Source organism: Sprattus sprattus (genome assembly GCF_963457725.1).
Source record: "Sprattus sprattus genome assembly, chromosome: 2".
NCBI lineage: Eukaryota > Metazoa > Chordata > Actinopteri > Clupeiformes > Clupeidae > Sprattus > Sprattus sprattus.
Genome location: NC_137921.1, coordinates 64,084,087 through 64,156,175, shown reverse-complemented (window position 1 = coordinate 64,156,175; position 72,089 = coordinate 64,084,087). Strand labels below are relative to the sequence as shown.

At 41.3% G+C, this 72,089-nt stretch overlaps 4 protein-coding genes across 5 annotated transcripts; 2 read left to right on the top strand and 2 right to left on the bottom strand.

The window, feature by feature from the left end:
* Positions 1 to 910: 910 nt before the first annotated feature.
* Positions 911 to 3,710, bottom strand: pax1b (paired box 1b; the record flags this gene model as incomplete). The annotated part of the gene is made up of 5 exons (XM_080860596.1): positions 3,666 to 3,710; positions 2,625 to 3,248; positions 1,780 to 1,913; positions 1,306 to 1,504; positions 911 to 1,005 (listed from the first exon to the last, which is right to left on the bottom strand). Exons 1-5 carry the CDS (start codon positions 3,667 to 3,669, stop codon positions 911 to 913), a joined length of 1,056 nt encoding a protein of 351 aa, XP_080716722.1. The 5' UTR covers positions 3,670 to 3,710.
* Positions 3,711 to 13,033: 9,323 nt separating this feature from the next.
* Positions 13,034 to 14,128, top strand: nkx2.2b (NK2 homeobox 2b; the record flags this gene model as incomplete). Its single annotated transcript, XM_080833286.1, has 2 exons — positions 13,034 to 13,277; positions 13,581 to 14,128. The coding sequence occupies 2 exons, from the start codon at positions 13,034 to 13,036 to the stop codon at positions 14,126 to 14,128; spliced, it is 792 nt and encodes a 263-aa protein (XP_080689412.1).
* A 19,508-nt stretch (positions 14,129 to 33,636) lies between these two features.
* nkx2.4b (NK2 homeobox 4b) lies at positions 33,637 to 34,902 on the top strand (the record flags this gene model as incomplete). Its single annotated transcript, XM_080860656.1, has 2 exons — positions 33,637 to 34,006; positions 34,235 to 34,902. 2 exons carry the CDS (start codon positions 33,637 to 33,639, stop codon positions 34,900 to 34,902), a joined length of 1,038 nt encoding a protein of 345 aa, XP_080716782.1.
* A 713-nt stretch (positions 34,903 to 35,615) lies between these two features.
* xrn2 (5'-3' exoribonuclease 2) lies at positions 35,616 to 66,640 on the bottom strand. 2 transcript variants are annotated; one of them, XM_080832686.1, is made up of 31 exons: positions 66,450 to 66,640; positions 65,185 to 65,312; positions 64,987 to 65,098; positions 64,782 to 64,893; positions 64,021 to 64,079; positions 63,833 to 63,922; positions 63,149 to 63,221; positions 62,990 to 63,040; positions 62,174 to 62,331; positions 61,992 to 62,066; positions 61,734 to 61,867; positions 61,558 to 61,615; positions 61,292 to 61,399; positions 61,036 to 61,080; positions 60,774 to 60,920; positions 60,552 to 60,596; positions 55,516 to 55,604; positions 51,802 to 51,937; positions 49,883 to 49,990; positions 49,702 to 49,791; positions 49,221 to 49,293; positions 47,824 to 47,907; positions 46,879 to 46,976; positions 46,502 to 46,581; positions 46,297 to 46,353; positions 46,081 to 46,149; positions 44,894 to 45,022; positions 44,180 to 44,340; positions 39,512 to 39,572; positions 37,311 to 37,497; positions 35,616 to 36,772 (listed from the first exon to the last, which is right to left on the bottom strand). In XM_080832686.1, exons 1-31 carry the CDS (start codon positions 66,522 to 66,524, stop codon positions 36,710 to 36,712), a joined length of 2,955 nt encoding a protein of 984 aa, XP_080688812.1. In that variant the 5' UTR covers positions 66,525 to 66,640; the 3' UTR covers positions 35,616 to 36,709. The 2 variants fall into 2 exon arrangements, with proteins under 2 accessions (XP_080688812.1, XP_080688813.1); XM_080832687.1 differs by lacking the exon at positions 60,552 to 60,596.
* Between the last annotated feature and the right edge of the window lie 5,449 nt (positions 66,641 to 72,089).

Sequence of the window (72,089 nt, the reverse complement as noted above, 5' to 3'; positions counted from 1 at the left end):
GGCAGCTTGCAAAATATAATACAATCGAAAATATGACAAATGTGGTCAAAGGGGTTAAAATGCACAGGATGAATGAACGAAAGGTCAGTAATTTTAGCTTACTGGTACTATGAGATAGCATCACAAGAGGCGCCGTTCAGTGCACGGCGTCATTAACTCCAGTTAGCAGAAAGAAGATAAGGGATATGGTGAGAGGAAAGCCGAAATAATGTATTTTAATAAAGGCTTTTGGCCTACATGAATTCTCATTGCATTCCATCTTTGTAAAAGGCAGCCTACTTTTGTGTAATGTAAAATCAGCAATGAAGTATCACATTTGGTTAGTAAACACTTATGAAGAGTAGAACATTTAAAAAAAAAACTTTGTAGAGAAAATGCCATATTAAATACTGATTGGAGAGATTCCCTTTCTTTTTACATGCCTTTATTAAGCATATTTACAAAGGAATTTATTTAGAAAATATATATAATAAACCTTTCAAAAATAGTTAACATTTACATACATGCTCAGGTACAATACATTCTGGCTCCTCGGCTTGAAAACATTTTGTTTTGCTTTAATGCATGCATGCTCAGGAGCAAATAAGGTAACATTTTCCATCGACCCTCTATGACCATTCATTTCTATACGTGCCACAAACATTTGTATTGTGCCACCATGTGTATTTCTTTTGGGCAAGTCTTAAGTTGGGCGAGTCAAAAGACAAAGACCCCTGCAAATATTGCAGAAATTAAATCAAGGCATTCCATCTTGCAGTCCCATCTTTCGAAACAGTTTGAGGGGGAGATTGTTTAGAAAGCCAAACAAGACTAACTGGCTTATTACAACCCCTTAACTTACTGGAAGTCATGAAAGTGCATGTCCAAAATCGTGTTTTCCCTTCTCCTTGGTAGCAAGTATGTGCTGCAGTTAGGAGCCTGAGGTAGTGAGCGCGAGTCCGTGAACGCTACTCAGCGTCTCGTGATGGTGCTTGCTCAGGGGACTCGGAGGTTTTCTGTCTCCAGCTGAAAACAAACATGGGAGGTGTTTATGCAGCAAATAGGTCGTAACTCTCCCCTTCAAATATCATCACCTGAAATATCGCGCCAATTAAACTAAATAAAGGTCACCTAGTATGTCTGGATGTTATGTGGACTTCCATTTGACAAATTGATATTTATCTGTACCATAAAATACAGATGTGGCAAGTAAGTCCTATGTAAATATTTTTTGAAAGTCCCCATTTGGCATTGCTGAATAAAGAAGTCAAATTCTGCAGGCCCAATCGATCAAACCGGATGTGCCGTGCTGAATAATTAGTTTACCTTCTCGTGACGAGTGCTTGAATGCCATAGGTGAGTGCAGGCTTGGCGCATGCATGGATGCGGGGTTGTTTGGATGAGACAGCGCAGCTCCTTGGGACTGCCACGGGTGTCCAGTCACATAATTACCACCATATACCCCGTATTGGTTGGCTGGAGAGTAGGCACAAGCTTGAACATAACTGGATAGGCTAGACGAGGACTGACAGACAGGAATAAAACATTTGCCAGTTAGTGTACATCCATAATAAGCCGATTTGCACTTTTGTGTATTTTAATTAAAATAACTCATTCTACTTCCTCTAATTGATAATCAAGCTTAAACTAATAATTCAGTAACTCAACAATCAACAAATACTGTAACGGTCGATTTACCTATTCAAACCAATCACAGCCCTTTCTCACGGCAAACATTCAATTATTATGCAACATCTATTTGACTTACGAGATGTGTAAAGAGCACAACTAGCTTGTTACCTGCGGGTATTTCATGTCTGCCTCTATGGGAGACTTTTCAATGCCATTGATGGCGTGTGCAGATGGAAATGTGGCCCTGTTCATGCTAGTCCAGTCCTCTAACTTCGGCTGGTAACCCTCAGCTCCAGAAATAGCTATTTACAAAATGTCAACCAAAGAACAAAGAGAAAATATAATTTCAATAAAACTAGTCAAGTGAATAACTATAAATAACTATGTGGGGAATATGGGGAATTAATGGAATTAATTACAAAAATGATATTATAAAAAGTGTGTGTTGGCTAGAAAGAAAGTTCGACCAAGCATAGCCTATTGTGAAGAAGGATCTTGCGCTTAAAGGCGTTTAAGGCAAATATGTTTAAATAAATGCCATGTAAAGTTATATGTATAGGAGATACATATTATTTGCTTAAAAAATAATTTTCTAAAAACAAGAATTACCTAGTGGCATTCCAGAAATCAGATATGCCAGTAGGCCTCAAAAGGCCTTGAACGGGTTATTGGGAAATTGTGCTATGTAGGCCTATCTATTAACCAAAAGTAAAAGGCAAATAAAGAACGTTAACAAAATAAATGAAGACTACAAAATAAATATGTACACTGTATTTAACCAATACAGTGTACATGCTACATAGTAGACAACACGTGTAATATAATTCATTTATTTTCATCCTCTTTTCAAACTATTATTCTGACTGTTGAAAAGGGGAGAAGTGCAATCACTCAATATAAAACATTATAATTGGCATAGGCCAACATATTTCTCAAACAAATTTTGTAGGCGTCATTTTAGACAGAAACTGAATAGAAAACAGAATAGATTGTAAAAAAGATTGAACACAAACCTGACGGATCCATGAAGGCCCGGATGCCTAAAAAATTGCTAACAGTGTGCATCGACGACCAGGCCCGTGATAGGCTGACATGCCCTGCTCCCACTGGCACTCCAGGTGCGTTCCCCAGCTTGTTCCCGGTAGGCGACATAGTATTGGGATATGAGTAGGGGTACATATGATTGTACGGTATCTGTGGAGGTTGTGGCTTACTGGTTTCATACTGATTCGGTTGAGACATATTTCCAATCTTGTTCCTAAGAATTCGGCTAATGGAGCTAACTGACGGAACGTTGTATTTGTCGCAAACTCCATCTGCAAGAAGTCTGTCACGGATTTCCCAAGCAAATATTCCAGGATCCGATATCTTGTATTCCCTAATGCTTTTTACGACATTGGGTGTTGTTACCCGGGGTTTACTTCCTCCAATAGCACCTGGTAAAATCGAACCAGTTTCGTTGTACCTCGCCAAGATCTTGCTCACACAACCATGCGAGACGCGCAGTTGTCGACTGATATCACATGGTCTTATTCCGAGTTGGGCCAACTCTACGATTCTTGCTCGGATAGCGTTGGGAAGAGGTCGGCCATTAACGAATACACCCCCCAACTGGTTGACTTCTCCGTATGTTTGATCTGTAAAAGAGTAGATACGTATATCAAACCACAGCACACAATTTAGAGTTACAAAAACAATTAACTAACGCTGTGGGCTACCATACTCTCATAATGTCTGGACATCCCCCCCCCCCCCCCAGCTCCACTTCTTTTTAACACTCTACCAAATGCTGGTTATTGCAGAATGTTAGAAGACGTTCAATATTACATTTACAAAAGCCATGGAGCAATTCTGCCTTACACTCACTGTATAGTACATAGAAGTAATGCAATATTGTAAGTCGCAGGCTGTGGTTATTAAACAAGCATTTCCAGCCAAAGGAATGACGCTATGCACAAATATGTTTTGCTTGTGAAAATTAAATTCGAGCGTTGTTCTGCTTATAAAATCCAACTGAATATGATCAGATGGAATTAATCATGTTAAAAACGTACCCATTTGCGCATGCTCTCCTTGATACGCGTTTTACAGGTAATTTCCAGTTGCAAAAAAGCGCTGGTTCTTGCGTCTGAACATCGGGACAGGGCTTGCTCGAGTGTCCCAGTCTGTAGTGCTCTCCCCTTTCCCTTTAAAACGAGCTGACAATCAGTGATTTAAGGTAAGCGATCCCCGTGATCTTTGCCCCAGAAGAGGAAGAGTGTCCATCTCAGAGGCTGAAGTGTGCTCAGATTGATTTGACGCCTTCTTCACGTCCGTCTCTCCAGTTACATTTTTGTTCTTCGATTTCATTGGTCCTCGCCAGCATCCACGCAATAATTTCCTGTATATGGCTGCTCCCCTTTGACAAGCACCATTCCGTTAAGAGGAAGTTTGCTTTATATCAATCAATATAAATATGTACAGCGTTGACAAATCACACGATTTACGCCTTTTACCTTGATCACAAGTTAAGCCTATAGCCTAGTCCAGAAAGAGGTTTCCGGTTTTTTTTTTTGGTGATGACTGAATGAAAATGAAAATGCACTGAAGTCAACCAACCATGGACCAAACGACCTGAAAATAAGGGCTAAGAAGTAATTGAGTCTTGAACTACAAAAGGCTTTAGCTACAAAACATAATGTATAAAACAAAATAGCACTGAATTAAAGATATCGCATATTTTGCATATGTCAAGATGAGAAAAGATAACTCACTTTCAACAGTTCAGCTAAACAATCCCATGGACTGTTTCATAATTTCCTTCTATTTGAGTATTCTTAATCTTTCACAGGGGACATAGCCTACTTATTTATTTAAACTTGTGTCATGGCTTTTTGAGAGTAAAATACATTGCAGGCCTCTTTGGGTATCTGAAAAATGAGAATGCCAGTATTTCTTTGCAATGGAATTGTAGTTCCACCTTCCAGTGGAGTCTAGAAACGCAAAGACATCACAGGTGACAGCTATAGCCCGGACATTTCTTCAAGTAAACCTATTGCCGAATATTTTTGTATCCCAGTTGATGGAACGGTGGTGTCAAATGGAAGATGGAAGAATCACATTCGCACGGTGGTAACCTATTGCTAACACGCTATGCCCGGTTCTGAGTGCAGGTATTGATGCCGAATAGCCAGGTTTTAATTCCAATGTATTTAAATAGCATTACAAACATGGACTTCTCAGGCTTTTAAGAAAGGTATTTTTAAACTGGAAATACATATAGGCTAAGTTACGTTTCCTACAACTTGCATTAGGCTACTCGTGGGGTAAAGACGTATCCAGAATGATTTGCATCTTGGTCAAGTGCATGCATTAGACTGTTAGGTGAAATTAAAGTGAGCATATAATTACAGATGACATTTTCAAAAGCTGTATACCCAGATACAAGCGTTAGGTCGCTTTTCTTTTTTTTTTTTGGCCAACGTCATAAACTGAGAGAAGCAACTTGTTTCTCACATTTTTCTGACGAGGATCCACCTTATTTTAAGAGGTTTTAACTTGTTTTGAAAAGTAATATTTTGTCCATACAAGTCACCAACAAAGATGCATGAAGAACAACATTTCAGGAGCCTATAGGCTAAAACATGCATGTGCCAAATCTACCAACAACTAGACTTCGGTAGGCTATAAATGCGATTATGTTAAACACAATTTGAGTACAGCGTTGCCTTATAGCATTTCAATGGCACCCGAAATTATACCATTGTTTTGTTTTGTTCTGTTGTAAGGGGATAACTGCGTGTTGCGACAGATATCTTACATGTACAACCCCCATCGCCTTTGAACCGTCAGAGTTGGACTTGTTGCTGGTTGTATACCAAGCAGCAACTGACACGGGAACGAATCCAACCCTGGTGTGGAACGGACCTATGATTTGGGTTGCTAATCGAAATAGACCTGGAATGACCTCAAGGTAATGAGCTATTGTAGGCGATAATGGTCATGCCTATTATAAACAAAAAACCTTCAATGCTCGGGTAAATCTGTTAACAATATTGACGAGGTTAAGCGTCCCAATAATTTAGTTGAGCCTTCGTGTATTGTACATGACCAAGTCTGTGTACCACGGCTGCGATGTCCGAGGCTGCTGTTCATGTCACACTTCACATGAGAAATATTTTTGGGGGTAAATAAAACATTTTAGATAATAGGCCTAAACTTGAAATAGATGCTAGTTGCATACACATTCACTCTTAATCGCACTCCACGAACACGAATTTCTGGCTTTCAACGTCACCGAGGGAGCCTACTTTTGATTCATGCCTTAGAAGAAGAAAAGAAACTCGAGCATTCATTTAATAATGGCTTGTGTGCTTCGGGAATGTGTAATAATTTCCCTTTGAATGCATAGCTTTAAATTAAAAGGACTGTTAACTCTTTTTAATTGGGCTTTCATTAACACCTTGCAAAGAGAATTAGCTCTACCTGTTCCATGGTTCATTGCTCTTACGGTGTTCACTAACAAAGTTTTGTTTCTCGTTGCAGGGCGCAATGGAAAAATAATGAAATAGTCTACTCTAGAACCATAAGGCGACTAATTTACTTTAATAATGCCTGGTGCGCTTGCAGCTGTCACGTATGGCTGGGATATTACTCGTGAAGGGAGATCCCTAACTTTAAACTATTTTTGAATTTACATTCCGTATTGGATGTGTTTACGTCATGTGCATAACTATGCAATTGGCCATGGTTTTACAAGAGCACCAAGCGATCACTAATTTAGGCGTGCAGGGGGAGGTTTTTTTTTTTTTTTTGCGAGCTGAGGTGGGTAGGTGGGGAAGTTAGGGGAAAATAAACTTCGGATTCTTGACAAAGGCTATGTTTCCTGGTGAGACAATCAATCTGAATGCCAGAGGGTTGCTTTAACACCCAAGGCCTTACCAAGTAGCAAAACATCACTCCATTTGCAACAGGCCTTAGCAGATGCCAAATGTCCAGAATAGGTAGAAACAACATGCTATTGCTACAGCCTACGTCTATTTAAAACTGATGGTATTGCCTCTGATTTTGAGGTTCTGGCTGATTAGAAGAGGAAACAAATACAGTTGTGGTGTACTATGTCAAAACCCATGTCAATCTACATTTTTGTTGTTGTCTTACACCCTCTTCCAAAAGTGACAAAGCTCCGATCAGGACTCACGGTGACGCCTCATACTGTCTGGACAGAATATTAACATTCATTAAAAGAGGGTAAATTCATGAAATTCATATACAACCTCAGATTCAGGCATTCAGAGCCGTGGCAACCAGCTATTGGCCAGTGGGAGGCTGCAAAGCAGAGCCTTTTCTCAAAACCCTCAGGGTTCTTATAAATGTGGTCTATGACTATGGATTTAGTTGATTCAGACCATCTGTTTCTGTTCTGTTCCATACATCTTTTAATGTCGCCACTAATAGTTTGATGAGGCATCTCAAACAGCACTGGTGCAGGATCCAGCTCAATCATGATAATAAAGCTGGAAGCAAACTCTTTTTTTATAGATATTATTTATGCCCCATTCTATAATTACATATTTCAGATTTGGATGTTTCCTCGGTTTTGTGATGTACAGATGCTGTAAATAGCAAAAGGCCCTTATGTGAGCCCTTTGTTAGAATGTTTATGTGTTGGATTTCTGTGTCTTATGACATTAACTGACTGTCAAAGCACAGCTGCCATATGAACATGATGCACAGTGAAGAACAGCTATATGCTGTGGTTTGAAAACGGGACGAGTTGAAAGTGACCAAACGTTGCCATAAGCTTCAGCATGACCCAGGACTGGCATATTGCTTAGTGCAGTGACCCATTAAGGAGCCCTGATGTGTCAGCAGAAAGACAGCTAGTGGGAACACAGAGAGCATAAAATGTGCTCCAGATAAGGGACACATTCTGGACAGTCCTTGGGTTCACTATTACTGAGCAACAGTCCTGGACTCTGAGAACAGCGCTCATTGCACAACACAGAAATGTGTGTTTTTATGAGCAAAATTTGTAATGCAAAACCTCAATGGCAATTTGTGGAGTAGCTTACAATATCTGGGAAAACTGACAATCCACATCTCTTTTTTTCTTCTTTCTTTCTCTTTTCTACTGCTTCATTTCTCTGATCGAGTCCATAGTACTTCTGCTTAAAGAGAACCAGTTATGGAAGACGCTATTGCTTCAAAACAGATAAATCAGAATCAGATTTTATTGGCCAAGTAAGTTTGAACAAACAAGGAATTTGACCTGGTGAACTGACTCTCAATTGTGCTTACACATAATATACATTACAATGCAATACAAAAACAAACACAACACAATACAATACAAAAACCAACAGTGCAATGGTCTATGAAAGTTTGAGAAAGTATATACAGGAGCTGGGAATGTACAAGAAGTGCAGGGATACAAAAATATGCTTCATGGATAAATATATATGTTACTATGAGTTGTTCAATAGTGAGACGGCAAGGGGGAAGAAACTGTTTTTGTGTCTGGAGGTTTTTGTGAACAGAGACTAGGTTAAACTAGGTTATACTAGGGCATAATAAAAGATACTGCATTTGAGAAACATTTACTGACTTCACAAGTTCACTTGCAGTTGGTTCCGCACCGCACTGCGGAGATTGCCATGTGAATAGCCTGCTGTGTGCTTTCACAAGGCAGGTATGTCCTCTTTTCACACATTGCCCAATCACCAGTACCTTGTGGTCCTTTAATTGACATTTGATTGATATGAAACAGAACCCCTGTGTTTACAACTTAGATAGGATTTCCTATTCCAGTAAAAATGGAGAAGATTAAACCACAGTCCTATTAGAACAATTAAAAAGCTTTATTACTTCTTATTTCTGGGAATAATTATTAAAGCATAATTAATGGTGTATGTGGTAAGTAATTGAGAGAAATGGCCTTAAGTCTCTATCCATAGCAAGGGCCACTTAAAAGACTATAAGGTGAATATTTGAGTGTTAACAGTGTATAATTGCGTCTTACCCTCATTTTACTGCACCTTATCCATAAACACAGGGGATTCAAAATCAGTTAAAACCATATGAGTGTAAGTACTGTCTGGAAATGCATATTAGTTACTTGGCCCAAATAAAACACTGACAATATCGGCTCCAACTGTGTTTTTACTGAATAGGCCTACTGTTCATTGACATGCACATTGATATTCATGGGTTCAAATGAAAGGTAGGCTATTAATGAACGTCATAAACTGTAGCATTTAGAATAGAAGACAGATTAGACAGTACATTTAAAATATTTGAAGACATTACATGGTGCCTAACTATACTGAAAATAATTCATATTAAGCAAATGTTTTCAAATAAAGGTCTATCAACAAATATGAATGGGTGCTTTATATTTATATGTGTTGTTTGAAATAAAGAATCCAATAAAACTGAAATGTGTCCTCACTCAAATACAGTACAATCCTTATGCAATGGCACCCTCCTCTGGCCGATACGAATTCGAATAATTTTCAGTTTAGGCTGCTCCCGAGGCTTTTAAAGTTGTCATTAACAAAACAAAAAAGCAATCAGGCTTGAACAACGTCTCTTATAAATCTTTATGAAAAATTGATTGTTTCATTTTTAGACTTTCACTTCAAAAACAAATAGGCTACCACTATCCATGCAGATACTTGCCATTGTCATTTGTCACCATTGTAATTTAATCATTAAATTATTAAATAATGAATCAGCATTATCATGCCATCACAATGTAACCTGTATATGTATGGGTCCTTAATTTGGTTCACAAATGTCTTTTGTTGATACAACTGAGGCCAACCCTTAATGCATCTTAAAAACGAAAATGCTTAATGACAAATGAAAAACTTCATGCGACCTTAAACTGTTATGGTTTATTTGTAAAGCAAAGTATAAAATCCCCCCCAAAAATGTAAAGTTATAAATTAGTAAAAGTGTGTAGTGAAGTGCTTTGCTGTGAAGTAGGTGTGAACGCATAGTTTAGAAGGTCGTGCCATGGTGAACCAGACGATGGCGCTCTACCCTAACATAACTGCTGCTTGACAGAACAGAGAGGGGCTGGTGTCACTGGTCCAAACTGCACACTGTGTCAGAATTTGAACAGGAGGCCTTGGTCATCTTCAAATAGAACCCCTTCAATTTGTTTTATTAATTTGAAAAGGGAACCAGGAATTTCCGAGGGGTTGACTACCAAATAATTAAATTAAGGAGAATATTAAAAGCAAGTTGCGAAAATGTTTGGGTCGCATATCTTGCATTTTTGGGATGTTGTGTGGTTTCGGGTAAATTAAAGGCACCCAGTGCAAGATTAGGGCATCAAAATGGAAATATTCTGGATAAGACAATCTTTATGATATTGACATTTACTTCACCATATTAGCACATTTGCATCATTATTTGATACTTTAGGCGTTAAAAAGAGCGCTAAAACTAGCAGCAAGAGCGTAGCCCTTTAAGCAGGATTCCAGTCAATGGAAAAATTGCCTCTCCCCACTGGCGATTGTTGTTTACGATTTTCTATCAGTTCTCACCACACAACGACGTCTCATCTTTGCTCCTTGAATGTCGATATGTAATGGTATGGAGTTATTGAAACTTAGGCTACTACGTGTAAAAAAGACTAGAAATTGAATGATTATTTTTCGAGTCTCAAGCCTATAAAGTTGCACTGGGTGCCTTTAAGATGAATATACATTGGCTACACTGTACGAAGAGTCTGTAATTGTAAGGGCTATGGGTGTGGTAAACATTAGGCCTGGATCATTTGATTATAGTGTTTAAACATAGTATATTTTATGTCTTTAGTTTTCCTGGCTATATCTGCTCAACCCCTATAACTAGTTCCGCCTACAATGTAGGCCTATATCCTCTTGACGAATAAGAGTAATGGGAATGATTTGGTAAGACGCAGTCTTTCACAAGAATGGTAGGCTAAACATGACGTGTTGAATCATCTCCGTTCAGTAACAAAGCAGAAAGAACCTTGACACTGACTTCTGATGTTGACCTATCTGGAAGCCACGTTTTCGCCTGAACTGACAGTGTAAAGTATGATCAAAAAAGTTAAATTGATGACATTTTCCACGAATGCTTACTTCTGATGTCTACAAGAACATGTTCAGTTCTCATTTGAGTCAGCAGAGTTCGCCAAAGCATTGCAATTCACATTAGCAGCAACTGAGAAGCATCTCGAGACCAGTCTGCCAGCGCTTCTTTATACTAAGTAGTACTAAGTGTCTACTACAAGTATTTGCAAAGCAGATTATTATTATGTTTAACTGTCACTCACATGGCCCATTTATGGACTGGGATGCGACAGGAAAACAGGTGGGGATCGGGTTTTCCGAAGAACTGGACTCGGGTGAGGAAGGCATACTGAATTCTAGAGATTTTTTCAAATAGGTCTCTATAACCAACTGTAAAATGTCTTGTCACGTGTTGGTAGGCCATTTATTATTATTTGATCAGAAGAGGGATTATAAAAAACCGTAGTTATTTTGGGTTTGACTACATAGCCTCAAGCTACGCATTCCAACATACATCTCAATTGGGTGTTATCAAGGTATGAAGAAAGTGGCATACCTACTTCATTTGAGAATCTTTAAAATATACTCTTCCTCATTTCAGAATGAAACGGAGAAATAGGCGTGTGTTGTGTTTGTCACTCTCAAGCATACACACACAGGCACAGAGAGAGAGAGTGAGAGAGAGGAGGGGAAAGAGGAGGGGGAATCTCAAATGAATGAAGAGATAGCCGATTGAAAGCAGTTGAATACCATGACAACTCGGAACAACCTCAGATTTATTCCAATCAGTTAGGGTGCATTGTGAGGGGGCGTCAATCATCTATTATGTCGTCCCCGAAATAAATGCAAAACCTGATCCTGCACAAAAACTTTCAACAGGAGCCGGACATTTGTCTACACTCCTGCCTTTGTTCGCAGCTTAGCAATCGGTTTGTATTTGTGTTTGCTCGGTTCGACCACCCAAGATGCAAAGAAGGCTGGGTGAAAACGGGCTGCATTGTCACCCACGTCACATAGGCCTATAGCATAAGCGCAGATAGGAAAGAGAAGTAAGAAAAGCTCCAAAAGGAAACGACTGCAGACATCTCTCTCCCTCTCTGTCTCTCTCTCTCTCTCTCTGTATGTGTGCAAAATACAGAAGCGAGAGCGAGAGATGAAGAGACACAGACAATGCGCGTAATAATTTGATTTTAGATGACAGAATGTATGTGTCACCTTGAGTGTTGAGGCGACGGGTTTTAAACAAGTAAAGTGCCCAAGGTGTCCAAGGTCTCATTTATCACAACCTTCAATTTACCATCAATAAATATCTGTCATACATTATTAATTATGTATGTTTTTGAGCACTTTGGCCCCAGTTATGAACTAAATGTTATCGCAGTAATACATAATACAAATAGGTTACATCAAGAGAAGTTTACTTGATAGAATAAGGCCTAACAATGTCTGTCTATTTAAAAATGCGGGCTACTGGCTGTATTGGCATTTTTTTCAGTATCGAAGTCTTGGTAGCATGGTTCATTTATAGGGACCAGTTACGTGTAGAGACTCTTGAAATTACCTTTATATCATCACTGAGGACCGACTTGTTTTTAATTGCTATGATAACAGCACAGAAAGAGAGAAAGGGCTGAAGGATTTAAGTGGCAAGACACGTATTGTTCCTGTTCTCAAACAAGAGTCGATGGCGAGCTGTTTATACTCCTTGACTTAAGCCTGAATCAAAATATTGACCCAAAACGGTTTCATGAATTGGCCACTTGTCACATTAAACAACTGAATATTAATATGGCCAACCCATTAACTGCGTCTTTAGCGTCAATGAAAACATTTTCTCAGCAAAAAAACACATCAATTTAAAACTACGGGCTTTTTCGTATTGAATGAGCACTTAAATGGGATGATGGAATCATTTCCCGCCATCTTTGCAATTAAATGTCACGTAATACCCTCTCGTCGCATTTTTGATGCATCAATGATGCAGGCTCAAAAACCCCCAATTTCACATCCATAAACAGTCTTCATCCACTTGACTCTAAAGATCCGCCCACACGCGGACGCACGTTTTGTTGTGTTTGGTGATGCTTTGCCCAGTACTGTTGACATCGACCTTATATGGACCAATCGGTCTAGGACTGGCTGGTCTCACCCAAAGCAGTCATGATAGCAGTGCATCCATGAGTTGCATCTTCATCAACTGCACTGGTGTTCACGCTGGTCCTGCTCGACGCATCTATACTATCAGGGCTACGCTTCTCTACCGTGCAGTCATAGACTGCGTCTCGGAATTTGACAAGATAGGAAACTCGTTCGGTCCTCTATGAATTCCTGTGGTGATTTATTTAGATTCAGTGTCTCAAAAAGCTTATTTTTGACCTCATATTAGGAAAAAAATGTCATTGCGCAACACAAAGACGGGATTCTCCGTGAAGGACCTCCTGGACCTTCCCGACACGAATGATGAAGGATCTGGGGCTGAGGAGACTGATGAGGACACTGCAGAGGACACTACTGAGGCTAATGTGCGAAGTCCCTCCGGCAGTGGCCGACAGTTATCTCTCAGCACCTTGTGCATGACTAGTGGAAGTCAGTGCACAAGATGGCTTACGTCTGGAAATGCTTCAGTTCACTACACACGTGAGTAGATTTTTTTGTCAGTTATTGAGCAGTGATTTTTATTTTAAGTTGTTAAATTTACACTGTGCACAATGATAAAATGCACAACAATGAACGGAAAGAATTAATTTGAGTCATTTTAAACTATTTACAAACTTAGTTAAGTTGCAAAATAGCCTGTTATAAGTCATCAGACTTGAATGTTTCATATTTTCTTAAATAAAAAATGCTCTTAAGGGGCAAAATTAAACTATTGTTAAGAATGGCAAAGAAAAGTGCACGTCATAATGTGGTTGCATTAACGGAAACATCTTCTCTCACCAGTGGATACCCTAGAAGACACACAGCAGGATTTAAAATCTCCAGAGCTGTCTACGGATGAGTCGCAAGATAATGATAAAGAGTCCTCTGGAGACAACAGCGATGCGGGCAAGAGGAGGAAGCGAAGGGTTCTGTTCTCCAAAGCGCAAACGTATGAACTTGAGCGGCGCTTCAGGCAGCAGCGGTACCTCTCAGCGCCAGAGAGGGAACACCTCGCCAACTTACTGCGCCTTACCCCAACCCAGGTCAAAATCTGGTTCCAGAATCATCGCTATAAAATGAAGAGGGCGCGGACCGAGAAGGGATTGGACATGGGCCACCTAACCTCTCCACGGAGAGTGGCCATTCCTGTTTTGGTTCGAGATGGGAAGCCGTGCCATGCGCTCAAACACCAGGAACTTGCCACGTCTCTGCAGGCCGGAATATCATTCTCTGCCTTCAGTGGTCAGCCTATTCGTCAAATGCACGTCAGTAGTCACCTCAGCCCGGAGGCCATTTCACAACTTTCCACGGTTCACCACCTGGCACAGATGCAGCGCTGGTCTTGGTGAGGCACTATGATGGTCAATCTTAAATTAAACCAGAAATGGAGAGATTTGCAAAAAGCAAATATGTTCTGGCCAGACAACGACTAGCCAATATGCATCTACAGTAGCCTATTCGTCCCTGTAAAAAGACTGTGCTTCTTTACTTGTGGTCGTTGCCATTGCTGTTTTGGATGTAGATTATTTTGTCACATGAATGTAGACAAAAGTGAAATTTGTGTTGTTTGTAATGTATATTGATCTTAAATATTTATTACCAAAATAAAACTCCAGTGATTGTATTTACATTGTTCTTTTTGTTTATTTTATTTATAACACTGAGCCTATCCAGGAATGCTTGTAGGCTAATAGCCTCTAACGGAAATGTCTAGGTCAATCCTGCTTACTTAAATGTATTGCAATTTTCAAATTAATTCTTATTGGGTCATACATGAGTTTAGAATCAAATTGTTAGCTATCCTATGTTTGATCTTTAATTGCCGTCTGGTCAGGCTCCGTTGTTGCCTATTCCAACTATTGTATTTTCCTCTGGGTTTTAAAATGTGCAAATTAACGAAGTAATCTCTCTCAAAATAAGAATTCACAGTACATACGCCTTGGAGCTGCTGAGTTGACATTAATAAGCAAAACAAAAATGCGGACAGGCTTCATTATGATCCCTTTGTTTGCGATCAATCGGTCAACTCGTAAAACAAAATTATTATCTAAAGTCTAACAGATTAGAAATTATTGTTATTTTGAGAAAACTCAACTGGGCAGCAACATAGGCCATTGGCCTATTCGGTATTACTGTTTTAGAGTAAATATTTCAGTCCTTATACCCACGGCTGCGTTTAATAGCCCACTTTATGAAAAGCATTTCATCATTGTAACTATCATCTTTTTTTAATGCCCCTTAACCTTTTTGCCACAACACACATAAAATATGTAACACCGTGGTGAGAATTAACAAGTGTTAAAAAAAAAATAAGACAATTAGATAGCCTTCCCTTCAATTAAAACTTTTCTTGTTAACTTAACATTCAACATATAACCCACTCCACTATGAAAGCTGTTTTTTTTTTTTTAAAGATATTGCCAAAAGTTCAATACACTTTATGTCTTAAAGTGTTTACTCAGGCCAATACGAATAGGCTAATATATTTTTTGAGTAGGTCCCGGTGAAAAGCTTCCCACGTTTCAAACTAATTTGGTCTAGAGGAAATGCGAGATGGAGCAAGTTTGTCGCCATTGCAAACCAACACGTCCTTGTCCCTTTCTGGTTCAGATGTCCTGGTGAGACACAATACATTCTTAGGACTGAGAAGTAGCCTATATCCTCGTGTTTGCTTCGACTGTCTTGCATCAATGTGTCGTTGTACTCAGTGGCCCACTGCTGTCCTATCTGTAGAGGCTGGGTGGGTCCCCACATAAAAACATAACTGTGTTACGCCGTCAAATACAACTCTGTTTCCCTTAATGCCAAGACAATCAATTCCTTTCACGGGCCTCGGGGCAACGTAGTCTACCCATGACAATAGTTTTGATCACATATATCTTACTCTGAACTCGGAGTTTTACCCTTAACTAAATGTTGCAGAGGAAAGCCTAGACCACTCTGTAATAAGTCAATTCGAACTGCACTCATAACTGTCACTCTGCCTGTTTTCAACATGTCGCTATTCAGCAAATCACCACGTGGTGGTAGTATAAGTCAACAATATTTTCTTCAACATTATTTACAAGGGAAAACGTTGTTCTTTCCCATAGCCGTCCTTTTTCCGTTTGCCATAGCCGTTTTTTTTCTTCTACCGTTTGGGTGGTTTGGTTTAAAACGTTTTTATCATATTCATAGGCGACGCAGTTTGGGTGAGATCTTGTCAAGGCTCTTTAGGCTATAACTTTATCTTAGCTCGTGTTTTGGCGACAATAAGAAGATAATAAACCTATTGAATTTGATAACTAATTTTAAAGTCTACGCAATAGGTCAGTTTATTATACCTCGAAGGACAACTCAGCGATGAAAACATTGTTTAGCCATTCAGTTTTAAGTCGGCTGTTATGAAACACAGCAGGTATACTCCAAAGGTCACATAACATGACATACATTAAATATATAATGGCTCATTCTCCCCTTGGGTCGACCACAGATGCTGTGGAATTTTTTAACAAAAACATATAGATTGATAAGTGTTACTTCTTTCCACCAATACCTCATAGAATTTAGTGGCCTTAAGCCATATTTCTAAGAGCAAGGTTACGGAGAAAAAGAAGGCTAAAGCAAACCAATCTAACAGAGGTCATCTACTCCAGGGGGAGAGAGAGAGAGAGAAAAAGAGCAGACGAGTGCATAAAACATGGCAAGGTTGATTCTGAAGTATGTATAAGTGGTAGGATTGAGAAAGACTGTTTACTAAGAACTCCTGTCTCTGGTTTAAGAGAAGAGCGATAGTCGTGCCAGTGCTGGTTATATTAAAGTGATGTCTCACAAGTGATGTATGGTAAGGAGGATATGGATCTGGGTATCATGTTATTTAATGGATATTCTATGGATCTGGGTATAATGTAATATAATGGATATTCTATGGATCTGGGTATAATGTAATATAATGGGGGCAGGTGCAGCCTGAGAGGGAAACAGTCGTGAGCCAACATTAGGCCAGGTCTAATAGAAGTGACTTTAATTAGACCTTTTTCTTAGTTGAAATACATAATTGAGTCTTTAAAGATGCATTCTAGAAGTATTAAAATATTGTAAGTTTACAACTATGGACAGAAAGGCAAATAACTGGGACACTTTGACATACACAAAAATTGTATTGAAGATTACTCATTTATCCAGATTGGTGATAAATAGTATGAACTTTAAGATGATATGGATTATGTTAATAGTACGGATACATTGTTGTTTTTACAACATTGATAATCATCAGTCCAAATGACCAGCAGTTTTTCAAATCATGTCCAATATCTATGGTCCCTTTCCAGTTCTGCCGCTGTAGTCTCTGCACCCGATCTACTTGTAGAAACCCTCTGCCCACACAAATCCATACCCACATACTGCCATACACTCATTGTAGCCTACCCCATACTCTGTGCTAGCATTTTCCTGCAATGTATTTAATTGCCACCATCAACATGTTTTTTCTATTCCTACTCTATCATACTTGTAACAGTAACCCTATGAGCACACTGTATACCCACTTAGCTGTTTTGTATGTATCATGTATATACGATGATGTTTGTATTTATTATGTACATCTATTATGTTACTATATTATTATTATGTACACCTGTATTCTGTGTACATTTACCCTGTGTATGCTGTGTACATTTACCACTACTGTGTACCCCCCCCCCCCCCCCCCCCTCATCTCTAAGGGGCCAACCTCAAGCAGATGGGTCCTCCCTTATGTGTCGCGGTTCTGCTTTAGGTTTCTTCCTGGCCCTAGTTTCCCGAACGCTAAAAAGGACTTGAAATCGGTCGTAAGAGGGATCCCTGCAGAGCGGTTTCCCGACGCCGCACTTACGGCTATGATGAGTCTACGATGTCGCCAAAATCCACGTAGGCCGTTAAGATACGTCGTTATCGGTAAACGAGGCCCTGATTAACAGGGATTTTTTCTTGCCCCTGTCACCATTGTGCTTGCACTAAAGGGGGTTCAGGCACTGGGCTCTGTAAAGCGCCTTGAAACATTTGTATTGTTTTGGTGCTACATAAATAGAATTGAATTGAATTAAAGATAGAACATATTCAGACACAGATGAGAACCTAAACAAGAATAATCAGTTTGTGTCATTTATTCTTTTCTTAATGACCAAATACCATTTTTAAAAGCTAAACTGCATACATCTCTCCCAGTGAGGCCTGGTTCTATCAGCTGAGCATCATACACAAACAGTACTTTACACCTGATGTCAATGAGTGGATTTTACATGACCCCACAGATGCTTCAGTCGGAGGCGACACTCACGAGGGGAACAACATTTTATCAGCAGTTCATGAAATTGAATGTGTGGCCTTGAATTGCTAAACACCTTGTTGTACCACAGGAGTAGAGGTGCAGCCGTACCCAGAGCTGAGTGTGACCCTGGTTGGGGGGGTGGGGGTAAACCATGTTTTTCTTTCTGTGACATTTCAAAAACATGACCATTTTCTCATGATCTCACTGCATTTGCTCGTGTCAATAGAGTCAATACACCACAAATATATGTCCTTACTTCTATTTAATAGCCTACAATCTGTTGATTTTGAACTAAAGTGCGCACACTGTTCAGTAGAAGCAGTCACGTTTATTTTTTTCTTTTTAATCTCTCTGTTGTCAGACAGACAAGCATGGCATTTCCACATGGGTACAGCTTGATTGGGAGTGTTTGGAACAGCTCTGACACAAATGATATGTTTAGTCTTCTGTCTAGTTCAGTTAGTCTTGGTGTATCAGAATCGTAAGTAGCACTGACTGGATCGACTCACAGTGACAACTCACTTTGTGCTATATCATGTTTCAGAGTAAGCAAAGCCATCGGCAACCACATCAATGACCTAAGCATAACCCTTCAGATTAAGATTTCTAGATGATAGTTTCCAGTACTGAACAAAGGAGGTGTAGTGTGGCAATACTGGTTTTGAAAACATCCACAGAATACAAGTGAATGGAGCGCTGATACTGAGGGCATATGCTGGGAACAATCCATGATCACGGACAACAATGATGGCGAATAAAGCGAACACAATTAGAGAAGTTATTATTGCCATTTTACCTTCTATTTAGCAACATATAAGAAATACAAGAACAAAAGCTCACTTTTATTAAAGAGTTAAGGTTGAAAATTCTGTCTCCCTTATGTCACCTCCATGGACCACAATGTTTTTTAAAATGTATTTAAAAATGTATAATCATCACCACTAGGGGCAGAAATGGCTGAAGCATTAGACTAGGGCCGAGCTGAGGATGCCATGGCTTGTTTTGTTGATGCATTACCACTTAGTTCCCTATTTTGCATATACATACTTTCCTGTTCTTAAAATAGACACACATGATGATAATAATAATAATAATAATAATAATAATAATAATAATAATAATAATAATAATAATAATAATAATAAAATAAGACAGTTTATTTAAATGTTCCTTTCATGACACCCAAGGCTTCGCATATAGGCCTACAGCAAACTATAAAAAGTAATGTAAAAATAATAATAGCGGAAAAATAAGGCAAACAAACAAATACATTAATAAAGGGTGCAAAATGAGCGTAATGAAGACACAGAGGGTGCTGGACTATAAACAATGAGGACGGTTTGTAGGAGGGTGAGAGTCAAGAATGACGACAAAAGTCAGTGGCGTATGCTACTTATGCTGAGCCCTAGTGCAAAATATTACATGTATAAATACAGATTATTGAATACTAGAAGTTATTAAGTGTTAAATGTTGTGACCCAGTTGCTGTGCCTGTGGAATCCTCTTCCATAGCATTGGGGCACATTTGTCTGCGATGGGGCCCCTCATTGCTGTTGGCCCCTCGTTGCTCTGGGCCGCTGTGCAACTGCACTAGCTGCAATGCCTATCGTAACGCTCTTCACGGAAGTCCTTGCTGAACGACGGTGGTAAGCTGGAGCGTTGGCTGAAATACCGACCCACTCACGACTGTGTCTCAAAACCATAGTAGCTGCATCAAACCACCATAGCTCCAACAACGTTGTTAATGAGGTAGACTAATGCAAAATATACCGGGTAAAGATGATTCCTAAGCATTTTACTAGAGCAGCTGATGGAGCGGCCTCATACTTAATAATAGTTGAGAATCAAGACCTAACTCATTATGAGTGAAAGAAGAGTTTTATTTTGTGTCCCAATATTTGATGAACTACAGCCTGTCAGGACCCATCAGCTACCTGCACACACGCAGTGACTCGATGGTTAGAAGATGCATTTCTCGAAAGCTTCGTTGTCACCGTGGTTCAACGGTTCACTCAAGATGAATGAATAATAATGTAAAATTGTATGATATGTGAAATTCTCTGTCAGTGGGTGTTCAGGTAGGTAGAAAGAGGGACCATCGTGTCGAACTGACGCAATTAAAACTTAAAGTAACACAATATGCAACAATTACAATTCAGGATTATGGTAAGGATACGCAGTTTTACCTTTAAAAAAGTGCGTATTTGGGGCGCTACAATGACTTTTAATATGGAGAATCACCTCCGTGCCATTGCCATACCAGGGTCCATAGGCATATAACTTCGTTCTATAGTTCTGCCTGTGGCAGCCCGACTTGTTTACTGTCTGCCGAACTAGTAAGTAGCTTATTTGCCGTCTTGCTTTGTCTTGTGTTGCACTTGCTTGATGTTTGACTGTATTAGGACAGTCGTTGAGTAGCCTAACTAGTTTGTCATAATGTCAAAGTCAGCACATTTCAAGAGATTTCGTTAGCGAATAGCTATTGATCCGTTGTGCTGCTTTAAACAACCGCAAATATCCAGGAACGAAGCTTCTAACGTTTTCCAGAAATCGTTCCAACCACCCAACTTTGCAACCATGTTTGTGATTGATCGCTGGAATCCTTACAAGAAACACCTAATCGCAACAATGGTTGTAACGACCAAAAGTGTGATTTGGTTAGAGAACAACGCTGCCTCATGGGAAAATGAGAGCAGCAATGTTATTGGGCCTAATTCTCAAAACATTTACTGAAGTTTCATCTGAATGACATCATGATGCCTCATATAATCATGACTATAATGTGAAACGTAATAATTGTTAATTAAACAAATATTCTCGTATTTATTATTATTATAATAATTTTAATTCGAGGATGTCTGTAGAGTTGATATGAACGCAATCAATAACGATTCCTCACAAATTCAGCCCTTAACACTTCTAACACAGAGCGGCCAAGTGGGGCATCTTGTGTTTTTTTGAGGAATCGCATTTGAGAAAAGTCTGGCTGATTTACGACTATTTCGCGTTCTGGAAGTCTTATGAAGTTCAGAACAAATCCCAGATGAGAAAACTTTCATGAATGCCGAATGTTATACTAAATCCACCGGAAGTGGAGTTCAGAAGAAATTCCTTCTTAAATTCTTCCTAACTGTGTTCGAGAATGAGGCCCATTGTTTGTACCCATAGATATGAATATATGTCTATGGTTTGTACCTGCCCAAAGTTGGTAGGAATGACAGGAATAACTGACTGTCATCCAGAACCTGGATGCATAGACCTTGTTTAAAATTAGGGGGGTATCTAGTTACATGTAACTGAGTTACGTAATTAAAATGGCAAAATAAATTGAATTGTAATCCGTTACAGATATTGAGAAAAAATTGTGTAGTTCAATTACAGTTATAAAAAAGAATGTGGTGATTACAAAGCGGTTACATCCAAATAGATTTTCTTTTTCTGACTGACTAAAAAAATGAGTATATATACAGTGTATGTGAATGCATATGTGACATCCCGCCTTGACTATTGTAATTCCATCTTGTCTGGAATCCCAAATAAGATACTCCACCGGCTCCAACCTATCCAGAATTCTGCAGCAAGGATTGTAACACGCTCTAAATCCATCCGCCATGTCACACCATTGCTTATGCAACTGCACTGGCTTCCAGTAGCCTACCGAATTAACTTTAAAGTCCTGCTCCTGGCATACAAGTCCCTACACAACAGTACCCCCACCTACCTCTCTGACCTCCTGGAAACATACACTCCTGCCCGCTCACTGAGATCCTCCTCAGCAGGCCTACTGCATGTCCCTAAGGCGAACCTCAGCACCCTGGGAGAGAGGGCTTTTAGCTACATCGCCCCAAGTTGTGGAATTCACTGCCAGACTACATCAGACACTGTGACTCAATTACTGACTTTAAAAGCAGACTTAAAACTAATTTCTTCAAAATAGCTTATGGGCTGACTGACTGACTTTTCTTATTTTTATTTATATATTTATTTCTATGAGATGATTGTAATTCTAACAACCTGTTTGTGAAGTGACCTTGGTTGTAATGAAAGGCGCTTTAAATAAAATGTATTATTATTATTACCTCGCTTTAGGTAATAAAGCAGCGCTCTGACTTACTCCATTCAAGTTGGAAAGGCGTTCCATGGAATGAGAAAAAAACACATGGGTTTATGTAATATACTAATGACGTTATTTAAGTTTCAGAAAAGTTGAGTATCTGATAAACAACAAAGGAATAACTCCCATAAGGGATATATTCAGTCACATGGAGAAGTGTAAAGATGAACAAATATATGATCAAAAAAGTTACAGCTTTCTGTTTTCGCTGAGCTCGAAAGCACTCAGAATGAGTCAGAATGGCCTTGTTTCCTATTGATTTAACTCTTCTGCTTGATCTCATCTTACAGTGATCCGTGTTCCTTCGAGGACTCTTCAGGTGAGGCCACGGGCTGGGAGAACTCCACGCTCCTCTACACTGCTTACCTCAGCATGTTACGCAGAGAGAGGGCCATGCTGATCTCCGGACTGGAAACTTCCGTCGAACAACACACAGAGATGTGGACACAGGGGGTTGGAGAGTCCTGATGAAAGGTCTTCTGTGCTTTTCCTCAGACAGGTCGTGGAGAACAGAACCCTTACAAAGTCTCAAATATGTATGCGCTCCTGCCATATCAAAGCTTTCGACCATTTCTTGCCAAAAATTATAGTCAATAACGGTTTCAGTAGACGGAGAGATTTAGATGTTTAATTTGTTTTAGCTGTTGAGGCTTTTTCTCCAAAATGATTCCTTTATTTGAAATGTTATGTTACAATGTTTTATTCTCAAAAATAAATGATCTGTGTTGTTTCAAAAATGTTGAGAGATGTGTACAGCAAAACCTTCATTTGTTGTCATTTGAGTGAAAAAAAAGCCTTTCCACTGAACACACCATGGCACTGTAAAGAAAGAATATTCTGAGATAATCAGAAACATAAATGAGAAATAAAACATCCTGCCCAACAACATGGCATGTACAACACATCATTTCTAAAGTAAGTCATCAGTTCTTCTGTAGTAGTTATTTTGAACAGAACTATTTGATTTACAGTGTGCCATGCAGACATAATATCTTGTTTTACCTATTTCAATGTGGTTGAAATGATAAAAAGTTAAATAACATTTTAGAATCAACAATGGCAATAGAGTAATCAAATGACATGTCTTGTTGAAACATCTCATACTATCTGTGACAAAATAATATTGACTCTGAAATGCATTTAAAAACAGCCACCTAACCTAAGACTAACATACAAATTGCTGATGCCTGTCATATATTCTGAGAATTCCAGATAGAAACTGAATTTTGTCAAAGATACTAATTAAATAAGCATACTAAGCAATCTCTGACATACACCTGGAGCAGAAATCAGCAGAATGAATCCAAACACATGGGTGTTACCGTCCCCCTTTAGTTAAAAATACGCCATATTACTTCTGTCACTCTCTCTCTCCTCTTCGATCTCTTTATTCTATAAAAGGCAGGAAGTTAATAATTCCCATCCCCTTCCTGCGATACAAATATAGTGCCAGTAGAGACAGCTGACTCCCCGTGAATCTCTCCCTATGTTCCACTCGGTGTAAATGGTCACTCATCCTCTCGCCTTGCACCCCACAAACGTGGGCTTTTCCTCTGCCTCCGCTGACCTTCCACACAGGCCCCTCGCACTCCACGCGTCCACCTCCGGGCGGGCAGGGATGAGCCGCTGGTCTGCCTGTGCATTCATCTGAATAGGCGAGTCAGCTGCCCTTGGAGCCAGGTGGTCTGGACCCCTCTGGTGAGTGGGGGTTGAGTGGCCGCCTCGCTAAGTGCCAGGGGAGCACAGCTGCATGGCCCAATGCTCTTCACAAGAGCAGGGGATTAGAGGGAGGGAGGGAGGGAGAGAGAGAGAGAGGGAGGGAGAGAGAGAGAGAGAGAGAGAGAGAGAGAGAAAGAGGGGGGGAAGATGAAGTGAAGTTTGAAGATAAGGGAAAGTGTGTGTACATCCGTGTATATTGTGGAAGATGGATAGGGAGGGAGGGAGAGAGAGAGAGAGAGAGAGGGAGGGAGAGAGAGGGAGAGAGAGAGAGAAAGAGGGGGGGAAGATGAAGTGAAGTTTGAAGATAAGGGAAAGTGTGTGTACATCCGTGTATATTGTGGAAGATGGATAGGGAGGGAGGGAGAGAGAGAGAGAGAGAGAGAGAGAGAGAGGGAGAGAGAGAGAGAGAGAGAGAGAAAGAGGGGGGGAAGATGAAGTGAAGTTTGAAGATAAGGGAAAGTGTGTGTACATCCGTGTATACTGTGGAAGATGGATAGAGAGGTCAATGCAGAGAGAGAGAGAGAGAGTTAGAGAGAGAGAGAGAGAGAGAGAGAGAGAGAGTTAGAGAGAGAGAGAGAGAGAGAGAAAGAGGGGGGGAAGATGAAGTGAAGTTTGAAGATAAGGGAAAGTGTGTGTACATCCGTGTATATTGTGGAAGATGGATAGAGAGGTCAATGCAGAGAGAGAGAGAGAGAGTTAGAGAGAGAGAGAGAGAGAGAGAGAGAGAGAGAGAGAGAGAGAGAGAGAGAGAGAGAGAGAGAGAGAGAGAGAGAGAGAGAGAGAGAGAGAGAGAGAAAGAGGGGGGGAAGATGAAGTGAAGTTTGAAGATAAGGGAAAGTGTGTGTACATCCGTGTATATTGTGGAAGATGGATAGAGAGGTCAATGCAGAGAGAGAGAGAGAGAGTTAGAGAGAGAGAGAGAGAGAGAGAGAGAGAGAAAGAGGGGGGAAGATGAAGTGAAGTTTGAAGATAAGGGAAAGTGTGTGTACATCCGTGTATATTGTGGAAGATGGATAGAGAGGTCAATGCAGAGAGAGAGAGAGAGAGAGTGAGAGAGAGAGAGAGAGAGAGAGAGAGGCAGACTTACAGATGTGGCAGATTCTAGAAAGAGGGACAGAAAGTGGACAAGGAAACACGAATACTGTCTCAAATAAGGATGACATGGACTCTTGTCACTATTAGACAGATCTGGGGTTTGGAATGCACCGAACAGATGAGAGCACAGAGCATGTTTTTGTCATGTATGCATGTGGTGCCTCATTACAAAGACAAAGAGAGAGGGAGGGGGAGGAATCATTAGCTTACGTGCATCATTTCACTTTGTGAGAGCTAATTTCCTTGATGCTGTCACAAGATTGCATAGTGATATCATTTTTCTTCTGATGTTTTCTACACATCTTTCTCTCCTTCTGTGGAGTCATACAACAGATGTATTGTTTTCAATCACAACACAATCTTAGAAGTAGACATACTGACCAAAATTGATGTTGTAGCCATAGCAATGGGTAGAACAAAGACAGTATCATTTCCCTTGTGCTGGACATTATTTTTCTGTTTCGAAACCTGATCTCAGGGCTTCAGCTCTCTCTGATGCACTGGATGTAATCTTCTCAAGTTGTGTTCCACGGTGAAATGGGTGTTTTGGATTTAAAAGCCTATCACATAGGCAGAGAGGAGTGTTTATGTGGTTGGGTAAATGAATTGTAACTTAAATGAATGAGACTGACAACCTCCATTTGATTGAGATAGCAATATCACAAATGACTACTGCGCTCTTCTCTGCCAATGGGCAGCATGACTCAAAAAAGAACAAGTGTATCTTAAGACGGTTTCACTACCATCTACACTTTCAAAGCAGAACAATAAATGAAACTCATCAAATTGAATGATATTTTTTTTCTACTTCTACTTTGCTACTTGCATAGCTCTCTTGTCTTTCATGTATATGTGTTGTTGATTCACAACAGGAGAAGTCTGTGATACCTTTAACAAAGTGCAATGTGCATTTGCTGACAATTCAGCAGGGCGGCGGTATAGTTCAAAACGCTTCCATCATCAGAATAACAATAAAAAGGTAATTTGAAGAAGAGGTACCGTGAAATGAAAATGAGACAGGCAAAAGAATCTATCTCCTCCACTGGAAGGTAAGATCTTTGTTGATTCTGACAGGCATCTTCCTAAATATTCATGTTCTTCAAAGTGGTGCTTTGATTATCCACGTATTGTTCATTGTTCCGCTCCGCCAACATGTCGTCCACAGGCGGTTTTCATTCGCCAAGCAATAGATTAAGGGCTGGAGTCCCTGGACCTGGATAATGAGAGAGCAGAATTTCAATGACAATAAGGAAGACAGATGAGCCATACCACTATAACAGATGTTATCAGCCTGTTCATTATGTGAATACACTAATCACGTCTTTTGTTTTTGACTCTGAAGGACACTCAGGGGCTGGGGCAGAGGAAGGTGGATAATGTTTTCAATGGAAGAATTAGTCTCAGTTTTATGTCTGTGTACATTTCTCTGATATTTTCAACTCTTAAAAATGTTGACCACAGTTGATAAAAACTCACATGCGCAGTTTGACTAACAATAAATAAATACCTCAAAACTTCACAGCAGGATCACCTACCAAGTTTATGGAAAACCATTTAATGAGAATATGAAAGTATTCACTGGCAAATATGGGTTTACCTTATGTACAAGACTAGCTTTGCATTTAGCATAAAGACACTAACCACAATCATGTAGGGCAGCGTTGTTCCTAAATCTTTAATGTCAAAAAGCCATGCCAGTAAACTTATTCCACAATGCAACACACACTTTAGAATAACTTAATGTTATGATATTATGAATATTATGTGAATGTAAATATTAATAAAGCTTTCCTGCAATATTATAAATGTTCTCTTTGCTTGAAGGCTACTTAGACAGGTGTGCGGCAGGCAAAGGCATTAGACATGCATTATCAAAGTTAATGGATAAGGGTTTTTAATTTTCCTATAGGGTGACACAACCATACCTTGTCTGAATGAACTGATGGTGCTTTTATGATCGGAGCTGGTAATTTAGAGTTTGCTATCTCAGGTCTGAGTTGGTCACTGACCCAACATGGTGCATCTGAAATGTACAGCCAGGATGCATTCAGGCTCAGCCCACACACAAACTCTCTGTAGACTGAACAGACTGAATTGGGATCAGTTTCATGTAAGCAGAGGTGCAAGTGGGATTTGTGTGCAGAAGAAACTGTCATGTTCATCTGCAGTTACAATCACCTGAATGTTTCTTTTACAGCTCATTTGAACTGGTACGGAGGACCAAAGATGGTGCTGGCAGTTAACCTTCCTTGAAAATGGGCGGTGCTGGATGTGGCTTAAATATCACTTCAGAAAAAGGGTGTTTGTAGTAAGTAATGAAGAAAATCCAGAGGGGTACACTGTGAGATGGAATATGTGTGCTGGTGGAGTTACTGATGTATGATGTATGATTGAAACCCATCTCTGCAGTAGTGGTTTGCAGTAGGACTGCAATTCGCTTGGTGGCCACTGGAGGCAGAGTCCAAGTAGGACCCCAGAAAAAAAAGCCTTTAATAATTGAATTCTCTGTTGTTCGGTTGTGCCATATTTGGGATATAATTGCTGAGTCAAAATGTACTCTAAACACGTTGAAATATTTCTATACTTCAGATAAGATGATTTATTCTGAGTTATTATCGGAGTTGCTTTTCTATCTAAATGAAGCAGTTATGATGTCAGATGGGTCACGCGTGTGGAAGAGCTTACAGCCCAACAAGACAGGTGGAGCCTTATCCAGTGCAACATGTTTACATGAATGTGGCAAAATGTAGAAAGAAAATAAACCCAGTTTAATATCACAGGTGCAAGTGTGTCTCTTATAAAGGCAACAGATGGACAACTAAAGTTTCTGTCAAATCCGGAATGTGAGTTTTGTGTTGAGCGAAGTGTGAATTCAATTCAGAAAATAGAACAGGAAACATATAGCATAGCATAGGCTACTCTCTCTTATATTTTGCTTATCGGTTGGCATTCATATTTGAACCTTTAGTGTACGGAGTAGGCTACAGTTATAACCCGGGGACCGTTATTACACGTTTAATTTCTCAGATCGTCTCAGAACTTAATGCGATGAAACTTGCAGACGTTGTGTGTGATGGCGTCAGCAGACCGCTTTTAAAAGGTAAAACTGTGACTCAGTCTCTGTCAAAACGTATAGACTAAAGTCTTTTTGGCAAATGTGTAACTTTCAATTTTTGCCCAAGATTGTGACGGCCCAATTAATTGGTGAGTGTTGACAGGAACACAAGTAGGCTAACAGGTGGTTTTGATCAGTGATTTGCGAACAAGATGCTAGTAAAACTATGAGCTGCATAACAGGTGTTTTATTCCAATTTTATCCCATTAACAAATATAAGGAGAGGTCGGCTGAGGGCAATTGAGTAGCCTACAATTGGTTGCATACAGCAAGCTCATAGCAAGCCAGTGAAATAGGCTAGCTACTTTTTCCAAAATGTGACACCTTTGGTTTGTAAGCAAGTATCTTACAGGCATTTTGAAAAAGAGAACAGTTTACAGAAAAAACATTATCCACCACTATTTTGGTTTGAATAATGCATGGCTGTTGCCATACATTTTACTTTTCGCCTCTAAAATGGCACGTTACAATTGTCCTAGGGCACTGTTACAATTGTCCCGACACGTAATCAGCTGTCCCAAAGGCACGCACCGCATTTAGATGGAAATTACAGAAAAAGTAAGGCACATGTGCCTGCATTAGTGAGGTAAATATAGAGACGCAAGATGTAGTTAAAATGAAAGGTGTCACTAATGATGATTTTTTTTTTTTTTTTTTGCAACACGACAGAAAGCAGACTACAAAATGCAAAACAATGTTACAATAGTAGGCCTACCTAGTCTCCCCTATTCATTTCCGTTTAAGTATTATGGTCTAAAGGTTAAAATTTCATCCTGATCCTTGGATGCATTTTTTACAGGTTGGTTGCCTTTCTGGTCAAAGGACGTTTCTGTCATTTCAGGGTGGTGCAATTTCAGAGTTAAATTGGCCAACGTTAGAAAAAGCCTGTCCGAGCACTGGCAATGCGAGTTATTTATAAACTTAAAATTAGGTATCGGTGACAACAGTTTAGAAAGTATTTTCAAGTGACTATGCCTCTTTTTCGACATTAGTCAGCGCAGAGGATTATTACCACTTATGTTTTGTGACAAAACGTAAACCACGCAAAGATTGATTAACTAGCCCACACACTTTAACGAGAACGCTGCCTACCTGTGGAACAATAGACACAAGAGGGTCAACAAAGCGACACGACTACACGAATTATTCTTCCCTTGCGTATCTGTCCATTTCAAGCAAACGCGAAGAAATGAAAAGCAAGGTGCATGGGCCATTTCAGATTAACGGTAATAATATTGAACAGTAAAAACAATGGTTTTATTTGACACAGTATGATATTTCACAGATTTCACAAATAATAGTTTGTCTTTAGGCTGTCTTTCCAGACATGTATACTGCAATTTCCCAGAAACCAACACCATGTAAACCAATAAAGCCTAACAATTGTATAATTGTAGCAACATAGCCTTGTCCTTTTAGTAGCGTGAATTTCAAAAGTAAAATTAAAAATTATATATCACCTTTGGAAATGCGTATGCCCTTGGTCCTTCCAGCTCTACTCTCTGCATATTCTGTGTAAAATAGTTCAATATCTGTTGAGCAAGCCAAGCAATGCTTTCTGAACATTTGTAGCTCATCTAGGCTCATCTCTATTTCATCAACTTCACACCGGTGAATATATCATGATAATGCTGTGAAATACCACACAAAGTTAATAAGAAAGAGTTATATTCGTGGAGTTAATTTCATGATATTAAAACCCACGTGTTTGTGATTGTTTGTGTGACGTGGGTGTTTGCGCGCGCGCGGACGAGCAAGTGGCCAAGAAAACTGGAAATTATACAAAAAGCATTGCACATATGCCAACTATTCTCAGCTGTGTCGTGACAAAATTTGTTTGAATTGGAACTCAAACAACACGGGATTACAGCGAGAATAAATAGCGTCTCAGAAACACACAATTGCACCAAGAAAACACTGTCGGCCTGAGCTCATAGCTTTGATACTTAATAATTTGTAAGATGCACAGAAAGACATCAAACGACACAAATAATTACAAAAAAAAATCCAGTTTTTTAAGTCCTAAATTCATCAGTGAGGCCCAACATTCAAATCCAAAATCTCCACTAACATACACTGCACTGGTTTTCTGCTATTAGCATCATTTCCATCCTTAAGAAACATTAATTGTGGGAGAATGAGGCGGCTATAGAAGAAAGGGGACCTCAAGAGGCCTGTCACTTACATGCTGCGCGGAGATGAACCTTTCACCTTTCCGCCGGAAGATGTAGCGTTCTCAAGTAGCCACACTGTACTGCAGGAGCCTACACCTGGGCACAGGCATCTCAAGTGCTTTTCCCATTAAAAGGAAGACAGAACATTTTAAGAGCCGGTGTGAATGAGCGACATCGAATCTGAAATGGTTGAAGGACACACTAAGGTAAAATTTAGCAAAATATGGAGAGCGATAGAGAATTTACTATTTTTAACTTACTGGAACTGCTTTTCTCCTAAGACAATCCTTCCAGGAAAAATCCATGTAACAGAAACATCCTCATAAAATAAAGTGGCATTTCTCAGTGAGGTTTTGCTGATTTCATTTTTCTATGCAAACTGAAAAAGAAATAACACCAAATGTAATGGCCTGTGAAACTAATATTTCAAAATGTAGGCCTCTATTGGGGCTTTGTACGAAGCATGATATCAGAGACCTTTATGAAGTTGGCTGGTCTGTAAATTCCAAGCCGTACAATGACCAAAGTCCAGTTAACCTGCATAACAAAGGTCTCAATGAGATAGATCCCTCATTTCTGTGCGTATTGCGACATTTAGATCACGGAGTAAGGTAGGTTTTCCCACATTAGTTAGGTCTTGGTTGGAGGACTTGCTCGTTGTTTGGCATCGCTGCAGGTGTACTCACATTCCGGTTACGTACGAGGCTACTAGGCTATTAGTACTGCTGTCTCCCCCTAAACACCCCTTTCTTGAAGCAAGTTTACATACTAAGATATGTGGCTACGCAATGCTCTCGTTTAGATACCTACACTAAGAACCCACTTAATCTTGGTCTTTATTAACATATTGGAAGGTCAGCCTTTGAAGATGTGCTTTAGAGGTTTTGTTGACGAGCAACACCTGCATTGAAGCTCATTTGTTTCAATTACATCTGTGGTCCCTTGGAGGGGCTGGTTCAGGACCTCGGCCCTCTCTCCAAGCGCGCAAATTCTTCACTGGCCTCTCCAAATCGTCCTGTGAAGATATTGAATCCCGATGTCCAAAATTAATCAAGTGCCCCATTGATCTATAGGCACCTTAAAAGCCTATTTTTCTTGAGAATTTCCACAAAGTGTTGTAGTATAAAAACGTAGTTTTCCTAGAGTATGCTCACCAAGGAACAATTCAATCTTGCGTCAAATTCACAACTTTAATCTACAGATTTCTTGATATTTGGTAAAACAATAGGGTCCATTTTATGCTACCACTATGCATAACAGTGGTAATTTAGGATAAATATAGCCTATCGGCTTAATTAATAACATTCTTTGTTTTAACTTGCCTTTACACCTGCCGTTTGGAACCATTTCTCCCAATAAACTAGTGTAAAACTTTGTTCCGATCTTTGAACTTTAGAAGAAAAAACATAGTTACTTTCCCACTATCTGGTTATTTTGTATTGGGCTTTCATGATTAATGCTGCCCGCCAAATACCTTTTTAATAGTAAGTATAATAATAAATCTGCAGGTATTCAACAGTTTTCACTCGTTTACTAGTGCATATGAAATTTGCAAATGGTACACAATAATAACTTGTTTACCTGTTTAATCCAAATCCGGCCGTAGGCTTCTGGTAAGCAGGAAGTTTCTGATTTTCAGTTTCCAACTTTTCTAGGCTCCAGTGGGTCGTATACACATAGAACGGCGTTGTCTTTAGCTTCAAAGTCAGCTCCACAACATGCTGCAATTGAAGCCGAAAGATAATGAGAAATGCCTTTTAGGGCATACATAAAGGTCGCATTGGTGTCCCAGCCGCAGCGCACTGGCGGGACTGGTGAGTTGGAGTTGCGTTTTGTGGCCCTCTGTCATGCCCTCTGACTCAATGGTCTGCGAGGTTGAGAGGCTCGTATTTGCATACAGAGCTATGTCCCCTTACCACAGCCGGCGATTGCCGTTAAGGCCAATTTTGGATGAACAGATGCTCTTAAAATTCGTATTGATGAAAAGAGCGTGCACCTTAGGAGTCAGCCAACACTGAGTGTTCAACTTTGTATCTTCAAGTGCATCATAGTGCATCTTTGGTGGTTGTATTTTCAAAAACCATCTACCCTGCACAAAGAGAAAAGGTTAGTCTTAGTCTAGACGTAGGCCTATTAACCTCACAATTCCCCGTTTAACCATAATATTCTCTAAAGGACATAGTTTACACCACACTTAATTACTTCGAATGTGCCACTGTAAATCTTAAACACGTACACATATATTATATATGGATTAGATGTAAAGGATACAGCCCTGGGAAAATGTATTTGGCTAAACCTATTTAGACCAGGCACCCATTAAGACGTTTGATGCATGAATTTCATAGTTTTCTATAAATATAATTACTATACCTAATTTTGTCCCAACCCAGCAGCAGACCAATAACTGTCTGTAACTGTAACAGGGGTCTGCTTTCCTTCGCGACTATACATAGTGATACATGTTTGTAGATGTATATTGATATATCAACCTATATTATAGCTACATTAATTCTGAAAATAAAACACAAAGAAAAGCGTATCTATCGATCTAACGGGCAGATTTGAGTGGGTAATAGTCTTCATATTCAACTCATGCGGAATTACATTCACCAAATAAGCTTTAGATGTTATTATAAGTAAAACGCTTTGGTGTAAACCTTTAGGCTGTCAAGGTCAAAATATTACTCGAAGCAATACAAATAAGGCTCGTTAAACTGCAGACTTATTTCCTGCATTTAACCGATCCATTAGCCAACACACTTTGTTGTAAGTTTTAAACAAGTGTGTTCTAGACCAATCACACATTAGCTTGAACCCGGTTGATAACATTAAATCCCTTACATATTTGCTACTGAAAAATGAGACCCAAAAAAATTTGACTGTACACCGTTAGTGCTCTCAAATAATAAGCTGATGACCATCTATTTTAATATTATAGCCAAACTGCTAGAAGTTAATATGAGGCTGTTCTGCGTCAAACATGTTCGACGACTTAGTCATGCACTTGCGAAATAACAATTTAGACTGATTCTCCCACAAATATTCTGATGCCATCTTTGCTTATCTTTTTTTTTTACCAAAAGTAGCATTTTCTTCAATTACCCCGCTAAAATGTCAATGGCCATTGTTGGCTCGTTTGGGACATTGCTCCGCCCCTTGTGTTTGTCGTAAACCTGGCGCCTGGCTAGAATAAACCCCAAGATAAGAGCGTACACGGCTTGCCTCCTCCAAGGCGATCAATTGGGTCTCAGGCAGAGTAGGAGAACTCACATATAGAGCAGTGGAGAGGCGCATCCTGCACCACACCACCGCTTGTGGCAGACTCGGAAATTTTACCTGCGGGCTGAATCATGTCCTTGAGCCCTAAGCACTCAACTCCTTTCTCAGTGACAGACATTTTGAGCCCGATGGAGGAGACATACAAAAAGTTTGGTTGCATGGAGGGAACAGGAAACCTTTCCTCTCCGCTTGGCGCATACCGACAACAGCAGGTATCTCAGCCGAGCATGCAACAACATGCCATGGCTCACAACACCGCTGTGGCTACTACCTACCACATGCCCCACGGGGTGTCTCAGTTCACACACTCGGCCATGGGAGGATACTGTAACGGGAGCATTGGCAATATGGGCGATCTCCCATCTTACCAAGATACGATGAGGAACGGCGCAACGGCAACGGCTTGGTATGGCGCAAATACCGAAACCCGCTACCCAACAAGTAAGTCTCACCTACTCTTTCATTGATGTGATTTTGTATATGTTTGCACGTTGTTGCAAAGTTAAAACAAATGTTAACAGTCCAACACTTAACCTATACTTTGCAATTACAAAACATTTTTAAAAAGTTCTCTTTTCAGATGCTGAAATTGCATATCACTGATTTGACATTTTCTATCATTGAAATGTTTAAAAAATATACTAATTGTCAACTCAACTGTATTTAAAGTCTCTAGATTCATGGGGACACCGACTGGCATGAATATGGCTGGAATGGGCACCTTGAGCGGGATGGATGGCACAAAATCTATGGTGACATTACACTCCGCTCCCCGACGGAAGCGTCGTGTCTTGTTCTCTCAGGCTCAGGTGTACGAGCTGGAACGGCGCTTTAAACAGCAGAAGTATCTCTCGGCTCCGGAGAGGGAGCACCTGTCCAGCATGATCCACCTTACACCGACACAGGTCAAGATTTGGTTCCAGAACCACAGGTACAAAATGAAACGCCAAGCCAAGGACAAAGTGTCAGTACAGCTACAACAGGAGAGTGGCAATGTGTGCCCACAGACGCAGTCGCCAAGACGGGTGGCAGTTCCCGTCCTCGTAAAGGACGGCAAGCCGTGCCAGAACGGTTCCAGCACACCGACGTCGGTGCACCAGCAGGTGCAACAACAAACCCTATCTACTGATGTGATGACTGCGGCAGGCCATACAATCCTTCAGCATCAGAGCCAGGCCGTCCACCCCTTGGGCTCCCCTGAAGACCTGGACGACATGTCACCGAGCCCTCCTATCCTACACGGTCAGATGGGCAACATGTCTCAGACAGATGCTGCACTGATCGAGTATACTAGTAACATAGTCAACTCCAACCTGCTCTATGGCAGAACTTGGTAGAGCTGATGGGCAACTGCTATAATCCGTTTTTGTAATTTTCCACGCGACAACTGAAAAAGGATTTTTGGGCAATATTAAAAAGGAACTCTTTTTCTGGACGCAATACAACGCCTTGTCAAAATCTACATTTTTTTTTTTAAACACCTGAAAGGACAGTTTGCCAATGTATACAAGAGATCTGTCTCTTATTTCAATATATTTTGACACATTACGCAACACACATGCGTCAAACTGTTAAAATGACATTTTTCTAATATATGGGAGCGGGGAAAAAAAATTGTTAATTAAAAATCTGCAAAAAAAGCCAATTTTCAACTAATTATTCTACCTGATGAAACTGAACAATACTTTTTTGGGGCTTGGGGAATGTACATATCTGACACAACGGTCAGCATCGTATTACTCTGTTACAAATGTACATTGTGTTTTACTTCAAATATTTTGTAAGTTAATCATAATGCTATGGCTGCTGAAATACATATATATATTGGAAAAAAACAAATCATATTTAAATATGATAATAAATAATGTGACGGAAAATTCTTTCATTCTGTTGGTTTCAGTTTAATAGAAGTGCATATCATGCAATGTTTCAGCTTCTTTCATGAACGGACATTAGTCTAAGGATTGTCGCGTCAGCGTTTTACACGCGGCAGACTATCACATGTCTATTTTAATAAACCACATTTTGGATTAAATAACGGATAAGAAACAACTCTTGAAAGATTTTAATTGCATTTTTGGATAAGGACATTTTCCAGTAAGCCGGCCTATTGGCATCAATATTCATCTGGTAGTAGAGATAAATAAAATACTAAGAAATAGGCTATTGATAGCGGACTTAATTGAGATTGAAACGTAATAGAACCTTTTACAGAATATAGTCCTTTTGGTTTAAAAACAAACTACAAAAAAAATCTTAATTTTATCTAGACAGTGAGCGTTCACATTAATAGGCTACAAATATTCCCACATTAACAAGAACACATTTTCACGTTCACTGTGGGAGAAAATCTATCAAATTTATCAAAACACTGAATTATTTCTGTCTGGGGGAAATTGGCTGATCTGATGCAAACTTTTCTGAACACAATGACGTGCATTTGTAGCTGATGGCCTTTAAATGTTTAAGCACGGATGTGCATTGATATAGGTCTACATATCAACTCACTTACGTTGGACATAGATCCTTACGAAAAAAAGAAAAGAAAAAGAGGTTTACCTCCTATTTTTGCTGGAACTAAAAGGACAGAAACAGCTAGACGCTACGTTTCCTTCTTAATTAGATTCACACCAATTCCACTGTAGTCTTTCAAATCGGCCATCTACATTTGTAATTGCTGATTAATGGAATAGCATTCATGATCCCAGCCAAGTTCTTTAAATGTCACCATTTTGGACATTTCCTTTCTAATACAATTCATAAGCAGTCAACTCACCTGAGTTTCTCAAAGATGGAACTGAGCAAGGCTTATTAAATTAACGTTTCAAAGGCTGCTATCCGCAGAAATGCTAACATTCAATCTACTACTTAAAATAAAGATCACTTGCATAAAAAAAAAACAATAACACCTCAGTGTCTTTTGACTCACTTGTATTTCATGTTTTACAGGCATTATTCTTAAAAACAAGTAAGAACATTTTCAGTAAAACAATGAGAAATATACATTTTTTTTTTTTTACAAATGAATAGACCCCCAAAGATTAAGTTACTCAGAGAAAAAAGGAAAAAAAAAAAAAAAACATTGAGAAACGTCAAAATGAAAAGTAAGCCTTTAGCTGGTCAAAAGACAAAAACATCGAAGATTTAACTCCAGTTATATTTTCTTGCAGGTGGTGGCAGGGCATAGTTCCGTCCGGTGTTGTACCCCTATGGAAGCAGAAGAGTGAAAAGATCACCAACCTACACTTGTGTCTGAAAACACACATATTAAATACACGTTCAAAAATAAAAAAATAAAGCCTAAGAACGACAGTAAAGACAAGACGGAGGGTTATCTTGACAGTCCAGGGCTTGGTTGACAAATTTAGATGAGCGTCGTGTTCCAACTTTCCCAGTTAAATTTAGAAGGGTTAAAGTCAAGAGTCAAAACTTGTCTTACTTATTGAAAGGTGTGAATAGGGTGTAATTTATACTACTGCTTTGATGGTTCCTTTATGGATTGCTGATATGCTTCATAACCACCACATCCTGTATATGTTCAGATATGGTCATCCATGAGTAATGAGTTAATGATCAGGAATCAGTCAAACACATGGAACGCTCAATCTGAACACCGGTCCCTGCAGTTTCTCTCGGAAATCCCAAATGGCTCAGTCTTTACACATGGGAACATTTAATTGTTCTTTTATTTGTGCTCATAATTCACAAAGCTCCAAGAAGCTAAATGCAAATAAGGAGCACCAACCTGCTGCTGCTGCTGTGGTTGTTGTTGTCCGTGCTCGTCCCGCCGATCGTCTCTGCGGTTGTCATGTTGTTGGTACCCCCCGCGGCCCCCATGTTGGCCCCCTTGGCCGCGCTGCTGGTTGTGTTGGAAGGCTTGGCCCTGCGACTGCATCGCCCGGTCCCAGCCTTGGCCTCCACCATACGGTGGCCTGCACAGGTCAAAGCAAAGACAGACCGTCATGAAAGGTTGCAAATAGTAGGTAAGCCGTATAAGAAAAAAAAACTAAGAAAAAGAAAAAAAAAAACAGAACAAACTTAAAAGTCACAACACAGAAACTATTGCTTGGGTTTTCAGATCAACAATGACAAATGTGCACAGCTCCAAGAGGACAAGCTGAAACTGGAGGCCTCTTCATAATTCCCCCTCCTCCGTTCTCGTCCTCATATGTCAGGTGGTGTGATCAGTGTGTGTGGGGGAACCGTTTCAAGTCCCATTGAGGCCTTTTTCAATGAGCTGTGGTGACCTGGCAACATCTCTGCTAATTAGCGCAGACCTGTACACAGCATTCAGCATAACGTATTTATCTCTTCCAAATAGAAAACACACCTGATGACATGACGCTATCCTTCCAAACCAATCCTTCCGAACCAACACTAAATTGGGGAGCACTACAATTCTGTCAGCTAGTCAAAACAAAGTAAAACTCCATGCATGAAGATTTGAAACCGTTGAACAAGTCAGCGGCACCAAACGAAACCCCTCCATGCCTGCTTTTCACCCCGCATCACACTAGTCTTCACAGATTCATCATGAATGCCTCCATCACGTGGCACAGACACGTAACCCAAACATCCAGGCCCTTCCGCCACTAATCTTCTACTTCTAGCAACCCCACCGCACTATTCCTTCATTCATCTCCCCACCCATCCACCCATCCACCCATCCATCCATCCATCCCTCATTACTGAATCCTGTCACATTTCCCCACTTCGCTTCCTTTACCAGTGGCCTGGAATCCATAATCCCTCTTCCAAGTTCCTTCTTCTGCATTTCATTCAGGGCGGGGGGAGGAAAGGAGTGGGGGGGGGGCCTCATAAATTAGTTAAAGAAAAACTGTGTTTCAGTCGCCACTAATAACTACTGACCTAAGGTGACGGCAGTCCACAATGGGACTGGCCGGCCTGAGAAGCTGAAGCCAAAAGAAGCTGATTAGTTCCTCAAGAGGGTCTGGAGCCAACATGAATGGCCGGTCTGTGAGGACGCCGGTGACCGCGGCTCAGGAACGATACGGCGCTGAAACTGCGTTAGTGCTGCCTCATTAAGTCCTGTGAGGCTCTTGAGGGGACATTTGTTTAGCCTTCCCCTGATAAACTCATTGGGGATTGAGCCGGGCCAGCAACCACCCACCCCCCATGGTGCCCCAAGAGAGAGATCTTTCCCCCTCACCTGGAGGAAGTGTGTTCCTTAGCTTTCGCATGGCAGTGTCATACCAATACACCAGGCCAACAAAAAAAAATACAAAGAATAAATGAAGTAAATAATATTGGTTGGCTATACATTAAACAAAACAAAAAAATATATAGAAAAAATGATCAACACAGGAGCCTGTTCAATGCCTTCACCGGGCTGGTCAGAAATGGAGTTTGGAGCAATCAAACAATTCTGTGCCTTCCTCCAAATAAAAGGTTTCCAGCCTCTGACATGGTACCCCCTTCAAATCATAGAGAACCCACCTGCGTCCTAGCCAACCTAAATTACTAGTCAAAGCCAAACATTCGTAGCATGTTTCAGCAACTTGGAAACTTGAGGCTTGACCACTTCTTATACCTCATACATCATGTACCACACCACACCACACAACACAATGCCCACCTGTATCAGCAGACATTTTAGGCTTATTCTGTCGTGAACTGATCCTCTCCCTCCATTTTAAGTGAATGCAACATTTCAGATTACGGTCTTCAAATTTAAGATGAATTTAACCCGGTAGTTGCTGTGATTGTAAATAAAAGCCATTAGTGCCCCCTTATGTCTTGGGTCATCAAAAGGAGCAGTGGTTTCAGGCTTTGCTGATGGGTGCTTGCAAAAACACCGGAACAGTGTGCATGTCTGTGTGTGTTCATGTGTAAAGCCCAAAATGGTCTCTAAGGATCAACCCGGAAGAGAAGCGGGGTCATCTGAAGAAAACATGGTGAAGAGGAGAACAAAGGCCGGGGGCTTACCTTGGGAAGAGCGGTGGGTTAGATGATGGGGGGGCCTGTGGGAACGCCTGTTGCCTGGAATCTGAGGAGGACAAAGAGGATTTTTATTTCCCACCTTGCTGTGACAGGAGCAATGAAATAGCCCAGGTAGAGGCCAGCGCACCCATGACATTCCCTTATAGGTTGGGAACTGGAATTTTATTATTATTATATATTTTTTTTTAATAAAAACTATTTTCAAAAAGGACACACACGTAAGACACACACACACACACACGTAAGACACACACACACACACACACTTTAATTTTACAGTCATTCGAAGTAGGCTTAAAAACGGACATGGACATGTTATAGAGAGACCTGTGATTGGGAAAGGAACCATTGGCATAACAGATGAGGAAACCCCTTGAGGTACTGGAGAAGCCCTTGATGGCTGTTAAGCATTTCAATCATTTTCTACAAATCTATTTAGAGAAATGAAAATTTCATGAATGTAGTATCTGAACTGACCATCATGGTTAGCAATTTACAGAGATAGAATGGATGAGAGGTCATATGATTGATGATTATGTTAAAAAAAAGTTTATCATTTGGCAACTTGGAGGTCTTAATGGATGCCGCCATTTTCAGGACACTATTCAGGACTATTAATATAATCATTCAACATGCAGCTGCAGTAATAACACTAACATTCTAAATGTTTTGGTCAAATCTTGCAAACATCGCTGCGTCAAACCACAGGAAGATTTCCGTGGCCTTAAACAAATGAGGAGAAAAGGACAGAAGCCCGAAAAAGAAAAACGCTGCATTTGCATGTGCTCCGCTGGAAATGAAATAAGCATTCAACCGGCGGCATTGTGACAGGCTCAAGTACCCTGGTTTCATCGCAGTGAGCCCTTCAAAAAGCCACACTTACAAAAAAAGTAGCCAACGCGGCTTCTTCCCAATCTGCTGTTGCCAAGGCGATGACCAGCTGCGAGACACAGGCTGGGTTTGTTTATAGGGGCAGGTTGGATGAGTGGCTGGAGGAGGGGGGGATGGCGGAGGTGAGGACCGAAAAAAAAAGAACTTCAGAATTAATGGAGGGAAAAAATGTCACAAACCTGGATCGAGGCTGATGTATAAAAAGCTTTGTGAACCAATGGCAATGCGGGTAGTTAACCTCACAATGTAACTGATTCTCCGCATTGACAAGCAACCATCCACCAAAATAACAGGGTGGAATTAAGAGCGGAAAAAAAAATCCTGTCTGATTGCATCAATCTATACATAATGCTTCGGCTGGAAGTTAAAAATGGCTTCCATTTCACTGGGGGTGAAATTGCCTTTGTGGACACCCAGCAGCAGTAGCTCCACAGAATCACATTCATTAACTGCGGCTAAAGACGTGCTAATCTGGCGTATAATAATCTCCTCAATCAACAACTGCGGTTTGCGGAGACATTGTCCTAATGACCAGAAGGCCAAAAAACAAGCAGACCACCCACTTTCACTCCAATTATCATCCTACCACGTCCCTCAGACCTCATCTCTCTTCAGCTCAGTGTACACACACACACACACACACACACACACACACACGAGAGGCCATTACAAAGCCACACATTCACTCCCTTTAATACACCCCCAGACTGTAGTTGACAAACATCTGATACTACAGAACCCAGGCAATACCCAGATGACACAAAGACCAAACAAGATTACAACCACAGCAACAAAACACAAGCCATGGCAAACTGTCTCCTCATTAACTTAACACAGGGATTACAACGGATGCAGATAATGTGGCACAGTGGCACAAACGTGTTATCCACCCTTTTCACTGAGGACGTCTGGATCGAATAAGCAAGCGATACAAGAGAAGGCCGAGAGTGAAAGTGGCCTGATCCCATCTTAAATCCTTAACACCCTTTGCAGACGCTGCTGCTGCGGACGTTAACATCATTAGGCTGGGGACAGTAAAGCTGACTATTTGATCATCTGCTTAACAGGGGGAAAACAATAGTGGGCCAACAAACATCTCGTCCTCGTCCCCCCCCCCCCCTACATGGGCAAACACAGCCGGCCCTACGTAGCCATTAATAGACAACATTTCCAAAGGCAAATCAATCTGAAATGGTTGTGCGACTTTAAGGGAGAGAAATATCTACAGTCCACCTGTTCTGTGGTCTCTAGACACACACACACACACACACACACACACACACACAAGGAGCACGTTTCTGACAGTCAGTTGTGTAAAAACACCCAAATGGAAGTTCCTCCGAGGGCAGGGTTAGCCCTAAAAACACCCCACTGCCTGTTCTAGGCAGCCCCTTCACTACCAGCTGGTCTGATTAACCCCAACAAAAGCCCTTGATGGGAGTGAGAGGCCATGTGTTGACATGGCCCCGCAGGGGGCAGAGCCTGGAAGAAAAGGGGGAAGTTAACTTTGGTTACATCCCCTCTCCAGTGCACAGCAGACAGTCCCATCACACACACATACAGACTCTGGAGAACGGTGCCAGAGGCCAGTGCATCAAAGCACACGCTCACTTAATGGAGGACACCCATGGGTCTTCCCCCTGGGCTCCCCTGGTTCTCATGCTCCAGCTCAAGTCATGGAGCCATCAAAGCGGGGAGTTGGCCTCAAACAAGACGGGCAGGAAATGTCTGAAAACACTTGCAAACTATGACGCCCAAATTAAAATTACAATAATAATCTGGTCCTGGCAGACATTAGTAAATGTGGCCAACCTTGTTGAGCCCTATCAGCTTTTGGCATGCCAGCACTGTTATACGGATTAGTTCTTAAGCAGGTTACCTAGGGATGGTTACTAGGCAACCCGTTTAGGTGTGGCCACCATCATACTTATATACAAAACAAATATTGTTCAGAGTGGGAGTTTGTGTCAAAGGACTTCAGGTAATTATGGTTGACTATGATTAGTATGAAAGAGTTTGGGTAAATGTCTCAAGACTGGGAGCTCTCAGGGAGAATGCGGATAAGACTAAAAAGACGTGTCCCTTGGTTTCTAATCAAGACATTTTTCCACATTGGCCTCAAACACAGCGAAATGTATGCAAACTGTCATTACCACACTCATCTGACATTTGCCAGGAAGAGAGAAGGGGAACGGAGACCGTAGAGAAAGAGAGGAAAGATCACAAGCGCCTCATTTCACCCAGCACATAAGCAGCAGTCAGCCCTCACAAAGCCAACTTAAATTTCAATACCAAAGTAGCGCTGGATAATTACAGCACTTTCCAGAACCCCACCACCGATGTATTAAATTCTTCAACTTCAAGAGACAACTAATAATATATAAAAAAAAAAGGTGGATGCGCGACTCTCAGGCAGTACAAAAGGGCCTCCTCGTCTGATTGCCTTCATCAGAAATCACTTCCTTCAAAAGGGAAGCGGAGAAAAGAAGAAAAAAAAAAAGAAAAACTTTATTACACGTTTACCATCTGAAATGAACAGCAGAGGCCAGGGAAGAGTGACCTGCTCTGCCTGTTCAGAGAAATCCCCCCCCCTCGAAAAAAGCCCTCCTCCATTTGCATCAAGTGGCACGGCAGCGGAGCCGGCCCAGCCCTGCACTCCCCCATAGGCCACCAGATGCCACATGAGATCGGTCATCAACTTGCAAATTGGCACATCAAAGTCAGGCCGGGAGCGGAACACCGCCACAGGAGGGCACAGGGGGCCGCGAGAGACGTGGGGATGGCACACAGGACACGGGGGGGGGAAATGGAGGGATGGGTGGAGGAGAAGAAAAAAAAGAAAAGGGGTTCTGCCTGTCCAGATGGGCACTGCTATGCAAAAAAATTGGGCATACCAGCCTTCCCAAGAGTGACGGCTCAGGTGTGTGCTGGCGCTCACGGTAAAAAAGACATTGGAACAGTGAGAGCACGGGCGAGGGCGAAGGATGGTGAGTTCAAACTAGTTTTATTTTCATGGGTTTCACTGGCTTTTACTTTGTTGGGATACTCCATGTTTCGTTACCCATTTGTATATGTCACTACTGCATCCATTCATGGGAAGTTGTGGTGCTTCTTTCCTTGACATTGTCTAATGATAATCAATGCATGGGTCATTTTAATTTGGTACTCCTCCGCCTGGGAGTAAGGGTTAATTGGCCAACACATGCCAGTAGGCGGGCTTAGTCAGGGATTAATAGTGAAATCTGTTAACAGTATGGCCTTCAGCACAAATTGTATTTGAATAAAAGTATATTTTTTCTGAATATTTTAATTAAATTAAGAGACTTTCAAAGGCTTTTTTGTTGTACAGTTTTGAAAATGTTTTGTAACGTGTGCCGTTTCTATCGTGTGCGACCTTCTGCAGGTACATGCTGACAGTGAATGCAACATTTACATCGATATTTGGAGAACATTTTTGCAGAGCCCAGCCGTGGCTGAATACTGCCGTCAGTAAAAATCTATTCAAAGTCACGTTTCCCTTTTGTGATATTTGGAAAGACTTTTACTCTGTGGTGATTGCGGTTTCTCATTACCAAATGGAGCTCTTTGAATGAACTGCACATTTAAGTTATGCTATATGGCATGAAAAGACAAGGAAAAATGTGCATGCTGAAATTTTAAAAAGACAAGTAAGCTAGTTGTATTTGTCCAAGCAGACAATGTCAAGCCTTTCAAGTTCAGACTTCAATTTGGAAGCTGGCAGAGGAGACATGGTGGACTCACGCTGAGGCTGGAAAGCCTGGCGTTGATCTCTATGGTGACCGCGGAAGTTGCCCTGGTTATAAGCGTTTGGGGGCGGGGCATTGCTGTATTGACCACTCCTGTGGTGTCCCCCAGAGGGCTGACTGTACTGGCCGCCTCCTTGATTCCTGTTCACATGATGCCTGTTGAGGAAACAAGGAAGAAAACGGAACAACATGGTTACAAGAGTGATGCATTACATGTTCACACATGGCCCTTACAAATGCTCAGGAACAATATTTAATAAAATTATAAAAACACTACTCCTGACTGACATGACATTAAAACAAGGGTCTAAGCCACATTATGATTGATCTGCATACATCCATTTAAATGATGAATGATGTAGCCAGATAAATACGATTAGCCGGAGTTTCTGGGATGCAAATGAATCCCTGAACACCTGCCAATCTGACACAATCTAGCCTAAATAAATGACTTAATTGGGAAAGTGGTGTCTGAAAAATCAGCAGACAATCTCAGAACATAATTCCTGTGTGTAAACTGTGTGTGGGCACCCAGATGGTTAATCACTCCGATGTATTTTAAATGTGGTTTTCGGAGACACAAGAGAACCAGCAATTAGGATGCTTGTTGTCACAGATGGAATGGAGAGATATGTCACATGCCTGAAGACAAATACAAATAAAATGATGTTCACATTAACAGTTAAGTCCAATACTAAACCAAACTCACCCCAAGGATCTGAAGGCGGACTGGTCCAGGTGAACCTGCTGGCGATTGGGGTTGAAGCCAAGCTGGGGTCTCCATGGTCCATTGCTAGACCTCTCAAAGTCTCCAGGTTTCAGGACCTTAACTGCAAGTCTGAACGAAAAGGAGGATAAATAGGCATTTTAAAATTGTGTGCAAATGGTCTAAAAAAAAAAAAAAAAATGCTCTAATCTCTCGTCAAGCCGCAAACCCGACTTGACTAATCAGCAAGGCTCTTGATTAGTTGAACACACCCGATTTAGCTCATCAAGAGCATTATGATTACACTGCCTTCCATCAGGTGAGCTTAAATGGACAGAACATTTGCTCTGAAGGTTTGAGAAGCACTGGGCCAGACTAAGTGTGTTGGTGTTACCGTAATCTCCAAACTATTAAAAGGTGCATAGTATCGGATTTAGTGGCATCTAGTGGTGAGGTTGCTGAAATGCAACCAACTGAACACCCCTCCCTCTTCTACAGTGGCTGCCAAGAATAAGAAATGCAAAGGTTTGTCCCTTTTGGGCTACTGTAGAAACATGGCGGCGCAACATCCTGTCGATATGAAGTGCTCATTCTAAGTGAATGAACACACAGATTCGTAGTTACAGGTGAGCTTCCAATAATGAAATAAGAGTTTTTAATTATATATTCCAGTTCTGAAAGTAAATTCCCCTTAATCCTACACACTGTTCCTTTAACCGTGGTTTAATGATCCATTTTGTAAACTTTCTACAGCCCTACGGTTAATACAAAATATGAATTTACATTACGTCATCCATTATACCACACTGCTCGTCTCCATGAAAACACTTGACATTGGACAACGCCATAGGTCACTCAAAAACTCATGACTGGAGGTTTATAGATACAAGAATTGCATTTCATGTGAACAGCATATTGTTTGAATATATAATGTCAGCCTTTGTTTGATAAAACAGAGTTTTAGATGGGCCTATAAAGAGTGCTGTGTGGAGATCGCTTTTAAAATGGGAGATATTAAAGTTGAATCTAAACATTCTCGTAATTTCATTTGCTTTGGCCTTGATGAAAAAAAAAAAAAAAAAACACAAACAAAAAATAGGCTACAGCACTGTGGGAAACTCAAATTCAGTGCATATTACGTAGTATACACATTATGTATGAAAAAAAAAATATTTGTAAAGACAACTTACTTGGCTCCAGGGAGCAAGACCGCCTTGAACACAAAGTCCACATCAAACTGTGGGTCCAAAAATTTGATTCTGTGAAAACAGAGAGACATTCTTGTTAGGAAAATGACCAGTATGCATTTGTTGCTAAGCAAGTTCTGTGTTGTTAATGGCCATGTCTCCATAATGAGACTGGATAAAGCACTGATTGAATGATGTCTGATGGGAGTTCATGCTCACCCGATAGCATTGTTCTGTGCAAGGTCTCTCAGATTGGGAATTGGAGACTCCACTGGTCTGAGGGGGCAGAAGAGGAGCACAAGTTCAAAGGTCAAGTTCAAAGGTCAATGCTGGCCACCATGCTGAGCCTCCAGTGTGGGCCATGAAATAACAGGAAGACTTTTGGAAACGTAAAACGGGAGAAGTGAAACCTGTTGTTCCTTACTTATCTGGTAGAATAGGCTCTTCAACAAGATTTAATGTTCCTTGGATTCCATGGCATAATTCCGCAGGGATCTGAGTGCCCTGGACAGACAGAAAGGAAGAAGATTGTAGAGAACCCAAACTAGCCGTTTATGGGCTACAGCTGTGTTTAACTCTAAGACTACCAGCAGAGCTAAAAAAAACTACACCAAAATAAAACATGCCATTAGCAATGCTATGGTAATGAATGCAATGCCAGGGATTACAACTTCCCAATACAGCCTTAAAAACCCTGACATCTAATATCTAATAAATAACTCCATTAACATTCAAACGGTAGGGTGCTGTTCAGGAGCAGTTCTCTTGGCAGTGTGCAACCATGCTTGGCACTCGTCTCACCTCCAGAGATTCTGCGCGGTACAGCTCATGGATGAAGTCACAAACGGGGTGGGACTTCGCAACGAACATGATGTCACTTCCCAAGCTGTTCCTTTTATCTGAAAACAAAACGACAACAACTCAAGTCAGCGGGGCAAATTGAGAGATGGGTGGTGACTAGACGGGCGACATCATTTCAGTTCAGCTCAACTTCAGCTCCCTGTCTTTCCATCTAGGCACTTCAATTTTACATCATGACGTCCAACACATTTTGATCAGAATATGAAGGAGTGCAGAAACATCCAACATGATTAAATTAGGCAAATTGTTGTCTGTTGCGCACCTTAGAAATAACATACTTCTGACATGAAAGTGCACTGTGCGTCTCAAGTCCAATAAAAGCTATTTTTGAAGGGTTACATTTACAACTAAATGAAAGCGAATACGCTTAAGATGGCAGCATGTTGCAGTGTTGCTTGTCCGGCAGTGAGTAAGACATCCACTAGTTAATCAGCTAGAGTGTGTGTGGATCAGATGGAGTGTGGGCAGGCTTGATTAGGGCCGACATGCAGGCCCATTTGATTGCATCTACTTCACTGTGGTAAAAACAACATAGGTTTAAATGCCTGGAAACATTTTTTACTGTGCCATTGCTGATTAATGCACTTGATAAAGTGACATAGTTAATGAATTCACTGAAATAACTAACTATGTTGATATTTGATTTACTTCACTGCCCAACTTCCAAAGCTATACAAAAATCAGAAAAATGTAGTGTCATTTTCTTTTTCAATATATACCACCTGTCAATTTCCCCACCAGATAATTGTAACCAATTCACTCAGGTAAGGGGTGTTCAATTCACTCAGGTAAGGGGTGTTCAATTCAAACATTCAGCTCCAGAAAACCAATCTTGAACCAGGAAAAAAGGAGCAACATAATTTCTTTTGAGAGGACAGTACTTACTCTCCTCTGGTGTGAGGTCTGGGTAGACCTCTGCCAAGGCTGCCCGCAGCCTACGCTCATCCACGAAGGGAAGCAGGGCCACACCTACACACACACACACACACACACACACACACACACACACACACACACACACACACACGGTCATTCAACTTCCCGCTATACAGTACATCCAATACATACAGTCTTAAACGAGTCTGGCCCATTGCCACTTCTGGGTATTTAAATAAAAAATATAATAATAATGACATACAATACGCAATATTCCCCATATGTATTAATCACCACAGTTATTCATAAAATGTAACTCTCCATCAAACACACGTTACTTAAAGGTGCAGTGTGTAGAAACTAGGGGGATCTATTAGCAGAAATGGAAAACAGTATTCATAATTATGTTTTATGAGAGTGTAATCTTCCGTAACTACGAAATCGTCGTGTTTTTGTTAGCTAAGAATGAGCCCTTCATGTCTCCATAGGAGCGGCTCGTCTTCCACTGAGGCCACCGCGTGGCTAAAGGAAGTTTCTACAGAAGCCCAGAAGGGACAACACCGGCTCTAGAGGGGGCCTTTCGTGTTTTAACGTTGGTGACGCCGGTAGGAAGATGAGGAGGAGAAAGAAGAATCTGGTTGCTGGTGCCGGCTAACCATTGAGTTGTGATCATGTTAAAGTTTGGGTTCTCAAACTGGAGGATCTTACTCAATATCCATCACAAAAACAAAGCAAGGAAGCGTGAATCCTTGTCAAAGGAGCGAAACCATGGAGGAAAACGACATGGGGGCAGGGGACGGGTGAAGATAAGGAGAAACACTGGTGTGGCCTTTAAGATGGAAAACGCTGATAAGGGACAAATATGACACCCAAGTTTTCTGTTGGACATATAATTTACCATTAAAAAATATATAATGCAATTTTTTGTTTGATAGCTTAAGTTGAAACATAAGAAACCTTTTTCAATGTTGAAAAATATCGAATTGCGCACAGGATTGTAATTTTACTTCTATTTTTTAATTTTATGTATGCGCCAAAACTAGAATTTACATACATAAGACACAAAAGACCCAGTGACATTATTGAAATTGACACTAAAAGTGTAAAGCTGAACATCTATCTAAAATAACCTCATTGCTTTATGGCTACTCGATGCAGTTGTAGACGATGACATTTTTGGAAGCAGCTACTAACAGCTGACTGACACCAAACATACTCCTACACGCTGGGAAAGAAAGGGGTGAGGGAGGGGTATTCAGATGGTTGCAATTTACAACCTCACCACTAGAAGCCACTAAATCCCACACACTGCACCTCTAATACTTCACCTAGGTGATGAGAATGTTATTTAGATATACAACACTCAAATCATTCTATTAGTGTATCCAGAGAAAAGATCAGTTTACCCTGCCAAGCATATTTCTTTCCATTGAGATCAATAGCAAAGTCATCTGGGTAGAAGTCAATGATGGAGGATTCCTGTTGGAGATGGGAAAATGGGAACATATTTAGGCACCACAGTAGGACAACAACAACAACCCTAAAAACTAACAACGCTTCCTTTTCTGGCCATTACCCACAGCACTCAGTGCCTTGATTAGGTTAACTGAAAAAAGATCACTCACTGGTTCGGACAAACTACCACACTCACTGGTCGGTCAAACACTGACAAACTACCACACTCACAAACACTGACAAACTACCACACTCACTGGTCGGACAAACACTGACAAACTACCACTCACTGGTCGGACAAACACTGACAAACAACCACACTCACTGGGTCGGACACACACTGACAAACTACCACACTCACTGGTCGGACACACACTGACAAACAACCACACTGACTGGGTCGGACACACACTGACAAACTACCACACTCACTGGGTTGGACATCAAGGCCCTCCAGGTCTCTGGCAGGAAGTTTCCACTGGCTGCAGGGAAGACACTCATCAGCTGCTCCAGAGGCTTGAACTGGGGAAGGGAGAATGACATGCTTATGATGGGAACCACAAGCTGGAATGGCAGGAGAAAGAAATGGATGTGCGTTTTTAGTTTCCCTTACCGGTTTGGTGTCCTTGTCGAAGCCGTTGCACAAATCTTTGACGTCTTTGAAGTCAGATGCAAAGGGGGCGTAGTGGAATGGGAAATACCACTTCCAGGAGGCGCATCCCTGTTGGGAATATCCGATCATTAAACGCACGCAGAGGGATTACAAAAATGTATGGCTACTCTTCAACAAGACACGTTTTTTTTTAAAAGGAAGGAAATTAAGTATTTTCAATATGCCTCTGCAAAGACAGTGGAGACTCCTTGCGATTTATATCACTGCTACACCAACACCTGGAAAATGTCAGAGTTCTATAATATAAGGACTCAACTCTTCCATTCAGATGTATTGACTCAGTCATGCTAAATCTGTTAACATAAACAAATTCAACACAGTAATTGTTATGGTTCTTTAAACTCAAAAATTGTCATTTGTGCAGTTACAGTGCAAATTATCTTAACCCAGCAAATCTCCCCATGTGTCGCTGATCCCCCCCTGCTGGTAAATTAGCATTTTCCATATCGAGCGCTGACCTTCACTGAGGATTTAATGTGCTCTGAGGGACTTCTCCTCAACGCATCTTTGCAAAGCTATGAAAATTCTCTAGCTGCTCAGTCTCATATGTATGGCTAACAACTAAACCTCAACAAAATGCTTTTAATCCTCCAAACTGCTAGCCTACGTGCACAGCCTGCTGCCATCCCATAGCCTACTGCCATCCCATATTTGGCCTCATTTTTTACAGAGTGTGGATGCATGCATGAGTGACTGTCCTGGCTCATTTGGCTGTGAACGTCATCTGTAGATATATGGATGTGTGTGTGGTGTTTTTGTCAGCACGGTGTACATGTGGGGGCGCGTGTGGCACATGTGGGCACGTCTCCCCGTGTGAAGAGACGGAGCACATAGCTCTGTGTTTTCACCAGGCCCCCTGCTGCTAAATCCACGGGCGTGAGTCGGAGGCGAGCGCACGTTCTAGGGCAGCTGTGTGGACTCCGTAATGAATCCATTCAGCCACTCCACGGGGGAGCGACTCTCCACGAGCTCCGCTAGGAAAGTCAACTACACGGCAGCACCCCCACCCCCCACCTCCCCTGTACACGCACACACAGCTCCCAATTACAGGCAGCAAATCCCTCTGCCAATCCCTAATCAGACAGGGATCTAGTGGAGAGAGCCCGCTAGCTAATTATTGAATTTAAAGCTAAAAGATCGAGACCTGCATTTACAAAACACTGGATGGAGATGTATGTTGGGGAGGCACTCAGGCCACAGAGCAAACAAAAGAGGAGGCGCCCGACTTGATCCCCAGATGATGTCAAGCAAATGGGGTCAAGGGTGAGCCTCCGCAGGTGTGTGGGGTTGGTGTGACTGGAGCCTCCTAAATTCACTCCTAAAAAACGCTTCCTAAATTCAGTTAAAAATAATTTTAAAAACTAAAAAAATTAAAATAAATATGGAACAGGCTGGAGAGCTTTGGTGCTCACTTCTCAGTTTGGCTCTCTGTTGGGTTCTAGGTTTAAAAGAGGTCAAAAGTACTAACACGCACCTCAAGATATGGGCAAAGCAACCCAGTTGGTTTAAATCAACCTGCCAACGCCTCTGGCACAAAGATCTGCTTGAACTGAGGCCTGCAACTAGAAGTTTGCAGCAGCATAGTGTGCCCAGTGCGGAAGTAAGAGCTGTTAAAGAGCCACGAGACCAACGGATTGAGATATGAGGGGCACTCAGCATAGGTAAGTGAGGCCTGTCTGATAGCTGTGGGAGAGCAAGTCTGAGTAAGTGTGCTTCTGGTCAGGTCTGATGCCTTCCTGGACAGCCAAGTGCGTCCAACCAGTGACATTTGCAGCCTATTTGGTAATGCGAAAGCACCCAGCATTGACAAGTATGCTTTATTGCATCTTTAAAACTGTGGAATCAAATGTGAGGCCTACCTGGTAGTAGTACGCCAGCACCCAGCACAGGCCTTCCACGTAGCACTTCACAACTTTCTTGCGGAAGTCTTCGTCAGACACGTCCACGTCAAATTTGGTTTTGTAGTAACGTTGTTTCCAGCCATCCTCCCACAACCTGCAAAACACCAAACCCATAACAGCATTAACATCTCAACAAAGGCATTAACATGGAGCAAAAACACCGAAAAGCCCCCAAAGTTCACCAAATGGAATTTCACCCCCTTCAAATAATCTGTATTCACTCCCATGATGCAAACGCCTTTTTCCACGCTTCCCAGTTCCGTGTGCATGCAATATGAAAATTACTGCTGTAACAATTTCCTCGTATCGACTTGTGCGGCGCGACAGACGGAAAAAAACAAAACGCATTTTTCTGCTCCTGCGACGGCCTGAGTGGTGACACGGTTGGTGTGACGGCGCTCCATCTCAGTCGCACAATCAGCGCCGAGCGGCATCTGTCTAACCAATCCCTCCTCCGTCCCATGGGGAGCAGGGGAAGGCTCCATGAATACCAATTTAGCCCCATGGATTTAACCAGCTTTGCCAAGCGCATCACAGAGGAATTTGCAAAGACCCAGCTCTCCTTTCCATATTAATCACAGGCGGAGGAGAAAGACTCCACTACAGAGCACTCCAGAGAGGGCGTGTGTGTGTGTGTGTGTGTGTGTGTGTGTGCGCACCTACCTATGTGCAAGAGTATGAGTGGAAGAAGGACTCCGAGAGTGTGTGTGTGTGTGTGAAAAATAAAATAAGTATCTCCCAGGCTGTTAAGATGGAAGAGTATCCGTTTAGGGTAATTCTAAATAATATGTCAAAATATATGCAGTAAGCAATTTTGATTATATATGTTAAAATAAATGAAGTAATGTACTGTGGTATCCAAGTAATGAAAGACGTTTAACAAATCAATCACATGTATTAATAAAGCACACTAAAAATGTGCTTTTTTTTTATATTATATTTTTTTTAATTGTAAAATAAAAGAAAGAAATTAAGACTAAAAACTAATGAAAAGTGGCATGAGAGAGAGGAGCAAAAGATGAAAATATAAAAAGGAAAAAGGTTGGGACAAATAAAAGGGAGAAAAGTTGAGAAAAAAAATATAAGTGTAAATATGGATATAAAAACCCCAAGACATAAAAGACCACATTAAAAAAAGTAAAGTTCTGACCAAAAGCATAATAAAAGTCTAACCCCAGACTGAACTATATACAGCTAAAAGAATGCAAGTTCAAAAAGTATAAAAGTTAGTTCTCAGTCTGGTTTTGTAAGTGTCCATTCAGAAAGCAGCTCCAACATAAAATGAGAATATTCCATCATTTTGGACCAATGAACCACCCTTTGATTTTAAAATCACACCAAGGTAAAAAAAAAAAAAAAAAAAAAAAACAGTAAAAGCTCCTCAGAGGACCTTACAAGCCCTTGATGGAATGTAAGGGGTCAGAAGATTGGTTTTAAGGCTGTGAATGGGCTAGCTCCAGCCTATGTTTCTAAAAAATGAGCTCTGCTGAAACTGGTGTAAGGTGGAAAAACCTATTGGTCTTAGTTGCTGCAGTTTGGACCATGTATAACCTATGCAGTGATACTTGGCTTATCCCCAAGTATTGTACATTGCAGTAGTTCAGTCTGGAAAATATATTAGAGCACAAAACACATTCTGACAAACTTTTGGGGATAGGAAGTTCCTCACATCTTCTCATTTCACATTGAGGCCTTTGTACATTTGACGGCCATGTGACATTTTCAGTGAAAGGTCACAATCAGAAGAGCTTACTTTTAGTCATCGGATCCAAGTGTTCATTCTGCGTCATGTCGTCAAATGTATTTATAAACGCACATTTAAAAACAGCTCACGCTGACCAAAGTGCTGTGCTGTGTACGTGTTTATGGTTCATTGGGCATGAATCTACAACTGACTGCCAAGAATGCAGGTCTGAAATATATTTTTGTACCATAATTCAACTCGCATTGTAACACTGTGCAGGCAAAACAACCACATTATATAGGCTGTTCGTATAAATCAAAGCTTTTTAAAATGGAAATTGTCAGATAAAACAGACTCAAAAACCTAGCACCCAGCGATGACCAAATAAAAAAAGAGCAGTCAATTAATTTCCCTTCCGATAAAAGACACTGCATTTCATATATGCCCACAAGAAGTCATTCCACCCATTCCCTTCATACAGAACTGCAAAACGGAGTGTTCTAAAACCTGCCCGCTGTTTGGATGGCTTTAATGTGTCATGTTTCATACAGAAGTAACCAAGCGCAGTAGGGCACAGCCTGTGTAGCTGTGATAATGATTGTTTTATGAAATAATCATTATCAAATTCACAAAGCCTTCACATTTACATTCCATCACCACAGTACAGTACGCAGCAAATAAATACTTTCCTGTACTTTATAATGATGCATCTACTGTGCAGCGTATATCCAAAGCATGTCTTATTGGGGCCTTTATTACTCCTGGTTGTAATTTACATTTATGCACATAATACATGACCAGGATTATTTAATCCAGGGATTCCCAAAGTGTGGTGCAGCCACCCCCTGGGGGTGTGTGAGCTGCCTCTAGGGGGTGCGCGAGAGGAAAAATGTAATGGTGGCCTAATGGTGTAATAATTAATATTAAATATAATTGAAATACATTTAAGCGATATTTTTCACAAAATAATTCATGAATTATAAAAATTCCCTTTGCAAGTTTTAAATTAAAAACATACAATTCAATAAATAAATGCACTTCAGCTCCTGCCGCCAGACTGCCTTTTTTCTGACAGACTAGCTAGCCTAGCTTATGCAGCTAACGTCAGCTAACAGCTAACTTCATTCATTCAGCAACATTCATGCAAATATGCTAAACTGGCTGAAATCGGGGAAACTAAGGTCGGACATCTGAAGCTATCAGTCATGAAAGAGGAGAGGGACAGAGAGAGAGAGTGAGGAATCGGAGGCGAGAGAAACAGAGGTCTGCTGATCCGTCTTGATGTGTAACTTTATTATAATTTGATTTAAATTAATGTAACCGCTATGTATGGTTAATTACCTCCGCCAAGGAGGTTATCTTTTCGCCCCTGTATGTTTATTTGTTTGTTTGTCTGTTTGTTTGTCTGTCAGCAGGATTACGCAGAAAGGCATGGACCGATTTCCATCAAACTTTGTGGGGAGATTGGGTAATATAATGGCAATAATTGATTAGATTTTCAGATGTCAAGGTCAAAAGGTCACAAGGCGGAGGTTTGCATTCCCTGAATGCTCCCATTCTTGTTGTAAATAAAATGTGACGCAATCTGCCTCTGAGCCCGTCCAGCTTTTATGCTGTTTGTAACTGCTGCAAATGGAAGATTCCAAGAACACAATATTTTGTTATCCAGAAATTACTTCTAACTTTGGCGATGGCTTGACTTTATTTTCCATTAGCTCTGCACCTTATTTGACAGATTTCCCAGAATAAGTCGTTATCTGCATGATTCCAAACTTTTGAACAGCAGTGTCTACGCCTTTGCAGACACACCCAGTTGCTAGCAGGTATTTCAAAAACTTGAATTTTTAGAATACATTGAAAGTAATTTTTCTACAAACCCTACATGAAACAAACTCAAATGAAACTGTTAAACACATGAAACCAACACACACAGAGAGATGTACAGTAGAGCCAGACGTCACCCGTCACTAAAGCACGTGGCTGTTTACCTGACATTGTCCTCAGGTTCAGGCTCATCATCGCTGTCCTCAGCTTTCCGCTTAACTCCACGGCCGTCCACACCATCACTGCCCCCTGCCTAAATAAGGAGAACACCGGTATTTTGTTAAGTGCCAAATTTTGTACAAGGGACAAAAACTCTTATTTTAAGTGTCTTAAGGACCAGTACAGAGATAGGCCTGTGTGTTTACCTCAAAAACCGTTCAGAAACTGTCGAAAACAATTTTTTAAAGTTTTTCCGGACTGGACGAGAAAGGCAAACTAATAGATTGTACCACTTAAAATGTTTAAATCACATAGATTTGTATTGTGTGGATTTTAGAGAGTCCTATAATCCTACAATTCTCCAACCAATTTAGCCATGAAGGTGGCCTCAAGTGAAGTTCCACTGATGAAAATTCTGTGCAAACTCACGAAAACAGCATCACATCAAACTCTTACTATGAAGTCGAATTACCTTGAATACATCTTTGCAAGCATTCAAAGTTTCTACCTACAGGGTTTCGGACACATAAAAGCAGACTGTGTGTTTTGATTCCATGTTCGGTCACACCTGAAAGAGCCAAAATCTCCCAAGCGAATGAAACTGCACAAGAGATTGAAAGGGGAAAGTGGGGAGATAAAGGAAGAGAAAGGGATGAGGAAAGGAAGAAAAGCATGTAGGCAAGACCGAAAGAGAGGAGGAAAAATAAAGAGAGCCCTGACCTCGTTCTCCGTTAACCCCTGGCTTTGTTGGCTACTCATTCATGTGCAAATGGAAAGTTCTACCATTGTCCTCCTCTTACGTGCACAGGCTTAAAGAATGAAAGTATTGCGGCACCGCACAATTTAGAGGTGCTAAGGGAAACCAGTTTTGAGCTGTGTGAAAATGAAAAAATGGAAATGACCATGGCCCATATGGATCATTCTTGGCATGTAAATGTGAACTATTCAAGTCCAAATCAATTGCTGTTTAACCAAGAGCGGTTTCATTCACCATCGATGTACAGCACCGAATGGGGTGGGGGTTTATATGGGCCCCTTTGTAAACTAAAATAAGGGCCCTGTCGTAACCTGCATGGGCTTTCCGAAAAGGCCCTTTTCAGATAATCTCGTACCATGCAGCCTTTAAAAAAAAAAAATAATAATAATAATAATAATAATAAACCTTCAAAGGCCCTCCATCACCTCCTTGGTGTACCAGTAGGGCCTGTGCACCTCCAGATACAGACTTAACAAAGCTTGTTTAACATTCACTTTTTTAAAAGATCAACTGCAACTATATTCCCCCAGTGATTACCTCCAAGCACTTAAATCTCAATAATGGTCTTCAAACCGACTTAAAAGTGAAACTGTTGCATATCATTTCAAAATTATTTCAATTGCGATGGCGGCCAAATTAAAAACAGAGTATGCAACGCTCCCATAAACCAAGGCTGAATCTACTGCTCACATCAACCACCCTCACTCCTGCTCCTCACACCCTCACTCCTGCTCCTCACACTAACCACACTCACTCCTGCACCTCACACCCTCACTCCTGCTCCTCACTCCTGCACCTCATACCCTCACTCCTGCTCCTGACACCCTCACTCCTGCTCCTCACTCCTGCACCTCATACCCTCACTCCTGCTCCTGACACCCTCACTCCTGCTCCTCACACCAACCACCCTCACTCCTGCTCCTCACTCCTGCACCTCACACCCTCACTCCTGCTCCTCACACACTCACTCCTGCTCCTCACACCAACCACCCTCACTCCTGCTCCTCACACCCTCACTCCTGCTCCTCACACCAACCACCCTCACTCCTGCTCCTCACTCCTGCACCTCACACCCTCACTCCTGCTCCTCACACACTCACTCCTGCTCCTCACACCAACCACCCTCACTCCTGCTCCTCACACCCTCACTCCTGCTCCTCACACCCTCACTCCTGCTCCTCACACCAACCACCCTCACTCCTGCTCCTCATACCCTCACTCCTGCACCTCATACCCTCACTCCTGCTCCTCACACCCTCACTCCTGCTCCTCACACCAACCACCCTCACTCCTGCTCCTCACACACTCACACCTGCTCCTCACACCTGCTCCTCACACCCTCACTCCTGCTCCTCACACCCTCACTCCTGCACCTCATACCCTCACTCCTGCTCCTCACACACTCACACCTGCTCCTCACACCTGCTCCTCACACCCTCACACCTGCTCCTCACACCCTCACTCCTGCTCCTCACACCCTCACTCCTGCTCCTCACACCCTCACTCCTGCTCCTCACACCCTCACTCCTGCACCTCATACCCTCACTCCTGCTCCACACACCAACCACCCTCACTCCTGCTCCTCACACACTCACTCCTGCTCCTCATACCCTCACTCCTGCACCTCATACCCTCACTCCTGCTCCTCACACCCTCACTCCTGCTCCTCACACCAACCACCCTCACTCCTGCTCCTCACACCAACCACCCTCACTCCTGCTCCTCACACACTCACTCCTGCTCCTCATACCCTCACTCCTGCACCTCATACCCTCACTCCTGCTCCTCACACCCTCACTCCTGCTCCTCACACCAACCACCCTCACTCCTGCTCCTCACACCAACCACCCTCACTCCTGCTCCTCACACACTCACTCCTGCTCCTCACTCCTGCTCCTCACACCCTCACTCCTGCTCCTCACACCCTCACTCCTGCTCCTCACTCCTGCTCCTCACACCCTCACTCCTGCTCCTCACACTAACCACACTGACTCCTGCACCTCACACCCTCACTCCTGCTCCTCACACTAACCACACTCACTCCTGCACCTCACACCCTCACTCCTGCTCCTCACTCCTGCTCCTCACACCCTCACTCCTGCTCCTCACACTAACCACACTCACTCCTGCACCTCACACCCTCACTCCTGCTCCTCACTCCTGCTCCTCACACCCTCACTCCTGCTCCTCACACCCTCACTCCTGCTCCTCACACCAACCACCCTCACTCCTGCTCCTCACACCCTCACTCCTGCTCCTCACACCCTCACTCCTGCTCCTCACACCCTCACTCCTGCACCTCACACCCTCACTCCTGCTCCTCACTCCTGCTCCTCACACCCTCACTCCTGCTCCTCACACTAACCACACTCACTCCTGCTCCTCACACCCTCACTCCTGCTCCTCACACCAACCACCCTCACTCCTGCTCCTCACTCCTGCTCCTCACACCCTCACTCCTGCTCCTCACACCAACCACCCTCACTCCTGATCCTCACACACTCACACCTGCTCCTCACAAACTCACTGCTGCTCCTCACTCCTGCTCCTCACACACTCACTCCTGCTCCTCACACCAACCACCCTTACTAGTGCTTCAATACTAACTCACTGCACTACTTGCATACAGGTCAGAACTCCACTAGATTATCTCCTGTCCATATAGTTGTAGTGCAGCAGAAATGTTCCCAACATAAATGACACACAGAGCATCTAATCTACAGGCCTGTAAGTGGTCTTCATAGGGCTCCCAAGCACTTCAATCTCAAACCGACTTTAAAGTGAAACTGTTGCATACCATCATATCATATATCGGTCACCCTACAGCTGTAGCAACTGCTGCCCCTATGACAATAACCAAACATTAGTGACCCAATTTACCTTCTTACCCACCATACCACAAAAAAGCAACAGGGGGTGGAGTTACTTCAAAATTGTCCGTCTATGGCAAAGATGGGTGTGTCTGACGTTCTCTAAATCTCTCGCAAATGAGCCAACATTATGACCCTTGCATGTTGCTGAAAAAGTGGATACGTACCGCACAACGAAACGGTCCAAACTAGATTGTTCCATGAACAATTTATTTTAAATTCTGAAGGTAATGTCAGCTAGCTATGGAGAGATTCATGGATCAACGTTAAAACAAACCACCTGGCAGCGTGTGAATGTGGCCATGTAATAAAATGACCCAAATGGTCATTGAATTCATATTCATCGTGTACACCCACTGTAGTGTCTTAATATGAGCCCAGCACTACAGGTCACTTTAAAAGAATGAGGAGCCACACAAACTGAATGAGTAGTGAGAATAACCGTGAAGCTGTGAAGGAAGGAACCCAGAATACATGGTTTGCATAAGTCTGTTGGAGATGTTTTGGCCAAAATAATATTGAAAGATGGGAATCAAAAGGCTGTGATTTGGCAACAAGTAATGTCCCAAGTATAAATCAATATTCTGGCTGGGTTTCAGTCAGAGATCATGGATCACCACAAGGCACTGCATCTTCTTTTAATCCTGTTCAGACCACTGCTCGTTGCCTACAGGTCCTCGCTGCACAAATGCATGCTACAAACAACTGTGTCATTCATTCATTCATTCCTTTTGATGGAGTGAGTCCATACTCTCTTGCGGTCCTTATCACAGGGAAATGAGCAAATGCTTTACTGGGGCCGTTTTGCTTCTTGAATGCCATTGCTGATCACTAGTAATAGTGAGGTTGGCTCCGGAACACTTGTTGGCTCAGCCCAGAGTGTCATCTTCTTGACATGAGAAAGGGCGAATATTGATTACACACACGACCGAGTTACAGGTCATGACCCCACTAGTATATTCTCTACTGTCCATAAAGCTGTAGTGCAGCCAAAAATGATGGCAACGACAGAAAATACACATAGCCAGGGGGTCTTATCAGCACGGGAGGGGGGGCAGGAGTCGTGGCACAAGCAGCATCCCTGGGCCAGAACCTCCACAGCCTTGACCCAAGGCCATTAACCGATCCCACCCACCATCTCTCCAGCTCATTTCCTGTCTACCTTCACTATCCTGTCTGATTAAAGGCCAAAAGCCCAAAAATAATTATTAAAATATTATAAATAAAAAAAATATATAATAATCAATATAATTATTATTGCACAACATTGCAAAGGCCAACACTGGAATATCAAAACTAAGCGGCTAGCACATAAGGCTTTTTGTAATTTTGATGTCTTCTGTATGTATATTGAAAATGTTGTTTAAACCCAATGCGTATCACATTGAGGGAGGGGGCTGAACTGCAAACATACCTTGTTCCCATTTTTCATCATGGCTTTCAAGGACTGGGCAGCATCCTACAGGCAAGAATGTAAAAAATGCCCGGCTTACCGATTATGAGAGCACCACAATTGTTTTCTTTGCTGTAGGACAGCCTTACAGATCCACTGAGCACACTTTCAAGCCATTCAGTGTAATTAAAAGCACTATGCACCATGACAAGATCCCCACAAATGGATATGATGTATGCTAACCGAGTTGTGCTGGTTCATGGACTGCATCCTCATGTCGTAGGCCGTGTGACGGGGGTTGTGCACGGCCCCTGGCCGGTCCCTGCCACCCAGAGCCTGAGGGGCGTACTGCCCAAGCAAGCTGGGCTCCTGCTGACGCTGCTTCTCCAGCTGAATGGAAGGAGGAGAGAAATGAGAACCGAAGCAGCAATGGGTAGAATTTGACCAAAACAGTGGCCCAATGGGGGGGGGGGGATTAAAATATTTAACAAAAGTTGTGACTTGCCTTCATTCTCTTTTTCTTCTCCTTCATTCTCCTTTTGAATCCATCCTGCAAGTTTAAATGAGCAATTCAGAAAACAGATCCTTATGATAACCACACAATTTCAATAAAAAACATTTTTTTTATTTTTTTTTAACCTCAATTGTTTTTTAGAAATTCATGTGATTATGTCATGTATGAAGACTGAAGCTGGAAATGTTGAGGGAAACGGTTGATGAAAATAACTTAGGGGAGATGTTAGAAAGCAAAAATGTCTTACATCATCATTTTTGCGTTTCTTGAAGATGTTGTCTTCTGCCACTCCCACAGCCTGCATGATGAGCTCAACTCGCTCCAGGTTGACAAATCCACTATCAGTGACGTAACCCTGCAGGCAGACAGACAGACGGACGGACGGAAACACACACACACACACACACACACACACACACACTCACACACTTAAAAACACGATACACCACAGAGAAAGCACCTGAAACAGCAAACCTCATTCAAGTCTGATAACTTAAGAAACACGGTACTCACCCCTGTCTTGTGTACAACATCTTTATAGATTCCAACCAGTCGATCAATAGCGCCTTCTCTACAAGTCAAAATAAGCAAACACACCAGTCAGCAAAACCTGATTCACCAGGATGACCAAGCCATCAGAGGGTTTATGAAATCTGCATTGGAGAATCTCACTGGCTTTGGGACATCACCTGATCTCTAGGGACGGCAAATGAGGCAGGAAATCGTTTCCAACAAAGAAGCACATGAAGACCCAGTCGTCCACACTCCGCTCGAAGTCAAAGGGGAACGGCAGGCTAGCCATGGTCAGTTCCCTCTCCAAGTACTAGAATCAGATAACAGAACATCAGGACTCAACAGGAAAATGGGGGGGGCAACTAGCGCAACAAGGGCGGGAAAATAAGAACGATTTACAGGTATATATATATAAAAAAAAAAAAGACGCACACCTCACGCAAGACTGCCAGTCGAATGAAGATGAAGTCCTGCTCAGAACCTGGTAGAGAGCTTGCAAATTCATCATGCTGGCATCAAAAACAAAAGAACATTAGTACATGAGCATGACCGTCGAACGCATGTTAAGACTTAAGAGCACTGGCATTGATGGGAGTCTGGAGCTCCACCCCCTTACCTCTCCCTTCTTCACTCTGGGCAGTCCCTCGCAGTCCTTAATCTCATGGCCGACCTGCCCGCACAGTGCACAGGGTCTGGGCTGGTTGGGCTTGAACTCCTCACGGATGATGGTGAAGTTGGGCTCGTGTGTGGCCAGCCCCAGCATGATCAGGTCCGCTGGTTAGTGGAACAGGAGGAACCACAGTTAAAAATGTATAAGAAATAGAATTAGTTCAATCTTTTGAGAAATCTAATAAGAAAGGAACTATAAAAATGGGGCATGATTCGTGCAAGACCATGTGGATGTGTTGATTCAAGCCTTCATGAAAAGGCAGCATCCATGAATGTCCCCTGCCCATACATGCTAATTACCAGCTCAGACAAGGCCAACCTTCAGCTAAATGAATACTTTTGATCCACTAAAAAAGGAAAACAAATAGCAGAAAGCACCAAGGTCCTCTACAGATAATGAGATGCAATGTGTGTCCTGTTTTGTGCACTAAGTGCACGGTAAAACTACTGAATGCAGCAGCTTTTATGTTGAGCATCCACCATAATTGCACCCATTTAAAAACAGTTTATCTAGGTCGTACTTCCCCATTTAATATGCCAGTTTGATACATCCCTCCTCAGGACTCATATCAGTGTTTTGATAGGGAACAATGATCCTTCCGCAGCAAAATAATTCAAGACAAGCTAGACAATACTGCAATTCATGGATCCTCTTTGTTCAGACAGGCCACTGAGGATGAATCTTTTCAGCACGAGCGCTAGACGTTCAAACTACTTTTCCCAAATGGTTCTACGAGAAGAGATGTACCCAGACTAAACTTACCGTCTGCGCCGCAGAGACAGTGATGCGTGTTTGGGTCATGGTGTGGCTGAGCTGTTTGAGAAATGAATACAATTACATTAAGCACAAAAATCTAGTTCACAAAAGTCTATGAATGATGGGAAAATGGCAGTGAGAGAATTAACAAGTACTGATTTGTACCCCTTTGTCTTCGGATGAAATCCATAATTTTATGTTCACCCTCACCAGGGACGCTGGCATCCGACAAGAAAACCTGTGATGGGAAAAAGACCACCGATGGGTGACCACTTAACGGAATAATTTTACATTCTCAGCCATGCCTAGATATCAACCTGAATAAGAAAAAGTAATTTAAAAGTGACTCTTGTATATTAAGATTTCCAACGTCCTAAAAAAAATCTATTTGGCCAGCCAGTTAAGTTAACAAAAGGGTATGAGGAGCCCTTCCACTCAAAGGAGGATGTCCTTGACTGACATGCAAATCATTCATGTTGTGGAGTGATGTTTTTAGTGCTCAAACAAATGTTTGTTTCATGGAGCGCTGGTTAAAAGCTGGTGGTCAGTTATCTTCCTGTGAGTACATAGCCAGCCAGTGAGAGTGGAGTGGTAATGACCCCAATGTTGTGGATTACTGATCCATTATGCTTTCTTGATGAGCTGGTTCAAAGGACAATCAATGGACTGCGGATCGTTGTAAGACCATAAATATTAAGGCACAGATCATTTTGTACATATTGCTCTATGTTTATTAAATATATAAATATGTACATATAATCTATTGTGCACAGACAAAAACAAAAAAAGTGATTCCAATTGAGTATGGCGATAATACATGACGCCACCAGTCTTCACTTGAACACTTACTGTAATGTTTTGCCATCCTGGATCATTGCTCAGTCTGTCGGCTACGTAATATCGGAGGCATTTAGCCAGGTTGTCCATGAACTCTGTTCCCTGGGAAAGATGGCACGTTAGCATCAACAAGTTGCAGCAGAAGGCTATTGTATGAAAATAGGGGGCTTGCCAATACATACACCTGGACACACACTTACTGGAGTGATGCAGTTGCTGTCAAACCTCTCCTTGATCCCTTCTGGGGGAAGGTACCCTCCTAAAATAAAAAGGCAAATCCATTCAAATTTCTTATGAAAACGAAAGATTGCGTTTCACAGGGAGACCCTTTCTCCTTTCTCTCTTTTGTGTTTGTTGCAAGGCTTCCAGGTGTATGCAGGCCTTGGGTTGGACCCAGGCAGATGGAGGATGTGAACGTGTGAATGGAGAGGACCGCCTACGATTTGAGCCAAACTGAAGTCAGGGCCAAAGAGAACAGGAGAGTCTCCAGAGAGAATACATTTCTGATCAAATCTGAAATTCCTTTTGCGGTTTCTTATGCTGCTCCGTACAAAAGCCCAGTTTATTCTGTGGTAGTGCAGCCGACAGAAGAATCATCCATGAGTTAACAGATTTGCAAAATTCCATTCTGATTATTAAGGTCCAGGATCCAATTGGCCAAAAACCAAGGAGGTATAATATAACCATCTTTGTTTCATTTTGTTACAAGCATACAATGCTCAGCATTCATGATGCACGCAGATCACCTCTGGTTTGCTGTTATAACACTACAAGATGACATTATTGGGTTGTACCTTTACATGCACTGAAATGCCCCCCCCCCCCCCTCTTAATGTTCATTCATATAAATGTTTATCCATGAACATATATATATTTATTCAGAGGAGCTGTCTGATTAAAAAACTAAGGGTAATGCACCATCACATCACACTTTTCTGAAATTCAAAATGTGCACGCTTACCTCTCCCGATGACCTCTTCCCGCACTCTCTGTTTCTCCTCCACAAGTTCCATCCCTTCTTTAGAGGCCCGGAATCTCCTTGACCGTTGCTGATTCATTTTGGCACGAGGAGCCTGGAAAGGACAAGCAGGAGAAATAAGAATGAACTAAATGTATCCAGACACTCGAACACAACTTAATACACAATGCAAATCCACTGGACTCACCACTCCGTCTATAGCCATGTACAGGACTCTTCGAGGTCTACAGATGTTGAACAGTCGATCGATGTATTCAAAAATGAGCACCATCATATCATCCTCATTTTTGGGTGCTGGCCTGTAGGATATTCAATACATGTAAATGGTCTGAAAAGATTACCAGATAGAGTTCTAAAGAAGGCTCAAGAACTATGTGGCACTTACTTGTCCTCAGGATGTGAGCACGGGTGGATAATTCCATTCATGTCCAGGTACAAGTTGTCAAACTCCACTTCATTCGGATTGGGTTTGCTGGTGTCAACGGGTATACGAACTCCATTGCATTCCTTGGACTGCAAGAGTTTTTGATCAAATATATTACAAATTAATAAATTCATTCACTGTACAAGTGAGGGTGTTTTGTAACATTAACATCTTAACCGGTATGTAGGTGGCTAATCTCATATAGGATACATTGGGGGAAATAAACTGCAGAAGTACTATTTAAACAGATAGTAAGAACTATTTCTACATTATGATGGCATTAGAAATCCTCACATTAGTTTTAAAACGAGACATGACCTGTGATAAAACTAGCCAGGAACCTTGCAATAACTTTGGTGCTTGGAATCCATATATTTACTTAGCAAGACAACCTGGGCACCTGGGTATGTTAGATTCAAATTGCAACCTCTAGAAAAACAGTGGGCGGCGTGCGTTCTTGTAATACTTCATATTTCTCCCACTGCATGCTTCTGACTGGAGCTAGAATCAATGTTTTTGTATGCAAGGTCTACAACTTTATCTTGGAATTATTTGTATTTGGTTTTAGAGTTAGAAGGGGAGATGCTAGAAACGCTCGAGCTAAAAAAAAACTTAAACTACCAGAATGTAGAAATGTTTCCAACCATAACCGTAAACACAACGTTTATTCAGCTATATCATACTAGATCAAAAAAACATTGCAAATTGACTGAGGCTTCGCAAAGTTATAGGGCACGCACTTGTTACCATTCACATCCATTTCCAAAACAGGCCTGATTATGACGACCGTTAATTATTTGTAATCTTAGTTTACTCACTCACGGGGCTGTTAAGAGGCAATTTACTTGTCAGGTATTTTTTTTTCAGCAACATAAACATTACATGTACGTTTCATACTGAGGTTACATACCCATGTTAGCAGGCAGTTCAGAACTCGATTCAAAGCGATTTGCTAGCTAGCCTAACATTAGCTAAACACGTAGCTATTTTGCTACCTAGCAACCATTTCATTATATTTGTGAAGTAGGTGGTGGTACCTTACAGCGACAAAATGGTAAGACAATATTTTACTCATCGTCGTCAATTGACATGGACAACGGTGCATAACTTTGAAAAACAAATAACTATTCTGCAACACTCGCTCAGCGTGCGTATCGGTAAATGTGCTAGCCATGTATTTAGCCAAATAGCTAATCACAGCTCCTTTCAGAAAATGAAAAGCTTACCTTCTCCTCAAGGCAATGCACTACTATAGAAGGATATTTCCGACTCAACCAACGAAAAAATGCCGGGACTCCCATGTTTTATAAAAGTGGGTAACCACTGTAGTAGTTATTTAAAAAATCCTCAGTTAAAAACAACGGATATGCAAAGGCTAGAAAGTCTAGCCAGTCAATACAACAAATAATGCGTTGTGGCTAGCTTCATTTGTAGCATGCTTGTGTGCACTTCCGGGCTACCGGAAGTATATCAATGAGGTTGTGTATGTCAAGAAACTAGCGCCCCCATTTTCTCATTTTTACTTCAGTCCCCCACAACAACAAAAAAGACAGACCTTCTAAGCAATTTAATTGTAGCTATAGTCCTATGTCTTCCTACTAGGCGACTCTTAGTGAGAAGCCATAGCACAGCACAAAAAAGGTTCGTCTACTAAGTTGCCATCAGCAGGTAAATAAAAAAATGCACTTTTGTGCGTGCACGTTTGTTACAATTGTTTTGCCATTTCAAACTGAGGTAGACCTTCTACTTCAGCGATCACACTTTGATATTTAGGTGGAGGTTGAGTGTTGTAAATAAAAAAAATATCCCCATCCTGTCATTTCTTTAAACTTAATTTAAAGATGTGGACTCAACTATGTGTAGTTGTAGCTGTGTGTGTGTGTGTGTGTGTGTGTGTGTGTGTGTGTGTGTGTGTGTGTGTGTGTGTGTGTAGTCTTTAGGTAAGGCATTGGTATATAGCTTGAAAGCTAGTTGGCTTTTCAGAGTTCCTCAGTTGCTCTGAGATGCTGGGCCTCAAGGCCAGCAGTTGATACCACCTTTGTAAGTGAATGGGAAACTCTCTAATTCAGTCTCTCTGAAGAGCCTCTTCTCTTGCATAAAATATTAAATAATTGTCAGATTACTTTATTATGTGAGAGTTTGAAAAAACTTAAACAGAGTCCTTAGATTGTTGAAGAAGGCAAGGCCTTTTTTAACATAACTTGGGAAGAACATTGTGTAAATTATTATGTTGAAAAGTTAGAATAAATGTAATTTCCCCTACCTAGAAAAACAGATTAGGAATGAAATACATTGGTGGGCTGCTCTGAAGCATTTTGTAAAGCTCAATCTTTACGTCTACATCTTACTGAAACAGTTGATGGGTTTGACCTCCCTCCCCCCTTTAAAGCAGTAGCAGTCATGCTCAACAAGTTTGTTCCTCAAACTTTGACTGTCCCCTAGTGGTCCAGTGCAAAAGCTTTCCCTAATGTCTGACCAGTGCCATTCAAGGTCATCTGTGTGAATTATGGCTTCTCATATTTTTACACAATGTGGGGTGTGATCGGAAAACGAGACAGAAGTAGATACAAAACGGTACAATTTACCTCCTTCGCTGGTATTGTTTATCTTTATGGAACATCATTTTACATGGAGAAACTCTATGCCTATAACTCCCAAAGTTCAAAGTTCTCTCAATTTTGATAAAAACAGTTATCTGTTCATTCAGATCTTTATTTAAGTGAGCGAATAAAAGAGGTATGATAAGATTGATCTTTCCAGATTTCAAGAAAAGTGCATTGACCCAGGCGAACAGAATAGTTGATTGACCTAAGCCAAGGGAATGCTTACTGTGGTAGAGGGCCCTCTACTGGTCTGTCTTTAACATTCTGTCCGTCTGGTGGAATTCACTGATCATCCTTCATGCCATGTTATTAACATGAGCAGAGCATGTTTATTTTTCATTGCAGCATCTTTTGTGCAAACTGGTTGTGAACATGTATTAATTTTCAGTTATTCCAACATACTGTGTGTGAAGGCGCAACAATCACTTCGCTACCTCTTTAAATTACTGTCATGTATACATTTCTGCATCAAAAGGTAAACAGAAGATATTGAGACACATTGAGTTTAGCCTACACTCATTCATAGACCTTTGTCAATTATACAAATATGGAAATGTATTTAAGGTCGTATGTAAAACAGTTATGCTAGAAATGTATTAAAGGTCATACGTAAAACAGTTGTGCTAAACCGGATTTTTTTGTCTCAACATAATTGAAGTACCAAGCTATATTGTAAAGTAGACATTCTATTATTAAAACACTGCATATGAAAAATATTTTGTAGCTCTTCAATTCAGTTCTTAAATCCGTAGCCATAGAAGTGGAATAAGCATATACAAAAAATGTGCAAAGAGTGCCTCTTTAGTATCAAAAGCGTGCATTTAATCTGCATAGCCTATTTAACACTGGAGTCATTGCTATGCACCGTGGCACCCAATGCCTTGCCCCGGCCATTCAGTGGAGTGCAGTGGCAGACCAATAAGGATTCACCCGCTCCAACCTCATTCTGTATTCATAACATGAAACATTCAGACAATGCCTCTCTCAAAGGCCCCCTGAATGGAACGCCTTAATACTCATGTAAACAACTGGAGACCAATTACTTAATGAATTGGCCTCACACGTAATGAGGTGCCTCACAAAGGACTTTAAATGCATTCTGTTGGCACAACATCCTATACTGCTGAACCACAGACAGGCACAAACATTATTTGAAGGGGCTGTCGTCAAAAGCGTCATAGGTAAATTACATAGACCCGCAAAGGGACTTTGAATATACAGTTAGAGGTTTGTCAATTATCAGCTGATAATCCCATTTAAGAGATACTTGTGAATTATTGCTTGTGAGAAGCGGGGTTGATGCTCACATAGTTTACATGGCTTTGTGTGATTTGGAGTCATCTAAGAGATGCATTTGAATATTCCCCCACTGTCTGGTGATTGAAAGAACAGAGTACGCCTTCAATTGTGTTAGTTTATTAACAAGATTATGCTAATTTGTAGTACTCCAATGTCATGTAATTGTAAAGGACTATTACCCAATAATTGAAATTCATCAAACAGCCTGGCAGATCCTAGTACCTTCATAGATACGTATGTTACTGGCTCAATAATTTAACCGTTTTGACCTTTTCCTTTGAGAAACATTATGGTTGCTTTCAGCATTCCCAGGATAATTTGTCTAAGGTAAGGATGGAGGAAGATATTTTAAAAGGCTCCGCTCTCCGTGGTCGTTTTGATTAACAAGCCTGTCTTGCTCTCTTTCTCTCTCTCTCCACCAGTTAAGATGCCTTTGCATAAAAAGCTCAGCAGGAACTCACATAATATGACAGATGTATTTATATTTCCAAGGCTTCGGTGAGGCCTTGAGCCACCGGTCTCTTTGAGCGTGTGCTCAGCACAGCACCTCCTTAAAAGTCTGCTCTCACTTGTTCTGACAGGATAATGAGAAACAGTTGCCAGTTCACACCTCACGCCACGCTTGTATTCAGTTATAATTAGCTTTGTTATGCTCTGTCCAAAAAATAACAGAGAGCCTTCACAGCTGCCTTGTGATCTTTTTAAAACAAATACAACATAAAAGCAAAGGGAATGAAACTAGTTGGCTTTGACTGTGTTTGGACAAAAACAGAATGTGTCAGCGATGGAACAATAATGTAATGGCATGTCATAGTGTTAATAGGATGTGTTTTCTTGCACAAAAAGGATGTAAGGTCTAAGTGGGAACTGTAAAATCGTAATATTCATATTTTAAGCGCAGTTGTAAATGCTTTTGAAATGCCTTACCATTCAAAAGCTCTTAATTTTGTGTAAAAATGATATGATACGGAATTTGTGAAGGACAAAAGCCTGCAGGAATGGGTTGTGGACCCTGCTATTTCATTAGCCAGTCTCATTGCCTGCTTAAAATGCTGTGTGTTTTAATCTCCCATTCCCACAACTTCCATGTCTATGATCATGTAGACATTAATGGAGAAATGAAGGGAACACTTCACATCAGAAGGGCCAGATGGGCAATGTAGTCAGACAGCACACAGAGTCATTATCATCTGATTAAAATGCATTGGTTTATCTGGCAGGAAGTTACATGAAATGGCACTCGGTATCCACTTCCCCTGGAAAGAGTGAGTGCACCAAAATCTACGATTTGAGGCCGTGGCTGACACTGATAGTGTAAACACTGAGTTAAAGGTTTAGTTAGTGCTGAGTTAAGGTCTCTTGAGTGTACATGGCTGATTTGCCAGCTTACGCCGGTCGCAAAAGAACAGCCAGTAAAAGTGAGGCAAATAATATCAACTGGCAAAAATGCCTCCTTAGCGGCTGAGGCCAACACAAAAATGTACCTTGCCCAATAGGAAAGGTTTCAATCAAGCCTTTAATTAAATTATATCTCCCCATAATATGTGATAATGATTTACATATACTAGCAGCTTTACTGGAGATAAAATTACTAGGCATTAACAGGCTGTGAGTATCTCTCTAATTTCCTCTCTGTTTATGGTATATACTGTACTGTACTGTATATGTTAAATAAAATACTGAGGCCAGAAATCTGGGGGTGGCATGATATGTCAAGTAACATGAGTTTATCATTCTTAGTTCTCTCTCTCATTCAATTACATATGGAAGTATAACCGTGCAAAAGGGCATGTTGAATTACATGAACTGAATAAAACATTTCGCGATAACTATGCTTGAATTGTTCTGCTCTGCAATTTGGCACAAATTGTAAATAAAAAATCCCACAGCATTTATGATGGCAATTTGCCTAAATTTAGGTTTTAAAATGGAGGTCTTAAGATCCGGGTATCGCAGGAAGAGCAATGGATTGCCAATAGACTTTTAATTGTACAGGTAATATAACTAATGGTTATGGATTTATGGCAAAAGCGGGACTATTCCAGTCTGCATGAGAAGGCATATAGTCAAACCAAACATTTGCAGATTATTAAAAGGTCTTCTTCATGTTAGACAATGTGTGTCATTAACATACAGCCGCGGAAAAAATTAAGAGACCACTTCAAAATAATCAGTTTCTCTGGTTTTACTATTTATTGGTATGTGTTGAAGTAAAATGTACATTTTTGTTTTATTCTATAACCTACTGGCAACATTCCTACCAAATTTCAAATAAAAATATTGTCATTTAGATCATTTATTTGCAGAAAAATGACAATTGGTCAAAATAGCAAAAAAGATGCAGTGTCTTCAGATCTCGAATAATGCAAAGAAAACAAGCTCATATTCATTTTTAAACTACACAATACTAATGCTTTAACTTAGGAAGAGTTCAGAAATCAATATTTGGTGGAATAACCTTGATTTAAAATCACAACTTTCATGTGTCTTGGCATGCTCTCCACCAGTCTTTCACATTGCCGTTGGGTGACTTTATTCTACTCCTGGCGCAAGAATTCAAGCAGCTCGGCTTCTTTTCATGGCTTGTGACCATCCATCTTCCTCTTGATCAAATTTCAGAGTTTTTTTATGGGATTCAGGTCTCTGGGCTGGCCATGACAGGGTCCTGAACTGGTGATACTCCATCCACACCTTTACTGGCCTGGCTGTGTGGCATGGAGCATTGCCCTGCTGGAAAAAACACTTCTCAGAGTTGGGGAACATTGTCAGAGCAAAAGGAAGCAAGTTTTTCTTACGGGACAACGTTGTACTTTGCCTGGCTGAGGTTTGTAAAAGACCATAAGGATTGAACCAAAGCGGACTGGAGGGTCTCCTAGTTCGTCTTCTCTGATGAGTCCAATTTCACAGTAGGTGCAAGACTCTGTGGCTTGTAGGCCTCTCCAGGTCTCCTTCTAACCATCAGAC

What these genes read in the sequence shown, in the direction of transcription:
- xrn2 (XM_080832686.1), bottom strand. Translation starts at nt 66,524, where the DNA reads ATGGGAGTCCCGGCATTTTTTCGTTGGTTGAGTCGGAAATATCCTTCT. An exon ending in GGAAGAGGTCATCGGGAGAG is followed by an intron (nt 64,080 to 64,781) that starts GTAAGCGTGCAC and finishes TTTTTATTTTAG; the next exon opens with GAGGGTACCTTCCCCCAGAA. An exon ending in GACTGGCAGTCTTGCGTGAG is followed by an intron (nt 61,868 to 61,991) that starts GTGTGCGTCTTT and finishes ATCTGATTCTAG; the next exon opens with TACTTGGAGAGGGAACTGAC.